The sequence below is a fragment of the Eumetopias jubatus genome, unplaced genomic scaffold (assembly GCF_037043125.1).
Source record: "Eumetopias jubatus isolate StellerSeaLion01/CBP00866 unplaced genomic scaffold, mEumJub1_p1.0 scaffold_13, whole genome shotgun sequence".
Classification (NCBI taxonomy): Eukaryota; Metazoa; Chordata; class Mammalia; order Carnivora; family Otariidae; genus Eumetopias; species Eumetopias jubatus.
The window spans coordinates 112,850,334-112,921,127 of NW_028274819.1; the positions used below are offsets into that span (position 1 = coordinate 112,850,334).

Sequence of the window (70,794 nt, forward strand, 5' to 3'; positions counted from 1 at the left end):
AACCCGGGAGGCACAGTTATGTTAGCCCGTGTGCAGGGGAAGGAAAGACCGGGTCTCTGAAAGATGTAATCGAGGGAGATTTTTCATTATTTATTCCTATATAACAAACAAACACTCTAAAACATAAGGGCTTAAAAGGACAATCCCTCACGGTTCTGTGGGTTGACTACTTCCAGCTCCCCCGTTCTTGCTCAGGCTCGGATTGTCCTCAGATGATGACTGGGGCTGGGGACATAGACCTGATCTCTCCAAGGCTGGGGCCGGGGGCGCAGAGAGGCAGGAATACATTTGCTTATCTGCCACACTGATACTTAGGGATTCGTACCAACTTGGTCCCTGCAAAGTCAGCAGGAAACACAGCTGTTTGGGGGAGAGTCCTTGGACTTAATAAGTGATAGATCACTTATATCTGAAGCTGATTTATAAATGTACCGGTAAGCTTTTCTAACAAGATTAAAGGGGGTGTTGCACTGTCATTAGTAAAACTGCAAGTTTGTTTATGCAGGATACATGACTTGGGGCACAGTTTATCTCTCTTAGAAACACGCCCGTGTAGCAATTATTCTTAGACTTGTGTTCAGCTCATGGTGGTGATGATCACAAGCAAGAAACACCTGATCACATGGCTCTTTCTTGGGCAAGGCTCCCAAATTTAGGGAAGACATGATTCAAAGTGCAGTTTGTAATGTGGATTCGGCTAAAAATATTTTTTGTTTTGTCTCACTGCAGAAACAATTTAAGAGTCACATTTCCTTTAAGAAGTTGAAGCCTGCTTTGAATGATCTCACCCGCCCCTCAGTCACTTCCAGGCTGTTTTCTTTAAAGAAAACCACTTAGCATCTCTGGATCTGTTTCCCTTCTGTCATGTGAGAACGTTTCATTAAGTAACTTTCTAGCAGAGGTTTTTCAGTCCTAGGAAGAATCAGCTCTCGCTGAGCAATGTATTTCAATGTGACAAGCATTGATAAATACACATGATTCCACTTAATTCTCCCCCCCAAAAATTTCTGGGAGATATTATTCTTATTATCCCTGTTCTCCAGCAAAGAAGCCAATCTCTGCTTGGAGATCCACCAGCCAAGTCCTCCTGGTGGGTGCGAAAGCTGATAAAAGCATATTTAATAATGATCTATCATCTAAATCTCCAACCATCTATCTTGTGGAGACAACTCATTCAGAAGCCAGGATGTCTGCATTGTTCCCTGATTCGCACTTAGAGCTTGGTTGCCTGTTTTGGGGCCCAGAGGCCTGAGTCCCAGACCCTCCCCCACTGCGTTCTGTCTGCACACTCTCAGGCACGCCTCCGAATTCCTGTGAGGAGCTGGTTTCCTCGTCTACCCAATGCTCCATAGGATTGTTGCAAAGACAAGTTTAAGCTCATTTCATAAGGGGGGTGAAGCCCTACAGATGCTAAATATTGTTCTTTTCCTCCAAAAGTTGACTAATTGAAGAAAAATCGATCAATCTCCTTTCAATGGGCTTTCTTCCCTTTCTTCCCCGCCTCATTCCTATATCCCCTCTAATCGTAACAGAAACTTTCTGGGATCAAACTCCCTTCACACTGCCACTGTTCTGTCCCTCTTCCCTTCTTCACACCTTTTTTTTTTGGCAAGGAGAGCTTGGCAACTCCCGCCACGGCCCAGCCGCTGCTCAGGACAAGACCCGTAAGAGCGGACCAAATGCAGGAACACACAAAAGGGATGGTTGTTTCAGGTTGAATTTGTAAAAATGCTCGACTGTCTGATTAGATTCGGTTTATTTTACTTTCTTTGGGGTGAATCATTACTTAAAACATCCTAGAGAGAGCAGGAGTGGGTGTTAAGGGGATGTTTCGAGTGCAACTCCCGGACTTAAGGACTGGCACGCCCTGCCAAGGTCATTTCCTTTCAGCTTTGACTCCACACTTTGTTTGTTTACAGGCTGGGAACGTCTCCTCTCTGGTGTAATTTATGAAATAATCAGTAAGATGTTCCGCATTATGGCACATCGGTCACTGAGAGTGCAGTCCTCAAGCGAGCCAACCTTCTCTCAAGGGTGGCTCTTCCCTAAGGAGGTTGAACCTAAATGCTGCGGTGTGGTTCAGCGGGGACGAGCCAGAACCCGGCTTCCTCGGCCCCCACCCCCTGCCCGGGGCCCGAGATGTGCGAGGGTGCTCAGGGCCGATCTTCGTCATGCTGCAGTGCAGACGATGACTTGCTTGCTTGTGTGTCTCTAAAGTGTGTTTATTTCCTGCCTTTAGTCCTTTTTCTGTGAATCAGGTTCAGATTATGAAACAGATTATGTTCTGTTTTCCCGAATTTGCCTCTTCTTTGGACAAAGAGGAATTTTCACATTAGGCAAAACCTACATGGTTCTTAGGCATTGTATTTTTATTTTTCTAGGTTACTCATGCCTCACGCCTCATTTATTATAAGGCCAACTAGTTTGACCTGTTGCTTTTCTTCAATAAATCAATTCTTGGTCAGCTCTTTACTTTAATTCACCAAACTGTGGAACCATGGGGAGTGGATGGGAGCCCACTCTGGGGACCCTGTCTGGCACCAATCCCTGGTTCAGGAAAACCAGAGCTGGATGGTACTTCAAGTGGTAAAATCTATTTTGCTAGAGTTGTTGCAACAGAGGGAAGAGTCTAGCACGAGGCTCCCTTCTGAATATAGCATGGGAAAGTGGCCGTGTGTAGCTGAAGAGCTGGGTGGGGGGCCGTGGACGGAAAATGCTACAGGAAGCATCAAGATTCAGGGGAGATTCTGGCTACACCACCTTGGCAGGGTTCTTGCCGAGCGCAGACCAGGATGATGAGACAGTGAGAGATAGCAAGGGTTTAGTTAGTTTAGTTAGTTTCCCTCTAAACTGACTTAGCAAGGTTCCTGGCCGGTGTGGGCCCCCAAATTGATAGGACGCAAGGTAATGTCAGGGTCACTGCTTGGAAAGCAGAGATTTTTAAAGCCCAGGGAACACTGTGAAACTGAATTGCCTTGGAAGGAAAGAAGAGAGACACCTGCCGAAGGCGAAGGAGCAGAATCCACCATGAATATCCCGTCCACTTTGCGCGCCAGGTTCACGGTGTCAGGGAAGGCAGTTGGTCTGTGAGAAGGGAGAAGCCATCGGGCTAGAGCACTAGAGGCCCAGAAGTCGTGTGTTTGTGGTACAGAGATACTAACCATGTTTCCACGGATATCTGTGCTTAGGAGGAGGTTGCGTGTTTAAAGCGATTGCATCATAAAAAGGAAAACAAGATCAAAGTGGGGTACGAGACCTGGCCAACACCCAGGAGGAGGGATGAAGGTTAAGGAAGGTCAGGGAGCGCAGGGTGCCTGGGGTCTCCGGGAGATTAATGTCTCTGTCTTCTCAGCAACTGGGGCACTTTGTACCAATCTCTTACAGCACAAACACTGACTGACCCATTTCATGGGATATGAAAGAATAAGTAATTGTAATCCAGTCCCACACATTAAATGTGTTCAGTCAGCCAGGAGAAGCCTACAGCTGAGAAATGAACCTCAGCCGTGGGTCTTTCGGACACGGCTCTACCTGGGACCTCCGCACAGCTATCCTTCCATGTCCCAGGAACCAGACAAAGCAGGGTTGAAACTGAGTGATGAATTATAACACCTGCGCCGTGGCCCAGGCAGCTTTCTCATCAACAACGTCACTTCAAGGTGATTCGTGATTTAGACAGTGCGTGATCGTTATAAAAACAAATTATATCAAGAAGCTTAAAAAAGCAGGAGGAGGGGCGCCTGGGTGGCTCAGTCAGTTAAGCATCTGACTTTTGGTTTCAGCTCAGGTCATGATCTCAGGGTCCCGGGATGAGCCCCACGTCGGGCTCCGTGCTTAGCGAGGAGTCTGCTTGTTCCTCTCCCTCTGCTCCCCAATCCTTCTCCCTCTCTTTCAAATAAATAAATAAAATCTTAAAAAAAAAAAAGCAGGAGGAAATCCTTTGCAAATGGAGAAGCCAGTGATCCCTAGAGCCAGTCGTGGGGGGTAGAAGCGAAGGAGCAGAAGACACACTGACAGCCAGTCTTCCCTCACCCAGGAGCAGTGCAGGACCGACAGAATCAAGCAGCGAAATCCAATTGTTTCAAAGTCCATGGACTGCCCTGTAAGTTGTATATTATAGTGTAGATAGTGAGGCTCTTAAGAGAGCACAAAATTAATATGAGAAAACAACTATGTGGGATGAGGTGTGTCTCTTTGTGGATGTCCTGTTTGATCATAATCATAAGATTGCAAAGACAAGAAAAGATTCAAGATTAAACTACTTTATGTCACAATTTTTGAAAGTTGAGACCACACATTGCAAAAAAGCGGGTGTGAATCTTCTTGTCAGAGGTGAATCAAATAGCCTTTGTTTTTCTGTGGATGCCCTGGGACCGCACATAAAGCTGCACCCGAAACCTGCCCAGGAGGTACGGAGACACTGGACGCCGTGGGCAGAGAAGGAAAGCGAAGCCAGCATGCCCAGACTTCCTGTTCTGCTAGTGCTGTTCTGGGGTGTGGGGTCCCATGGCTTCCCGGCAGCAAGCGCAGGAATGCAACAGCAGGACGAGGAGGTGGTCCAGGTAAACACTGAATTTCACATGCCACAAATGCAGGAGCATCACGTTCTCATTTTTCCAACGTCAAAGGGCAGAAGCTCAAGCGAGTGTGGGATCCATTCTAGGGTAACTAGAACATAACAAAAACAAAAATCTACTTACCCACCCATAGACTTCCCTTCAGAAGACAGAGGTAGAGGGATCCATAGAGAGAGGGAGCCCTGACCACCTTCACACCAACCTCCCAGGAAAGCTAGACTTAGCCACCACGCCAACAGTAAGCCTATGGGATCACTGCATTAGCAGACAGGATTTTTCCTCTTTGCACTAAATCTTCAAGACAAAAGAACTTCTCTGTCACCACAGTGAAATCCTGAAGGTTCTCAGGAAGAAATAAGAAAGATTTCACATCCTGTGTTTCACATTTTTTTTCTCTTTATCAGAACTACCTGCAGAAGTACTACAACCTGAGGATTGGAACCAACAAATCTGGAAGGCAGAGGAACAACGCTTTAGTGACTGAGAAGCTGAAGGAAATGCAGGAACTCTTTGGGCTGAAGGTGACCAGGAAGATAGATGCTGACACCCTAAATCTGATGAAGCAGCCCAGATGTGGGGTGCCCGCCGTGGCTCAGTATGCTCTGGCTGATAGGACCCTCCGATGGGAGCACACACACCTGACCTACAGGTAACCAGACCGAGCACCAGAGCGAGGGCGCTCTTTCCCAGCAGAGCCGTAAGCAATGAGGTCCGACATGTCTCTGTTTTTTTCCATTTTAAGGATTGAAAATTACACACCAGATTTGCCAAGAGCAGACGTGGACAGTGCCATTGAGCAAGCCTTTCAACTCTGGAGTAATGTCTCACCCCTGACCTTCACCAAGGTCTTTGAGGAACAAGCGGACATTATGATATCCTTTGTCTGGAGAGGTAAGCTCTTCTTGTCTCCTAAAACCATACGGAACTTCACCTCCCCCCGACGCCCAGCCCCGCTCCGCCATGCTGAGGGAGGGGTGTTCCTAACAGGCTGTTGATTTTACCGGCCAAAGAAGGGACGTCATGGGTGAAGAATGCCTTTGGGCTCCTTGTCACTATTCTCTCCCCTCTGGGGGAAGCAGGATAGAAAGGGGAATTTGCCTTGGCCGTGCTGTTTCTCACAGGTCACGGCGACAACTCCTCCTTCGGTGGACCTGGAAACATTCTTGCTCATGCCTTCCTACCAGGAAGAGATATTGGAGGAGATATTCCTTTTGATGAAGAAAAAACGTGGACCAATAATTTCAGAAGTGAGTTCACCAGTTTTTCCTATGTTTCCCTTTCATGGGTCAATGTTTTATCTAAAAGAATGCCTTCCAGTAAAGTGAGCCAAGTTTGTGATCAGCCTTAAATACTTTAATAAAAGTATTTTATTAAGTATTTAATAAACGTAAGCTTTTATTAAAACTATAATTGCTTAAAAAGGTAATGGTAACTCTTTTGTGTCCATTTATTTAAAAAATGTAAGGTAGGTCCTGGGAGCAAGATGGCGGAGGAGCAGGAGACCTAGATTTCGTCTGGTCTCAGGAATTCAGCTGAATAGGGATCAAACCATTCTGAACACCTAGGAACTCAACAGGAGATCGAACAGGAGAGTAGCAACAACTCTCTGAACAGAGAAGCGACCCCTTACTGGAAGGTAGGACGTGCGGAGAAGTGAATCCGAGGCGATATTCGGGAGGATAGACGGCGGGGGAGGGGCCTCCGCTGGCTGCTTCTGGCAAGTGATAGAGCTGCGGAGCACAAAATCGGACCTTTTAGAAGTTGGCTCGGCGGAGGGACGTCGCTGCAGTGGCTAAGCGGGGGGTGGAATCCTCCCGGGACAGTGTGCTCTCAGGACCCTTGGGGTCACAGAGAGACCGGGGGTGCCTGAGTGCGCCAGAGCTCCCAGGTATCAGAGCAGGGAAGCCAGCTGCAGATACGGAGCAGAGTCGCGGGCTCTCAGCTCGGGGTTGCCCTAAACTGTGATCTGCGGCCCAGTCGGGGCACGGCTCCCCCAGCAGGGACCCAACAAGCAGCAGATCCGGGGAGACTCCCCTTCCTTCCCGGGGAGGAGCGGTGCTGGAACGCACTGCAGGGATCTGCTGGGTTTGGAGACTCCGCACGGGGTCGGGTGCCAGAGATAGAAACGCTCGGTCACAGGCCGGGTGAGCACGGAGTGCGGCCGGAGACCGGGGACACGGGAGTGACTGCTTTTCCCTGGGGGCACACTGAGGAGCGGGGCCCCGAGTTCTCAGCTCCTCCGATGGAGATTGGGAGGCCACCATTTCTGCCCTGGTCCTCCAAAGCTGTACCGAGAGCTTGCAGGGAACAAAAGCTCCTGAGAGCAAACCGGAGCAGCTTCCTTAGCTCGGACCGACAAGGGCGGGGCAATTCCGCCTCCGGCAAAGATATTTGGAAACCACAGCAACAGGCCCCTCCCCCAGAAGATCAGCACAAACAGCCAGGAAGCCAAGACCAAGTTGATCGATCAAGGAGAACGGGAGAACTCCAGCGCTAGGGGAATACTGCACATAGATTCATGGCTTTTTTTTTTTTTTTTACCATGATTCATTATTTCATCAAAGTTAATTTTTGTTGACTGTTTTTTTTTATTTTTCTTTTTCCCTTTTTCAACCAACATCTTATAAATCCCTTTTTTTAAAAAAAAAAAACCTTTTTTATTTTTCATTTTTAGAGTCATATTTTATCCCTTCATAGTAGTTACCCTTATTTTTGGCATATATATATAAGTTGTTCTCTCTTTAAAATTTTGAGGTACAGTTTCTTCTAACAGATCAAAATATACCCTAAATCACTAGTGTATGGCTTTGTTCTAGTCTCCTGCCTGATCACATTCTCTCCCTTTTTCCTTTTTTTTTTCTTTCTTAAATCTTCTTTCTTTTTTCAAACAACTTATCTTACCAAGTCCTTTTATAAAATCTTTTATAATTTTCATCTTTACAGTCATCTTCCATCCCTTCATTGTATCAACCCTTATTTTGTACATATATGTCTTTCTTCCTTTAAAATTTTAGGAGGCACTTTTTTCTAACAGACCAAAATACGCCCAAAATCTAGTGTGTGACACTGATCTATGCACTAGCCTGATCATATTTGATCATATTCTGCCTTTTTTGTATTGTTTTGTTTTTGTTTTTATCTTTTTTTTTTCTTTTTCTCTTTCTTTTTTCTTTCTTTCCCTTTCTTTCCCCCTGGTTTCAGGTCTTTTCTGATTTGTATACAGTATATTTGCTGGGGACGTTGTAAACTTGTTAGCATTTTGTTCTCTCATTCATCTATTCTCCTCTGGACAAAATGACAAGACGAAAGAAATCACCTCAGCAAAAAGAACAAGAAGTAGTACCGTCAGCCAGGGACCTACTCAATACGGACATTAGTACGATGTCGGACCTAGAGTTCAGAATCATGACTTTAAAGATACTAGCTGGGCTTGAAAAAAGCGTGGAAGTTATTAGAGAAACCCTTTCTGGAGAAATAAAAGAACTAAAATCTAACCAAATCGAAATCAAAAAGGCTATTGATGAGGTGCAATCAAAAATAGGGGCACTAAATGCTAGGATAAATGAGGCAGAAGAGAGAATCAGCGATATAGAAGACCAAATGATGGAAAATAAAGAGGCTGAGAAAAAGAGAGAGAAACAACTACAGGATCACGAGGGCAGAATTCGAGAGATAAGTGATATGATAAGACGAAACAACATTAGAATAATTGGGATCCCAGAAGAAGAAGAGAGAGAGAGAGGGGCAGAAGGTATATTGGAGCAAATTATAGCAGAGAACTTCCCTAATGTGAGGAAGGAAACAGGCATTAAAATCCAGGAGGCACAGAGAACCCCTCTCAAAATCAATAATAATAGGTCAACACCCCGACATCTAATAGTAAAACTTACGAGTCTCAGAGACAAAGAGAAAATCCTGAAAGCAGCTCGGGAGAAGACATCTGTAACCTACAATGGTAGAAACATTAGATTGGCAACAGACCTATCCACAGAGACCTGGCAGGCCAGAAAGGACTGGCAAGATATCTTCAGAGCACTAAACGAGAAAAATATGCAGCCAAGAATACTATATCCAGCTAGGCTATCATTGAAAATAGAAGGAAGATAAAAAGCTTCCAGAACAAACAAAAACTAAAGGAATTTGCAAACACGAAACCAGCCCTCCAAGAAATATTGAGAGGGGTCCTCTAAGCAAAGAGAGAACCTAAAAGCAGCAAAGAGCAGAAACGAACACAGACAACAGACAGTTAACAGTCACCTTACAGGTAATAAAATGGCACTGAATTCATACCTTTCAATTGTTACCCTGAATGTAAATGGGCTAAATGCCCCAATCAAAAGACACAGGCTATCAGATTGGATTAAAAAACAAGACCCATCCATATGCTGTCTGCAAGAGACTCATTTTAGACCCAAAGACACCCCCAGATTGAAAGTGAGGGGGTGGAAAACCATTTACCATGCTAATGGACACCAAAAAAAAGCTGGGGTGGCAATCCTTATATCAGACAAACTAGATTTTAAAACAAAGACTGTAATAAGAGATGAGGAAGGGCACTATATCGTACTTAAAGGGTCTATCCAACAAGAAGATCTAACAATTGTAAATATCTATGCCCCTAACATGGGAGCAGCCAATTTTATAAGGCAATTAATAACAAAAGCAAAGAAACACATTGACAACAATACAATAGTAGTGGGGGACTTTAACACCCCCCTGACTGAAATGGACAGAACACCTAAGCAAAAGATCAACAAGGAAATAAAGACTTTAAATGACACACTGGACCAAATGGACTTCACAGACATATTCAGAACATTCCATCCCAAAGCAACGGAATACACATTCTTCTCTAGTGCCCATGGAACATTCTCCAGAATAGATCACATCCTAGGTCACAAATCAGGTCTCAACCAGTACCAAAAGATTGGGATTACTCCCTGCATATTTTCAGACCACAGTGCTTTGAAACTAGAACTCAATCACAAGAGGAAAGTCGGAAAGAACTCAAATACATGGAGGCTAAAGAGCATCCTACTAAAGAATGAATGGGTCAACCAGGAAATTAAAGAAGAATTTAAAAAATTCATGGAAACCAATGAAAATGAAAACACAACTATTCAAAATCTTTGGGATGCAGCAAAGGCAGTCCTAAGAAGAAAGTATATAGCAATACAAGCCTTTCTCAAGAAACAAGAAAGGTCACAAATACACAGCCTAACCCTACACCTAAAGGAGCTAGAAAAAAACCCAGCAAATAAAGCCTAAATTCAGCAGGAGAAGAGAAATAATAAAGATCAGAGCAGAAATCAATGAAATAGAAACCAAGAGAACAGTAGAACAGATCAACGAAACTAGGAGCTGGTTCTTTGAAAGAATTAACAAGATTGATAAACCCCTGGCCAGACTGATCCAAAAGAAAAGAGAAATGACCCAAATCAACAAAATCATGAATGAAAGAGGAGAGATCACAACCAACACTAAAGAAATACAATTATAAGAACATATTATGAGCAACTCTATGCCAGCAAATTAGATAACCTGAAAGAAATGGGTGCATTCCTAGAGATGTATCAACTACCAAAATTGACCCAGGAAGAAATAGAAAACCTGAACAGACCTATAACCACTAAGGAAATTGAAGCAGTCATCAAAAATCTCCCAACAAATAAAAGCCCAGGGCCAGATGGCTTCCCAGGGGAATTCTACCAAACATTTCAAGAAGAATTAATACCTATTCTCCTGAAACTTTTCCAGAAAATAGAAATGGAAGGAAAACTTCCAAACTCATTTTGTGAGGCCACCATTACCTTGATCCCAAAACCAAAGACCCCATCAAAAAGGAGAATTACAGACCAATATCCTTGATGAACGTGGATGCAAAAATTCTCACCAAAATACTAGCCAATAGGATCCCACAGTACATTAAAAGGATTATTCACCATGACCAAGTGGGATTTATCCCTGGGCTGCAAGGTTGGTTCAACATCCACAAATCAATCAACGTGATACAACACATCAACAAAAGAAAGAACAAGAATCATATGATCCTCTCAATAGTTGCAGAAAAAGCATTTGACAAAGTACAGCATCCTTTCTTGATCAAAACTCTTCAGAGTATGGGAATAGAGGGTACACACCTCAATATCATAAAAGCCATCTATGAAAAACCTACAGCAAATATCATTCTCAATGGGGAAAAACTGAGAGCTTTCCCCCTAAGGTCAGGAACGTGGCAGGGATGTCCCCTATCACCACTGCTATTCAACATCGTATTAGAAGTCTTAGCCACAGCAATCAGACAACAAAAAGAAATCAGAGGCATCCAAATCGGCAAACAGGAAGTCAAACTCTCACTCTTTGCAGATGATATGAAACTGTATGTGGAAAACCCAAAAGACTCCACCCCAAAACTGCTAGAACTCATACAGGAATTAAGTAAAGTGGCAGGATATAAAATCAATGCACAGAAATCAGTGGCATTCCTATACACCAACAACAAGACAGAAGAGAGAGCAATTAAGGAGTCCATCCCATTTACAGTTGCACCCAAAACCATAAGATACCTAGAAATAAATCTAAGCAAAGAGGCAAAGGATCTGTACTCAGAAAAGTATAAAATACTCATGAAAGAAATTGAGGAAGACACAAAGAAATGGACAAATGTTCCATGCTCATGGATTGGAAGAACAAACATTGTGAAGATGTCAGTGCTACCTAGAGCAATCTACACATTCAATGCAATCCCCATCAAAATACCATCCACTTTTTTCAAAGAAATGGAATAAATAATCCTCAAATTTGTATGGAACCAGAAAAGACCACGAATAGCCAGACAAATGTTGAAAAAGAAAAGCAAAGCTGGTGGCGTCACAATTCCGGACTTCCAGCTCTATTACAAAGCTGTCATCATCAAGACAGTATGGTACTGGCACAAAAACAGACACATAGATCAATGGAACAGAATAGAGAGCCCAGAAATGGACCCTCAACTCTATGGTCAACTCATCTTTGACAAAGTAGGAAAGAATGTGCAATGGAAAAGAGACAATCTCTTCAACAAATGGTGTTGGGAAAATAGGACAGCCACATGCAGAAGAATGAAACTGGACCATTTCCTTACACCACTCACAAAAATAGACTCCAAATGGTTGAAAGACCTAAAGGTGAGACAGGAGTCCATCAAAATCCTAAAGGAGAACACAGGCAGCAACCTCTTCGACCTCAGCCACAGCAACTTCTTCCTAGAAATATCGCCAAAGGCAAGGGAAGCAAGAGCAAAAATGAACTATGGGGATTTCATCAAGATAAAAAGCTTTTGCGCAGCAAAAGAAATAATCCACAAAACCAAAAGACAACCGACAGAATGGGAGAATATATTTGCAAATGACATATCAGATAAAAGGCTAGTATCCAAAATCTATAAAGAACTTATCAAACTCAACACCTAAAGAACAAGTAATCCAATCAAGAAATGGGCAGAAGACATGAACAGACATTTTTCCAAAGAAGGCATCCAAATGGCCAACAGACACATGAAAAAGTGCTCAACATCGCTTGGCATCAGGGAAATCCAAATCAAAACCTCCATGAGATACCACCTCACACCAGTCAGAATGGCTAAAATGAACAAGTCAGGAAACGAGAGATGTTGGCGGGGATGCGGAGAAAGGGGAACCCTCCTACACTATTGGTGGGAATGCAAGCTGGTGCAACCACTCTGGAAAACAGTATGGAGGTTCCTCAAACAGTTGAAAATAGAGCTACCATATGATCCAGCAATTGCACTACTGGGTATTTACCACAAAGATACAAATGTAGGGATCCGAAGGGGTATGTGCACCCCAATGTTTATAGCAGCAATGTCCACAGTAGCCAAACTGTGGAAAGAACCAAGATGTCCATCGACAGATGAATGGATAGAGAAGATGTGGTATATATGCACAATGGAATATTATGCAGCCATCAAAAGGAATGAGATCTTGCCATTTGCAACGACGTGGATGGAACTGGAGGGTGTTCTGCTGAGCGAAATAAGTCAATCAGAAAAAGACATGTATCATATGACCTCACTGATATGAGGAATTCTTAATCTCAGGAAACAGACTGAGGGTTGCTGGAGTGGTGGGGGGTGGGAGGGATGGGGTGCCTGGGTGATAGACATTGGGGGGGGTATGTGCTATGGTGAGTGCTGTGAATTGTGCAAGACTGTTGAATCACAGATCTGTACCTTTGAAACAAATAATGCAATATATGCTAAGAAAAAAAAAAAGAAGATAGCAGGAGGGGAAGAATGAAGGGGAGTAAATTGGAGGGGGAGACGAACCATGAGAGATGATGGACTCTGAAAAACAAACTGAGGGTTCTAGAGGGGAGGGGGGGTTGGGAGGATGGGTTAGCCTGGTGATGGGTATTAAAGAGGGCACGTTCTGCATGGAGCACTGGGTGTTATGCACAAACAATGACTCATGGAACACTACATCAAAAACTAATGATGTAATGTGTGGTGATTAACATAACAATAAAAAATTTAAAGAAAAAAAAGCACAGAGATCTTTCTAGGGTGATGGAAATGTTCTAGTTCTTCATGAGGTGTGGGTTACATGAGCATGTATATCTGTAAAATTCACTGAATTTTGCATGCAAGGTTTGTACACTTCACTGTATGTAATATCTCAAAAATATATAAATGAAATAGAAACTAACAGAAAAAGGAAATTTTATTCATTATATAACTACTAAAACAATTAAAAACAGTGGTTTACAAATCTTCCCAGAAACACTGGCCTAGATAGTTTTACTCATTTGTTTTGTCAGAAGTTCCTTTCAAGGGAAAGGAATAGATCATTGCAATCTTGTGTAAACTCTTTCAGAGCAAACAATGTATATTCTACTATCAGCACATATGGAGAAACTTGAGTCACAGTCCTATGAATACTGCAAATAGGAGAAGCCTGCCTACTTCATTGATACTTGGTCCACACAGTCCTGGAATTCTGGCCAAAAATCAGGAAAAGAAAAATAACAAAGAAAAAGAAGGTAAAAATAACATCAGGTATAAGGGTAAAAAGGGAAGAGTCCAAATTACCATTATTGGTAGACAATTTGGTCACTTACCTAGAAAAGCCCAAAAGAATCAAAAGTCTTTGGACAGGACAGACATTTCAGTGTTTCCAAATATAACATCAACATATCAAAATCATGTTTTGGTTCATATTTTGAAATCATATTCCTCTACATTCACAAAATCATTTATATACCTCTACACTCACAATTTTGCTACAGCAAAATCTGTGATCTATGTAGGAAATAATCTAGCGAAAACAGAACAAGACTTCAATAAATAAAATTTCCGGACCCTATTGAAGATAAAGGAGAAAAGCTGAACACTGTATCCATGTATGGAAAGACCTAATACTCTAAAGATGACAATTTCCCCCAAATCAATTCATAAATGTAATGAAACTTCAATTAAATCCCAATGGGATTATTTAGGGAACTTGAAATGCTGATTTTGAAGTTTTTACGAAGGAACAAATGCACACGAGGAGCTAAGAGTTTTGACAAAGAGCAAGGACAGAGGGAGTCCCAGCAGACACGTCACCGAGCCACAGTGATGCCAGGGCGTGGAGCTGATAACAGAAGCAGAGACAGACGCTAATGGAACTGAGTACGAGGCCAGAAAAATGTCCTCGGTAGGACAGAGGTGGCATCACAAATTAGAAGGAAGAACATGGATTATCAAATAATGACTTCGAGAAACCTTGCATGCTATGTGGGAAAATAAAGCCGGGTTCCAGCTCTCATGAGGTGTTCGTGATTTCTACTCGTCACCACGTGTTTCCAGGTCTTCACCTGCGGGACACACGGAAGGATCACACTTTCTAGCCCAGGGCAGTGGTTTGGGGCCGGACCACTCGTTATGGACAGTGAATTGTGAGTGGAGGTGACGTGTGGCTCTTCTGGGCTAAAACATTCACTTGCTTTAAAAACCCTAAACATTCCAAAAATACAGCAGCAATCCTTTGTAATCTTACCACCTGACGATAAGCACCGTTAATATTTTGGGTCATACACTTCTGATATTTCAATGCTTATGTTTTTCTCTATAAATATGAAAGTAGACTGTACACAATTTTTATCGCCCAGATTTTCCACATAGCAAATGTCATGATATTAAGTAGTCTCTCTATTGTATTAAGTGAAAAAGGACTTCTTGACCACCAAGTATGTGGATGCTCCGTTTTAGGCATTTTGGATTCATTGGCAAAATAGTGTGAGCTGTGTTCGTGAGGTTCACATTTCTGCTCAGGGAAGAGAGATAAAGAGTAAATACAATTTAGAAACAAAGTACATGGGAAGATGCCAGTGTTATGGGGGATCGCACAGGTTAAGGGGAATGAAGTGACGGGGAGGGGTCGGGAACCCCTCTCTAGCATCACCAGCAGTCAGGTTAGTGCTCACTGACAAGGTGTCCCTCGAGGGGACGCCTGAGGGACGCCCAGGGAAGGAGCAGGGGCAGGGCACCTGGATGGCTGAGGAAGAGTGCTCCAGCAGAGGTCGTTAGCCAGGGCGGAGGCCCCAAGGTAGGGCATGCCCCACAGGGGCAAGGAAAACCCAAGGGGCGTGTGGCTCCCACCGCGTGGGGGGCGTCAAGCGCAGGAACGGAGGGAAGAGAGGGGCCTGAGCAGGAAGGTCCTCGGAGGCCGTTGTCCGGCTATGCCCGGTGCTGTGTCCAACCCTGGAGAGAAGCAAGGAGACAGGCAGGAAGGCCCTTTGTCCTGGCCACAGGGGCTGGCGGCTCAGGACCACGTTCCTTCCATTCTCTGCACAAACACCAGCCTTCTTGCAGGTGCTACGGGGCCCCCTTCCTGTTGATAGCAGGTAGTTAGCAAGTCTTCAACTGTTCTCTGTTTTTCCTTCGACCATTTCTACAGCAAACTGTGATGCGTCCGGACTTTGGGGAGCATCCTCCCTGGCAGAGGAGGTCCACCTGCCATCCCTCAGCCCCTGAACTCCTTGAGAAGCTGCCCTGCAGGGAGAAAGCCATGTGCCTGTGCGCAGTCCGGCGGCCTCCAGACGGGTGTCAGCTGTGGTAGGACATGCCGTGCATGAAGCCCACCCAACCACACGGGGCCTGTCTGTGACCTTCTAAAACTGGGACCTGCCTGGGGACAGTAAGAAGATGCTCTTCGGCGGATGGAGGACGACCCTGTGGCCACTCGGGGAAATGTCTCACTCTGTGTTCTTGCCTGCAGCAAACCGCACTTTGGTGAGCTCTGGCCGGATGTGATGCCCAGTCGTCCCACGAAGCTGCCTTGTTGGATCCCTGGCCCAGCCTCCTTAAACGAGCTGGTGGCCAGTGTGGTTTCTGTTCAGGCGGCTGGCCAGCCACACAGCTGCCCGCGTGGACCCCGGGCGCCCCCTCCTGGCCTCACCCGGCCCGGCCCAGCACCAGCTCAGCGCCGGGCAGGCCCCAATCTCCGAGGACGTGGGTCAGGCCTGGATGCCCGCGAGCCCAGCTTTGGGGCGCCTGAGTTGACACTGGGGGACACTAGCCCCAGACACCTCCCCTGAAACTAGGAACGAGCTTTCATCTGGAAGAACACCTGTACAGAGGCATCAAAATGCTGACAGTGGTCACCTCCCCAGGAGGCCATGGAGGGAGGTGGGCGTCGGGGGCGTCCCATTCACTTGTCATCCTTCTGAGTGCTTGCAATTGCTCTCTTTTTCACAGACAGGTTGTAGTCCTGTATTACTAGACTCTAAAATAAATGATTTTCAAAGTAAGTCTTGGAAGAGCACATCATTTAGGAACTGGTCTCTCTAGAGCCCACAGCTGTCCCGCCAGAGTGTCTCACAGCCGTCGGTCAGGCTGCTGGTCTGCACCGTGTGGGGGCTGTGTGCTGGGCGTCCCTGGGACGTGGGTGCCGTTGCTCCCGCCAGGTGACACTTGGGGAAACCGAGGCTTCAGGACGTGCAGCGAGTTGTTCAGGGCCTCACAGCAGTAAGTGGTTCCTCGGGGACGTGAACCTGAGGCACAGAGACCGAGGGACTTGTCCAACGTCAAGAAAAGGGCACTGAGGGGTGAAAGGTCAAGCCCGGGTCTCCAGACCTCAGCCCCACACGCGAAAGGGAAAGTGGCCGCCTGTGAGGGCCCGCAGGCTGGCCACCTCAGGCTTCTCCGTCCCCGTGCACTAGGCAGTCTCACTCGGGAATCTGGGAGAAGGAAGACTCAGAATATTCCTAGGGTGACCTCAGTGTAACATTTAAACTAGCAGCTCCTGGGGTGAAAGGTCAACTCCAGTCTAGGACTTTGTTGAGATTTAACGGAAATAAATAGCTTCAGAGTTGGAGTTACAAAACCAAACCTGGGTCCCCAAATCCTCTTACATTACCCACCTGTTAGCTCTGTGACCTTGAATCATTCACTTAACCTCTCTGATCCTGTTTCTGCTTTAGACTTAGGAGATTTACACGAAAGTGACTTCACAAAGGCACTCGGGAGAACACCTGACTCGTAACGGGTGTTGAGTGAATATTCAAGCAACACATTCTCAGTACTGAAAGTCAGAATGAGGACCAGAGTGCGTGCAGGTTGCCCTGGGATTATAGGACGTGCAGACCCACAGGTCCTCAGGTGCAATCACTCTGCACACGTACGGACCACCGCCCTCCCTTCCCAGTGAGAATGACGGTCTGTAGGAGGCAGAATGATGGCCCCAAGATGCCCACGTCCTATTCCCTGCATCTGTGAATACCTTACTTTATGCGGCGAAGGAGGCTTTACAGGTACGATGAAGGTGAAGGCTCTTGAGATGGGGGGAGTAGAATGGATTATCCAGGTGCGCCCAGTCCAATCACACGAGTCCTTAAACGTGGAGAACCCTTGCTGGCTGCAATCAGGGCCGGGCGTGACGTGGGGAGACTTGCGAGGAGACCAACGTCGCTGGCTTTGCCGCTAGAGGAAGGGGCCACAGCCCGGGCACGCCAGCCACCGTGGACGCTGGAAACAGCAAGGAGGTGGGTTCTCCCCCGGAGCCCGAGCAGGGCACAGAGCCGGCAGAACCGTGAGCTAACCGTGAGCTAACCGTGAGCTAACGCTGTCTTGTCTCAAAGCCGCTAAGCTTGTGACAGGTTGTTAACGCTGCCATCGGAGGCTCATGCCCTGGACTGGCCAGGCATAAGGGTGTGTGTGTGCTGTTTTTCTGATATTTCAGGTTAAAAAGAAAAGTAAGTTGGGAAGCGTTAGCCGAGACGAGGGAGAACAGTGTCGGGCGGGGACCCTGCGGTGTGGGCAGGAATCATTCGGAGGACTTCCCGGTGCGGGTGGGCCAGGCGCGGTGTATAACCGGGATGGGTTCTGGCGTCGAAGTACCGAGAGGTGCGTGGACCCACCACAGGGCGCTCGCCAGGGCTCTGGGAGGACGGGCGCAACAGCGGACTGTCCGCCTGAGGGAAAGGGTAAGGTCCTCTCGGTATTGCTGGGCGGGAGGCTCAACCGTCGGGAGGGGAGCAGATTTAGAAAACACAAGGCTCAAGAAACAGGAACAATGAGAAATCGCAGCCACAGGCCAGAGGGACGGGTTGGAGGGGGAGAGAATTTTGGCAAATTCCCTGGGCAGCGCCCTGTCTCCAGAAGCACCGAGCAGCCTGGCAGGGAGACGGCCATCGTTCCTGGTCTGTCCTTGGGCGTCTCTGTCGGACTGGCTGGTGGACAGCCACGGACGAGCCATTCTCAACACCCTCCAGCTGGGAGGAGAAGACACGGAAACACGGAAGCTGATGCTCAGGGTCGGGAGAGGCGGGTCACAGCTCAGGGCACCCCCTGCCTGTGCGGGGGCCCCCACACCCGCTCACCCGGCTTCGTCTGCCCATTGAACCCGCTCCCACCTGCCACCCACAAGACAGCGGCTCCCACTGAGTCCGCATGGTTGATGGGAGCCGCGTGGACCCCGGGGCACATGTGCGGGGTGGCTGCTGTGTGTCCAGCCCGTGGGGGGAGGCTCCAGGCTGCCTCCCGTCCTCCCCAGCCTCCTTTCTTCCCCATCCATCCCTGCACACGGAGGGGTGTGTCTCCTTGTCCTGGGGGAGGACCTAAGGCCGCCCTCGAGCCAGATCTTCACCAGCTTTCACCCAAACTCCATGGCACCCTTGAAATGCCCTCCTGACAGCCCCACCCCACCCCCAACCCGGGTCCGCCCCAGACGCTATGGTCAGAGGTTTGAACACGGCTCAGAAACCGACGAGGACTGCGTGTCCCTGTCTGCGATGCTCCGGCTGACGCACAGCCTCTCTCCGCCTTTGCTCTTGGTTTCTGCCATCCCCACCCTCATTCACCCCAGGCTCAATGCCAACATTCAGCCCATCGTCCAGAATGCACCTCGAGGGCCAGTCCTTCCACGAAGGCTCTGCTGGTCTCCCTAGTAGGAGGCGACTGTTCCTTCCTCCAAACCCTTGTTACAATTCCCGATCCTCTTTGCAGCAGAGGTCCCTCACTGATGCCAACATCGAACATGCCTGGGCACCACCCCAGAGAGTCTGACTCAGGAGCTGGAGCGGAGCCCACTTATCTGCGTTTAATACAGATTCTGAGGAAGAGCCAAGATGGAGAACCATGGCCTTATTTTGAGTTTTTCCTCACTGTGCGAGCAAAGGACATACCAGGAAACGTAGATAGGAAGGCACATTTGATCAGCTCTCTGAGCCTTATTTTCATTACCTTCAAGATGGGGATGATAACCCTCCTTCCTTGGGTTCCTCTGAAGCTGCAGGGAGCCAACACGGCACACATCTAGGACCAGGTCCAGACGCGTGGTGCACACGTTGACCTCCCCGGCCAGCCGACTGCCAGCCTAGAGCGTTTCCCGCACGATGATTGCTGTGATGCCTAACTGAGCCGCCTGTGCTCGTGTGCTTGGCCCCAAGGGCGTCTGAGTCACCCACATGGTCCCTGACAGCGCTGAGCTCTGGACGCCGAAAGAAACTGCATGGAAGCGATTTCGTCACTCAGTGGCTTAACCACGAGCACTTCTCTTTCTGGAAAAGAACTTTTCAGCGGTGCTGACTCAACTCACAGAATGGGACACACGGCCTCCCCACATTCATCCCACAACAAGGGTTGGAGGGCTCACACAGGCTCGGCCCTGCACCGGTGCCTCTGACCTCCTGATGCCGGCGAGGGAGGTGCCAACATGTGGGGTTGGAGGGTGGCACGGGAGCCTCGAAAGAGCCGAGGTGAGTTGCTGAAAGTTGCATAAGTAGGGGAGTGGCAGAGCAAAACTTGGAGCCGAGTTAGTATAATTTCAAGGGCGGTATCCTCGACCCTTCAGCACAACTAACCCCAGCAATTATCCTGTTAACTTGATCAGAGTGTGAGCCTCCATCCTGATCAGCAGAGTTCAAACATGCACGATGCACAGGATGTTCTCCCTTTGCTTACAGGAGTCAGACTGGCCGTGTGTTGCACGGGGGATGCCCCCGGGCTCAGGGCACCTGTTTCCCCGGCTGGGTCACAGTCCCCGTTGTGAACTCCGACTCCCCCTTTGAGATGTGGGCACATGTCCACACGTCCAGACAGCTTTGCAAGCTGCCTATGCCCATCCCAGATGGCTGGACCCCAACCCCCCACCCCCACCACCTTTATTTTAACTAAAGAGAAAACTAACTATACCTTACAATCCATTTCCTCTCTTTGGGCCTAAAAAGCAAAGCTGAACTATAAAAATACAAGTTGCTATCTCTGCTGTGGGATAGCACATCAGATAATCGGACGAGGTTGCTGCCAGAGGGGGTGGCTTTACGGAAATAGAAAGTTCCTGCCTTGGATCATCTCTGTCCAAAACTTAATTTCTTCCATCTTCTTACTCAGTCTGGAACTCCTGATATATGGAAAAAAGCCTTCATTTTTAATAAATCATTTGCTTTTTTGCTCTCTCTCTCTCAAGTAAGTTGACTCAAAAGACAAATAGCCCCTAAATTCACACTATGGTGTAAATGACTGATGGAAGATCCTTTCCCCGTAGCAGGTTTTCAGCGGGGAGAGGGCCTGAGGGAACTCTGGGCTCCAAGCATCGGAAGGGGTGAGGCGCACACACCATGCGGGCACATGGTGGCCAGGCGTGAAGAATGGATTCAGAAAACAAAGCTCGGTCGCCTTCTCCACCTCCTCCTCCTGGTGTCTGCTGTAGGACAGGGCTCCACAGAACGTGCGCCCCCCCCGCGGGGTCCTGGCGCCATCTGTCCCGCACAAAGGTACTACACTATGCCTGTCTCTTCCCAGGCTGTACTTGTCCTCTCCCGGACTGAGCTCGTTTATAACTCTGCAAGCTCACACCTCTCACCCCCTTCACCCGTTTCTTCTCTCTCCCTGCCCCCCTCCCTTCCGACGGTCCCTCGCCCCCCGTATTTGAGTCTGTTCCTCTTTTTGTTGTTTGTTCTTTTGATTTTTTTTTCCGATTCCACATAAAAGTAAAATCACATGGTATTTGTCTTTCTCTGACTTCTTTCACTTAGCATAACACCCTCTGTGTCCATCCATGTTGTCACAAATGGCAAGATCTCCTTCTTTTTGTGGCTGAGTAATACTCCATTTTGTGTGTGTTATCACATCTTTCTCCATCTATCGATGGACACTTGGGTTGTTTCCGTATCTTGCTGTAAGTAATGGTACAGTAAACATCAGGGTGCAGGTAGCTTTTCCAATAAGTGTTTTTGTTCTCCTTGGGTAAATACACAGAAGTGGATTACTGGAATATCTGGTACTTCTATTTTTATTTTTTGTGGACAATTCTGTCTAACACAACATTTACAGAAACACCACCAGTTTTGGGTTCTTGTCTAAATCATACATTATGTTCAGAAGACAGTACCTTTATGAACCTTGTAAACAAGCCAATGTATTAAAATAACTCAACATAGGGTATACAAATGTTAAGACATTCTTATCCAGTAAGAAAAGGTTTCTTCACTAAAGACTGAATGTGGAGGAAGCCGCAGCATGATTAAGTTGTGCACCCAGGGATGGCTGCCATGATCATGACCTTAGGGCACCTTGAACAACCTGAGGGGTGGGGAGCTTCCACATGCATACAGGGAATGGATTGCCCCATCTCTGCATGTCCACATTCTATTTCCCCTTCAAGGTCCAGCTCAGAGTCGACCTCCTCCATGAAGCCTTCCTTGATTGCACCTCCTCCACCATTGTTTTTTTTTTCCCCAGACTCCCGTAGCGTTTGACCTGAACTGCTATTATTTTTTTAAAAGATTTTATTTATTTGACAGAGAGCAAGCAAGCACAAGTGGGGGGATGGCAGGCAGAGGGAGAAGCAGGCTCCCCACCGAGCAGGGCACTTGAGCCCAGGACCCTGGGATCGTGACTTGAGCCGAAGGCAGTCGTTTAACCAATTGAGCCACCCCAGCACCCTGAACCGCTATGAACTTACCTCCAACGATCTAGTACCCGTCACAGCACCTGACGTATGGTAGGCGGCAGCCAGTGTTTGAGGGAATGCAGGAGTCTACATGGTGAACATTAATCTGCTGCCCAGATATGCTCTAACCTGAGTCACATTCTGGATTTTTACAAAGTGTGTGAGAAACACCAAGAGGGACCTGAGCTACTTACCAAGCATCTCAAAGGCATCACTTACATATTAACACACGTCCTGTATCACACAAGTTGAGGCGCACATTTATACACAAAATACCACCCTCGCAGAACATATAAATATATGCAGGTGAGCACACGTAAAGATCATGTAGTGACATCACCTCATGCACGTAGAGTCAGAATAAGTGGGAGCAGGTGGCAGGATGCTAAAACCTGCCCCCGGGCCCCTGACCAGTGCAGCCACCTGGTCTGAAAACCCTCTCCGGAGGCCTTTTCCCCGGGGTGCAGACACACCCTCTCATTCCTGCTCTGTGAGCCAGCCCTGGATCCTAGGCTCCGTTGTGGGCCCGCCGTGCGCCCAGGGGGAGAGCCTGCTGGGGTAGCTTTCAGCTCAGTGTCTCCAAACACCTCCCTTGGGACTGAACCCCAGGCACTCCCCAATGTAGCACAAGTCCTCTCACTTCTCTGGATTTGATTTCACCTGCAAAATGCAGGACCGCCAGCATCCCAAGCCCGTGGAGGATGTAATAGATGTACGGCGTGTATGTCCGGGACCTAATATTCGATGGATTGTCTATTATTCTCGCTGTCAACTCTCTTCGTCCTTCCCGTGGAAAAGCCAGCCTGCAGACTTCTCTAATACACTGATGCCAAAACCGCACCCCCCAGAAGCTGCCCCAGGACCCCCACCGAACCCTGCTTGGTGCCCGCACACCCACACGCCCCTCCTCACAGCAAGGGTGACCGCCTACAGAGCTGCTCGAACGGGGCTCCCTGGTCCCAGGCTGACTACCGCGAATCCTACAACACACCTGTCTAAACTAGCAGAGCCTCAGCACCTTCCCTGCCTAGAAACCTAGAAAGCGCAGACAATGCTGACCGTTACCTTCAGGAGTCAGCCCCCGTGTCTTCTCCTCCACCACACAACTTTGCCAAAGTCAATCTCTAACCCAAAACCCCAACAGCAAAGAATAGCAATTGGCACTTTTTTTTTTCTGTTGAAAGATTCCCCCCCCCCCCCCACACCCCGTCCTGGAGTCCTAAATCACATTATAACGTTGCAACAGCGTCCGCACGTAATTAACCCGTGTTGCCTCACACTCGCGATGTGGCAACTGCTGAAGACACGGCTTTATAAGGGACCAGAAGAGAGAGCACTGACCGAGCCACGGTCCGGTGAACTAGAGACGCCCACGAGGGGGGCCCTACCCAGGGGAAGCCGGGATGGCCACAGCCTTGGCAGAAAAGGCCACGTTGAGTCTGAGGATACTCCCTCCCCTGTTGCTACTCTCCGCATGGCTCGCCCGGGCCTTCCCAGTCCCCGGGGCATCCCCAGAAGAGAAGAACGCGCGAGTCGTTCAGGTAAACAGACCCTCCGGTAGGTCGGTGCGGGACGTGCTGGTTCTTGGGAAACTGTGTGGCTTCTTTCTTCGTTTTAGTTAAAGCAGCCTGAAATTATGTGTGTGTTCGGTTTGAGCTGAAACATCTCGCTTCAGGGATCTGGGGGGTTCCTAGCTGGGCTCCTCAAACTCTGGGAAATACTGCGGCCGAGCTGCCTCCAGCCGGGGACCCCGTTGAGAAGGAATGATTTAAATTACAAAACTAAGTGGTTTTCTTTCTCACTCACCTAAGATGTTCCCCAGCCGTTGTCCACAATCCAGTTACTCCACGCCTGGTGCTTTCTGTAGGGACTGGCCTCTGCTGCCAGAAATCTCAGGTGGACCAGAGAGCTCGAGGACGGGCAATCGGAAGGAACTGGAAGTCAATTCCTAGCGCAATGAGATTTCCCACACCGGATTCTGTTTATAAGTAAACATGTTTATAAATGTTTATAAAGCAAAACCAGCAGCTATTTTCCATTGTTGTACAAAAGTCAGGCCAAATTTTAAAGAAACATTGGCGAACGCGGTCACAAACTTGTCACGCACGATTTCCTGAGCGTTGCAGTTTTAGGAAAGCACTGTTCTTTTTGCTTTACCCTTTTCCTTTTTTCTTAAATATCTCTGACAGTGGTAACAGGGGTGCCCCCGGGGTCGAGAGCTAGGGCTCAGCGAGTGTTGGCTGTGTGCAGGACGCCCTGCTGAGCATCTCATTCCTCCTCACTTCAACCCCGCGATGGGGTATTATTATTCCCACGTTAGATACCACAGTGAAACTTAAGTCTGTTAAATGGTGTGTCCAAAAACTCAGTTAATCTGTGGCAGAGCTAAGATTTGAACGCAAGCCTCTCTGAATCCCACAGCCTGTAAGAGCACAAAGTGCTCTGTCCTGTGTCACCTGCCAAGTGACATGTGTTCCCAGGCTGCTTAGGGCAAGAGAAGCCATAGAACTGGTGTAGCACCCCCCGAAACTTTGCTTTCTAAGCAGTGTCGGCCGCTTCCAGGGGTGCTGTGGTGGGGAAAAGGCTAGTGCCAACGAGGGTGCCGTTGCCCCCAAACCAGTTTGGAGTTCTTCTTGGGAAATTGTCAGTTCTCATCTGAGAAGCATCAGGGATGGTTGGGACCTGAATTTGTCATCTTGGCAATTTCCCTCCACCCTGTGCATGTCCGTGTCTTAGGATGATTAAACCTTATCAATAGTAGCGGAAAGATAATTAAAAGGGAATCCACGTCGATGCAATTAACACCTGAAGAAATCAATACACACCAGTGCTCTTTGTTTTTTATAAAAAGGAGCCAGTCTCCTGACTGTGTACTAGGGTTTGGCATGGGGACTTGGACCTCATCCTTTATGAAACTCATGTTCTTATGTGTAGACACGAACCAGAGCACTGGACCGAGGGGCTGTTCTGACCCGTTGTCCCTGTTCCCTCAAAGTCGACCCCAAATCCGTGTTGCTGCTCCTCCATCAGGTTATTAGCCTGTTAGAAGTCTGGTGGTGCAGAAAGGATGCACAATGCCCAGACAGCCGAAGGTAAGGACACAGCAGGTCCCCTCACGTGTGTCTCTTTGTCCAGGATTACCTAGAAAAGTTCTACCAGTTACCTCCAAAAGGATTCCTGTCTGAGAGGCAGAACAGCTCTAGTGTGATTGTTGAGAAGCTGAAAGAGATGCAGCGGTTCTTTGGGTTGAACGAGACGGGGAAGCCGGATCGCGAGACGCTGGAGATGATGCAGAAGCCTCGCTGCGGGGTGCCCGACAGTGGAGACTTCATGTTAACCCCGGGAAACCCCAAGTGGAAACAAATGAACCTGACCTACAGGTGATAGTTTGAGTTCCAGAACCCGACAGGGGTGTTTGTCGAGCATCTGTGACGTGCCAGGCACTGTCCCAGGACGTGGGATTCACGGGAGACAGGTGTCCCTACCCTGGAGAGGCCAGAGTCTGGTGTGAAGGAGCAAAGACCCCACAGGCTCTCCTCACCCCACAGCCTGATGCTTTGTCCTCCTTCTCCAGCAGCCTCGAGAGGGTGATGGCAACATTAGGCTGTCTCTCTATGAACTCCATGTAGGACCCCAAAAAAGGCTCGCTCATTGCTCGACAGACTAGCCCCACGTTCCATGCATCCTCATGATGACAGTTAATGATACCCAGTACCTGTTCAACACTGTGATGTGCCGAGTACTGAGCTGAATACTTGACATGTACTTAATCCCCACAACCACCCTATGAGAGGGCTACTATTTTATGATCCTCCTCTTTGAATAAAGAAACTGAGTTTAAAGATAGGGAGGGACCTGTGCAGAGGCCACATCTGTCTGCAACCTTGACGCCTGCCCCCCTCCTTAATCCCCCTCCAGGGCTAGCTCATCACATATACCACTCACTCCCAAATGGAGAACCGTGGTCTGCTGGTGGCCTGCCCTTCTAAACCATAACAAGTCCTCCTCCCGTCTCCTCATTCTGAAGGATTATTAAGTACACGACACAGCTGTCAAAGGCCAATGTGGAAGATACTATTAAGGAAGCCTTTCAAGTGTGGAGCAAAGTGTCACCCCTGACCTTCACCAAGATCTCTCAGGGAGAAGCAGACATCAAGATCGCCTTTGTCCGAAGAGGTAGGCTCGCAGCCGTCATGCTCAGATTTGCCTTCCCTGGCTAAACTGGGACTCGGCAGGGACCTGAGACAAACTGTCTTGTTTCAGATCATGGCGACAATTCTCCATTCGATGGACCCAATGGGATCCTCGCTCATGCCTTTCAGCCGGGCCAAGGTATTGGAGGAGACGTTCACTTTGATGCAGAAGAAACATGGACGTTAACTTCCAGCAGTAAGTTAACCAAGGTCGCATCAACATGCAGCTGAATATGTTTTTCTCACATCAGAAGCCTCTCCTGCATACATACACACACACCCAAGTTACTGCAACATTTCAAATTCATGCAAGCTGATTGTTTTAAATTTTTGCTACCTCATAATGCTAAGTAAATTTAGGTTTTAAAAAAGCCCTTGGGCTAATTGCTGACCTTGTTTTCCTAGGACAGAAATCAAAAAGCTACAGACCGTGGCTAGATCCTGCCCGGTCCTGTTTGTATAAATAAAGTTTTATTGAAACAGGGACACCTTACTTGCTCATGCGTCATCTACAGCTGTTCTCACAACAGCAGAGCTGAGTACCTGCTACTGAAAGCACACGGCTCACGAAGCCTGAACTACTTACTATCTAAACCTTCACAGAAGAAGGTTGCTGACCACTGCTTTAGGGTATGTGTTTCTTTGTAATATTCTGAAATGTAATGATGTCTGGAGGATGTCCTTAGTTTTGGAAATCCAGAAATAATCGGGTTCATTTGGAAAACTATCCCACTTAGAAAACAGCCACCATGTTTTTCGTTGAGTTATTTCATTTCACAGAACTCTTTTTCGGTGGTTGTTCCTGTAGGACAAACCACCCCCTTCAGGAGAAGACTGATAATGAGAAGAGTCAGGCCACCTGAAGGGAAGAAGTGAGGGTTAGGACAGGTATATGCAGACCACGTGGTACTCCCCAAGGCCACAGGGCAACAGTACGCCACAGAACACTTTAGAAAATAGGAAAGGACCCTTCTATCTTCGCTTGGAACCTGCTCCTCCCACCATTTTCTCAACATATATGTTGTGAGTGTTTCTTCCACCCAGGTCCCCGTGCGAGGAGCTGTGTGTACCCAGAGATAACTAACACTCCGCTACTTTGAATTCCTCTTGCCCTCCCCACTGGAGCACGTGGTCGTCACCTCTTACCTGAACTAAACGATCCAGATTCCCACGTGCTTCCCAAGCTCTCTACATTTGCTCACATTGCACCCTCAGACCCCCTTCCAAAATCTCTCTCTCTTCTGCCCCATGTCGCCCCTGTCTTGTCTTTCGGCTGGAAGTGAGGACTTTCTCCTCAGAATCCCAACAGCCTTTGTTTCTCTTTCTCAGCTGCTCTCCTCATTGTTCTGTGCCATTCACTGTCATTGGCGTGCATCTCCCCTTCTAGACTGTGCATCATGGCAGATCCCCCAGAGCCCCTCACAACGTGCTCCAGGCCCTCAGAGAGGTTTTCTGAGATGCATTCAGGAATGCAAAAATGCAAGGATGTGACGGTCAGGGAAAAAAGTCTTGGAGCACGGGTAGAATTTCACGCGGCTAGTTATCAGTAGGAAGTTGAATGCTGTCGTCAGAGCACAGGTCTTACCATCAACCTGGATTTGGCCCTAGCTCAACCACTTACCAGTTGCCAGACCTCCAACGAGATATCCAAACTCCGTGGGCTTGTAGTTCCTTTACTGTAAAAATACTTCTAACAATACTTCACACAAATATTGTGAGGACTGAATCATCACGCCTCCCCGCATGTAGAAAGTACTCAGTTTTAAGAGGTGGGCATGGAAGACCGTGTGCGCTGTGTATGTGGGGCAGCCGCAGTGAAGGGTTCATTCACATCGCACGTGTCTGCTGGGCAAGTGAGGGGTCCTTGCACTTGGCCAAGGAGCTTGGGCTCTGTCTGACGGAAGTGTGAGCCTTGGAAGTCGGGTTCCCAGCTGGGGAAGGCATTGTGCTCCTAGAAGTTAAAGATGGGGGAAGGAGCAGGTTTTGTCTCTTTCAAACAAGGGGGAAGGTGGAGAATCCTTGAAGCTACTTTGAGAATGGGAATCAGGGAGGAGCTGGTGCTGGCTGATGGGTGATCAGCAAGGCAGAGCAGGTCCATCTGCATCCAAGGCTGATGGTGGCCTGGCAGGCTTCATCTCGAACTGCCCGTGCGCTGAGACTCTATCAAAGGGGCTATGGGCCTGGGAGGCTGGAGAGGGCTGCGGAGCCTTACAGGACTGTGGGGCCCGCCATCCCTTCTCTCAGCCTCGGGTCCACATCCACAGAATACCAGAGTCAGAATAAAGGCAGCATTTCTTGGTTCTGAGATTTGATGAGAAGCTTCCCCCACCTGAACCTACAACTCCTACCTTGATTGCTTCCAGCCTCTCTCTTCAGGTGCCTGAAGGGAAAATGAGAAAGACAGGCATGGCAAGTGCGGTTTCTCCAGGCTCTGTTGGCTTGGAAGCTGCATTCCTTGAGCTCCTATTGTCTCTGCCCTTGGATCCACTTGGAGCCGCTGACCACACATGCTTGCATTTCAGATTACAATTTGTTTCTTGTTGCCGCCCATGAATTTGGCCACTCCTTGGGGCTTGCTCACTCCACTGACCCCGGTGCCTTGATGTATCCCAACTACGCTTTCCAAGACCCCAGCACCTACAACCTCCCTCAAGATGACATCAACGGCATTCAGACCATCTATGGTAAGGTCATCAGAAGAACCCTGTGTACATGGTGAGGCGCGGGCTTATCTAGGATGTTCTTCGAGAAGAGGGATGGGATTAGGATTTTTAAGTAGAGGGTGGGGAAGGGGGAGGCACAGAATTCAAATTGCTTTACTTCACAACTTAAACTTGAATGATCTCTGAAAATCACCATTCTGATTTAAAATAATAATAACTTTAAGAGGGCCAAATGTACAGTTATTTTAATGCCTTGTGGGGTAGTCTGGTAGGGTTTCTCTTCTTGTGAAAACCCTTTGCTTTCCTGAGGAGTGTCCGAGGTACTCCAGCAGTCACACTACGCGGAAGCTTATAAAAAGCTTTGTTGTTGTTGTTGTTGTTGTTTTTAAGGTCCTTCAAACAACCCTGTCCAACCAACCGGACCAAGCACACCCACAGCCTGTGACCCCAGACTGACGTTTGACGCCATCGCCACCCTCCGTGGAGAAATACTGTTCTTTAAAGACAAGTATAAGACTGAACTATTTCTTCCTTTGACTTAACTTACTGGCATAACTTAGAGCTGGATTCTAATGAAGTCCCATGTTATATACCGCTCAGCTTTTCCTTCGAATTCTGTGCATCTCATTGCAATGGATTGTGTTTTCTGGGTAACTTGAAACATCCAGGAAAATTAAAAAAAAAAAAAAAAAGCCGCAAACATGCATAAACATTCAGCTGTGGGTGATAGCGTAGCTGACCGGGCTCCAGGGGCTCGGGAACGTCACACGGGGGTTTACCAGACACCGAAACCCCATCCACGCCCACCCACATTCAGTCCAGTAAATGGGAACCATCATGTGTTAAGCTGTGGGCAAGTCATCTCACCAGTTGGATTTTTCAATCTTCCATTGGCTGCTTTGTGATTGTGTGATCGGGGCCTGATTTACTTGTATTGCTTTTGCTGGAATACTCTAAGTATTCTCAGCGTTTTGTAGGAACGACAGTGAGCCTTGTCGGGGCGTGCGGAGGGGACAGGGCAAATATAATCATAGAAGGTCATTCCTAGGACCTCCCCTAAAACCTGCGAAGTGCCCAGCAGGGGCACTGGCTATGGTGCTAGCCACTGCCTCCATGACATCATCCGACCCTCCCCGCAGTCTCGTCGGGGCGGGCGCTCGTGCAGGATCCCGAGAGACTGCCCACTCACAGCCCTGTGCTCCGCTAGGTACTTCTGGAGGAGACACCCTCAGCTGAGTATCGTTGAACTCAATTTCATCTCTCTATTCTGGCCATCTCTGCCCACTGGTATACAGGCAGCCTATGAGGATGTGGACAAGGACGTCGTTTTCCTATTTAAAGGTAACTCCCTACGTTTTCATCCTGTTTTAGTTGTCCCTGAGGCAAGGAGAAGACTTCCTTGTGGTCCCTTCCAGGGTGAGAGGAGGTGAGCCCATGAGAGCATGTTACCCCGGCCGGACTTGGTCAAGAGACCTGGGTTGGGTCGGGTCCCTGCCACTAAGTGTTGCATGAGCTTGAGCAGCTAACCCTTCCCCCCTCAGCCCTGCTTTCCCACCCGTAGAGTTCTTCCTCCCTCCTCCCAGGTCTAACAGTCTCTGAGTCCCCGCGGCTGTACGAGCGTCTCTGCATCGAAGGCTCATGACCTGAGAAAGTCCCCCAGCTGTGAGGCCCTGCTTGTCGGGCTGAGAAGCCAGAATCATTGGCAGGTGCTGGGGAACCACTGAGACTGTTAGAGTCCAATGAACTTGACCACCTTGGTCTTTTAAAGACTCTTGTTCCATTGTTTCTATGATGAATTTACACAAAGACTAAGCAGTGATACCACATTATGTTATCAGAACAGAAGGACTTTATCTAAAGTATAACCTGGTTCGTTGGCAGGCTGCCGGTACTGGGCTCTGAGGGGCTATGACGTTGAGCAAGGTTATCCCAGGGACATCTCAGACTACGGCTTCCCAAGAAGTGTCCAAGCGATTGATGCAGCTGTTTACTACAGGAGAAAAACCTACTTCTTTGTAAACGACCAAATCTGGAGGTAAGGCAAACCATTGTCTCAGTTAGAGATTGAAATCTGCATATTTACCGTCTACAGACCACTAACAACCAGCCATCTGAAGGTTTTTAAAAACCCAGGTGATCTCTGATAGGCATTCTTTTTCACAAAATGATCGATGTTGCCATGGTTTTTGAAAGTGTCATTTTTATAAAATTAAAAAGTCTTCACAAAGGTATTGAGGATTCCACATCAGGAAACAGCAAACCTTAATAAGGCACCAGGAAGGGATGAAAAGAGAGAGGCTAATTCTCAGTTAGGAGTTGAATTCTAACCCACTCAAGAAAATGCTATTCAGATAGCCTACAAAATGTGGTGCCCACATTGGACTTATTACCTCACTATTCCGGGGGGGGGGGGCTAGTATGGGGGAGGGAGGAAGAGAGAGAGACTAACTGTACCCATTAAGGAAATCCTCAGAAAATAAAACCCTTCTTTTGGAAAATAACGCTGTGCTAGCCATCAAAGCCTGTTTCAGTGTTAATGCTACCCAGGTATTTTTTAAACAGGATTGTACACTTAAGGTAGAGAAGTCCACCATTCTTAGGCCCAGGAAATTAAGGCATTATGAAGACCAAATGAGAAAATATGTGTGAAGACACTTTGTAAAGTATATGCAATTTAAAGAAAACCGTTGTTGTTTTATACTATACTGGTTTTAAAACATGGGACTTTTTTTTTTTTTCCATCAGATATGATAACCAAAGACAATCCATGGAACCAGGTTATCCCAAAAGCATAGCAAGTCTCTTTCCAGGAATAGAAAGCAAAGTTGATGCAGTTTTCCAGCAAAATCGTAAGTAGAAAAAAAAAAACTAAAAATAAATTTGTTTAAATTTTTAAAATAGCATATTTGCATTTAAATGTTATATTGGAACAGGCATGGGGTGTTTTCAATTGAAAACATCTGAGATCCACAAACTAATTCAATACTTTATCTTTTTTTTTTTTTTACAGATTTCTTCCTTTTCTTCAGTGGACAAACATATTATAAATTTGATCTTAGTGCTCACAGGGTTACTAGGATTGATAGAAGCAATCGATGGCTCAACTGCAGATAAAGCTGAAGCAAAGTCACACATATTTGCATCCATTTTCCGCATGTGGAAGGAAAGTCTAGTTTGCGTAGCCATTTTCCTGGGTCCTATTTATACTTTTCTCAACAATGAGTAATGCTGTTTGCTCTCACTGTCCTCATTGGACCTCCCTTCAGTGAAAATACATTTGGAGTATCCTGTTGTCTCCAGGGCTGATTGAGTGCCTATGGATTCCATCTCAAGGGAGGAGATGAAGCCTTCCCTGTCACCTCAGTATTCACTATTTCGTCACTTGCTTACCTGACTTCCAAAATGCTTATATATACCTAAATGTCCTTTATCTGCTACATGCCATTCAGCACTGGGTTTTGGTGAAATGTAGAAATGTTTACCAGGAACAGTGTAAACAGTCCCTCTTGCCTTTACTGAAAATGTAGTACTATTTTCCACTCTTGGAAAAAAAATATTGTTGATCCATGTTGTGGCTTGAATTGTGTCCCCCCAAGAAAGATAGGTTGAAGTCCAATCCTAGGTACCTATGAATATACCCTATTTGGAACTAGGGTCTTTGAAGATGTGGTTAGTTAAAATGAGGTTATGCTGGAGCAGGGGGGACCTAGGGACTGGTGTCCTTGTAAGAAGAGAAGCAGCACAGACAACACAGACACGTAGCAGATAAGGATGTGCACACATGAAGACCAACATGGGAACAATGCCTGGAGAAAGCCAACAGCGGCCAGGAACCACCAGAAGCTAGGAAGAGGCAAGGAAGGACCCTCCCTAGGGCCTTCAGAGAAAGGAATTTTATCCTCCCCACACCTTGGTTGTAGACTTGTAGCTTCCAGAACTGGGATAGAATAAACTGGGTTGGAGTCTGTGGTGCTTCCTTATGGCAGCCCTGGGATACCCACCAGCTGGATACAGTACCCCTGCATTTAAGAAAACGAGCAACACAAAACAACAAAGTTGAACCCTCAGTAAGAATTGTTGTCACCTTCCCCAAAAAGGAGCAAAAAGGGAAGGTACCACTTTCTCTTCTGTCCCCTCCCAGCTCTATCCTTTCAGAGTCTAAGCAAATGGGCTAGTGATTGGAACTGTTCTTCCTTATTTCTTTTTTTCCAGGGATACTCAGGAGGGCACACTACCCATAAGTGGGATTTACTGCACAAACCAAACAGTGCTGTGCACAAAATTCAATGACTCTCATTAAATTAAACTAAGCTGAGATGCATACATTTGATAGTGTTTCTTTTCTGTCACGAACTTTAGGATTCTGGGACCATAATGGCTAATCCAGATATCAAAATCATTATAATGTCATATTTGCAGTTGTTAGAATATAATGCAGCTTATTACACATTAAATAAGTAAATTGTAAAATATATTTATTACTAACATTCTATTTTTCAGTTCTTTTTTTTTTCATTTTTAAAGTTTTTGATTCCAGTTAGCTAACATACAGTGTTATATTTAAGATACTAATCATTTTTTGGATGTATGCACGGGGAGTATATTCTCCCAGATAATTCCTAAGATATTATCTATTTAATTTTTTTCGTTTTATTTTATTATGTTAATCACCATACATTACATCATTAGTTTTTGATGTAGTGTTCCATGATTCATTGTTTGTGCATAACACCCAGTGCTCCACGCAGAACGTGCCCTCTTTAATACCCATCACCGGGCTAACCCATCCCCCCACCCCCCTCCCCTCTAGAACCCTCAGTTTTTTCTCAGAGTCCATCATCTCTCATGGTTCGTTTCTCCCCCCGATTTTCCTCCCTTCATTCTTCCCTTCCTGCTATCTTCTTCTTCTTCTTCTTCTTTTTTTTTTTTAACATATATTGCATTATTTGTTTCAGAAGTACAGATCTGTGATTCAACAGTCTTGCACAATTCACAGCACTCACCATAGCACATACCCCCCAATGTCTATCACCCAGCCACCCCATCCCTCCCACCCCCCACCACTCCAGCAACCCTCAGTTTGTTTCCTGAGATTAAGAATTCCTCATATCAGGGAGGTCATATGATACGTCTTTCTCTGATTGACTTATTTCGCTCAGCATTAACACCCTCCAGTTCCATCCACGTCATTGAAAATGGCGAGATTTCATTCCTTTTGATGGCTTGAGGAAGACACAAATGGAAAAACGTTTCAGTTCGTTTTTACATCTCACAGATAATTTAGTAATTCGGTACCTTATTCTGGTTCAAAAATTAAGTGAGTTTGAAATAGATATATTAAATGACTGACTTGTGATCTATAATTTCTTAAGATGCTACCACATAGTTCATATAAAGTATGAAAACAAATGGCAAATTTCAGTATATTTGCAGCCATTTATTTTCTTGTCAGAATTATAACATTGACATTAACTTTTAGTTTCCATTTACAAATATTTTGTAAATATTCAATTTCCTTTACAAATTCCCTCAAATATGTCAGCACACTTTTTCTCCACTTATTTTACAAGATGAGAAAACAAACTAGGATACGCTATCATTCATTTATTCAACAATAAGTAATCACTTACATGTCCCAGGGACTGTGCTAGGGAAAGGGAGAGAGAGAAATAATTCATTGCGTCAATATAACAAGTGCAAACATGAAAGTCAATTTCAGACTATCATATTTTCTAAGACATCTTATGTCCCTTTTTACAAGCATGAAGATGGGAGATTCAGAACACCTGCTAGTTATGCTAGGTTCTTGCCCCAAACCTCATATATATATACACACATTGTTGAGATGAGAACTGAGTTCATATGATTTCTTTAACCATATTTCGCAGAGTCTTAGCAAGTGAACAGCAATGTGAAGTGAAACAAAGAATTCAAAAATTACTCCTTTTTGTAAAGTTCTCTTCTTGACAATATGTGGTATTTTGAAGTTTTATGTGAATACAAGAGCTCCAAGAATCTAAGCTTAGAATTTAAATAGAGTACTTTTTACCTTGGGTTAAATTTCTTCAAAAGCAAAGGCTAAGTCCAGACCTTGGTGCAGTTGTTTTATTGGGGACGTTCCCAGGAAGCAAGAGTGGGGAGGCAGGCAGAGTGAGTTAGAGGAGAGAAGCCAAGACAAGGGTGCTCTCGAGGTTTCTACGCCGTGCAACTGGGGCTTGGTGCCAGTTGAACCTCCCGAGAAGCCTAGCCAACACCTTTCACTGTTGAAATCTGGAAGGGAAGGGAGGCTGGGCGTTCATCCTTCCGTTCCTTCATGCATAGGGTGGCTCTAGGCTAACACTTGGGGGAAAAGCAGAAGGCATGCCAGAGGCATCTCCTACATCTTTGCTGATGGACGATTAAAATGATGGGAAATTGGAGAAGTCTCCTCTGGAGAAATTTCACAGCCCAAGAAAGAAGACTTAAAGATACTGACACTGACCTATGTTAACACCTTCTCCCCACTCCCTTGGTGTGATAAGAGCCCAATTTCATTTGAGGTCGTGATACATCCAACTAACAATACATTTTGTGGTCTTGCTTACGACTAGGTGTGGCCAGCATTTAATTTCTTGCCAAAATGCATATGCAGAGTATTGTGCGCCCTTCTGGAAAGAGACTGGGAGCTTGCTTTCTCTGCCGTCTTCCTTCCTGCTGCCTGTAATGAAGACACAACCATAGCCACCTGGAGACCATGAGGCATTGCACTGAGAGCGGCGCAACCAGGTGGAGGCGGCCTGTATCCTCGGGGATGGGGGTTGCCATATGAGCCCTGGGCTACCCAATCTGTGCTTCTTTTAAGTGAGGGAGAAATAAGTTTTTGTTTTCTGAGTCATCTGTTAGTTTGAGTTCTCTATTCAACCAAATCATATCCCAACTAATGCATCACATGAAACATCTGGAACCCACCTCACCTCCCTGCAGTGAAGGTCATCTCACAGGGCTTCCAGTCAGCTCTCTGGTCTCTCATTCTTAAACAGATTGCACAGCACAGAGTCTCTAAATATGTGAAAAAACCTCCTAATGTGAGAAACAGGCACCAGAAGGAAACTTTGAAGAAATAGAAACAATTCTTGGAGCAAAAGAAAATGTCAAGATAGACTTAAAAATACTATACATTCTCAAAAGATAAGGTATATTCTACATCCAAACACCACTAACAAAATGCAAGAAAATAAATAAAATATTCAGATAATTAAAGCTCTTGGAAACTAAAAACACAACTGGGCTGGAAAATAATGTTGGTAGAAAGTAGTAAAAGAAATATCAGGAGCATAGAATTTCAACCCACAAGGTCCAACAGATGTGTATTCTAGAAAAGGTAAGGGAAAATAGAGTGGGAAGAAATTATCAAAGAAACTACAGAGGAAATTTTTCTTGAAGTTTTCATAATGAAAGGGTCTGCTTACTGCCCAGTAAAGTTAATGCGAAAAGAAAAAGAAAAAAAGAAAAGAAAACCACATCAAGAGACATCATTATGAAATTTCAGAATATCTCCATAAAGAGAACGTTCCCAACATTTTTCAGAAGAAAATGCATCAAGAATCAGAATGAAAGACTTCCCAGCAGCAAAACTAGATTCTAGAAAACAATGCAAGCGTGCTTCTAATGTCTTAAAGAAAATTTATTTTGGTCCGAAATTCTGTAGGCACGCTCTCAATCAGGTGTCAAATGGAATAAGGGACATTCTTAGGCATGAAAAGATGGAAAACATTCATTTTCCTTGTACCCTTTACACTGTCCACCCCCATCCCCCTCGGCTATCTTCAAGTATATTGGCATCAGTTGGCCAGATCTCCCAAAGCTCATCTCTGCTGTGCTGCCTACTTCCTCGGGCTCTCCACACACCCCCTGTGTCATCTACATCCTACCCATTTCATTCTTCAAGAGCCAGCGGAATCCCCACCTGGCTGAGCCGCTAGACCACACTCATCAGCCGCAATCCTACCTTTGGCTCTTCTCACACTCTGGAATCTTCAGTGCACATTTCACCACTCGCCTCAGTTTCATCTGGCATTAATTTCTGTACATGTCTGAATTCCCCAACAAGATTGGAATGGTATCTTACTAATGCTTCAGTTTACGGTGACAGGCAAATAGCAGGTCCCCAACAAACATGGGCTGTTTATCCTAGTTAATTACAGTAATCTGACTCCTGATCCAATTGTCTTTTTGTGATACCTTTCTATCCAAGATATTCTGGGGTTTTGTTCAAAAGAAAATTACTTTACAATCTCTCAAGAACTTCAAAGATAAGAAGAGCTCCAACTTTGCAAGGACAACAATAACTTGGAGGCTGGCTTCCTATTATATTCAATTCAATAATGAACAGTGATTGTGTTTACTCAAAAACTGCAGATCATGATTGCAAAATCAAGTTAACCTAAGGGGAAGAAAAGCATATCATGACACACTTCATGGCAAATGTCCTTTTCTGGTATTAATTAAATGATGATACAAGCCAATTCATGCCACGTCTTACTCTTGTTTTCTAAATTCTGTGGAAACAGAAACAGGCTTCAACAGAAAAGAGAGAGGAATGAAGAGCCTTCTGCTTCAATTTTTGCTCCTTATAACGTTTTCTTCTGCATTTCCTACAGACCGAAAGATGGACACTGAAGAGAACATGCGGCTGGCGCAGGTACTGTCTCAATACATGTTTAATAACGACTATCAAAAAAAAAAGAATTTTATTGATTATCTTGGAACCTAAAAAGACAGCAAATTCCTACAAATTCTGGCACTTTCCCCTAGCTCTAAGGACACCAAGTAACCATGTATGGGGTGGAGGGTGGGGGTAGGGGTGGGAAAGGAGGATTTGCTGCCATTTCAAGCAATGGGTCCAAGTGAAGACAGAGGGAGTAGAAAGGGGACAGCCCTGGGAGAAATGGAGATCTCTATATAAGAATGTCCCTACCAACCAGGGGGACCCAACTACAACTTTCAGGTCCCCTTACCCCTACATGCATGACAAATACTTTGCCTTGGAGATTCCCTCTAAAAATCAGTCCAGTGGATTTGCCATATTTGGTTACCTTAATTAAATCGGCAAAATGAACAACCACGTATCTCTTTTAGGATTTGTTTTAAGGAGACACCAAAATGAAAGTAGACATGTGTAAGCTGTGTGATCCTTTAACACACAGAATCAGCTGACTGTCTTCCCTGGAGGTTTGGAGTTTTATAGGCTCTGGGGTTTGTATAATTCTGGTCACACACAGCTCAGCCACTTGTTGAGAACTGAAGAGGCAGGATGACTCTGCTTCCTTCCTTTCTTTTTTCCTCTCTCGCTCCTTCCTTCCCCTCACTACTTACTTCTTTCTTCCCACCTGAAAAGGATTTCAGATGATTTTGTTTTATCCTGAGATATAGATTTGCTGTCCTGTAGTTTGTGTCCTTTTTTTGTCTCTTTGGTCAGGCATATCTCAACCAGTTCTACTCTCTTGAAATGGAAGGGAGTCATCTTGTTCAAAGCAAGAACAGGAGTCTCTTAGATGGCAAAATTCGGGAAATGCAAGCATTTTTTGGATTGACAGTGACTGGACAACTGGACTCAAACACTCTTGAGATCATGAAGACACCCAGATGCGGGGTGCCTGACGTGGGTCAGTACGGCTACACTCTCCCAGGGTGGAGACGATACAACCTCACATACAGGTAACGCTTGTGCACAGTCTTTTCCCCCTAGTCCCCAAACACAGGAAGGCAACAGTTAATTGTACCGAGCACTTCCTAGGTGCATGGCCCTTCATGGGTCTCACATATTCCATCCTCCCCATGACACTGGGATGTAGGCACCACTGATGGGACCACCTGAAACACAGGGACACTGAAACAAAAGGTTATTTACCATCGTCAAGTCTTACCAGCAGACTGGCTCTGGCAGATATGCTTTAATCTCTAGCCTCGGCCACTTGCATATAAAGTCAGGACCAGAAGCACAGCCATCTGATTGCAGATGGTTGAAGGTACGGCTGGAGTATGCTCAAGAGAAAATGGGAAGAGCCTGGAGCAACCCGTTCATGTTAGAGACACCTGTGGGTGAGAGTTATCAAATCTCAGGTAGACCCTGGGTGAAGTGTGGAGTTTGCCCCCAGGCATCTCAAGGAAAGGGGGCTGAGGTGTGCTTCCAACCTGAGTCGGTGCCCTTGACTGTGGCTCTCAAGCCCTCCTGGCAGGCCCCGAAGTACTTCTCATAACTCTTTCTTCACTTCAGTCTTAGGGGTTAAAAATAGCTTTAGCAAGATAGGGAATATAAACCAGAGGGAAATCTTTTCCTGAGTAACTAACTCTTGAAAGCTCTCAAGGGAGACTCTTCATATATGACACATGCATAAGACTGATTTCCACAAGCCATCTGAGAAAGCAGATCGCCATTCATGTACACAGCAAGCATATACCTGAGATTAATACTCTCCCTCTCAGGATGTGATCTTAGGAAAGTCACTGACCCTCTCTGAGCATCATTTGTTGAAGTGTTATTATCCTCCCTGATAAACAGGGAGGATGACAGGATTGGATCACACAGCATACGTAACTGTGCTTTATTTAAACGGTAACATATTATACCAACCCAAGAACAGCATGACACTATCCGTTAGTGCAGCATATGATTTATAAGAAAGGATCTTTTTGTCTTTGTGTGCCTACATGCATGTGTCATCACCAACTGACCTATTTTGGTGATTTTTGAAGAATCATAAACTACACTCCAGATATGGCACGAGCAGATGTGGATGAGGCTATCCAGAATGGCCTAGAAGTGTGGAGCAGAGTTACTCCATTAACATTCACCAAGACTTCCAAGGGGATTGCAGACATCATGATTGCCTTTAGGACCCGAGGTAAGGTTTCCAGCAGAGAAAAAAGTATGGCTATTTCCATCTCAGGAGATTTGGAGAGGCTGACATTTTCTTCCCCCCTGTGAACTGTATCTCAGTCCATGGCCGGTGTCCTCGTTATTTTGATGGCCCCTTGGGAGTCCTCGGCCATGCCTTTCCTCCCGGTCTGGGTCTGGGTGGAGACACTCACTTCGATGAGGATGAAAATTGGACCAAGGATGGAGCAGGTGAGCCCAATTTTCTTCATGAATCAAATTTTATTATTCTAAAGAATCCCTGAAATAGCTTTGCAATTAGTTGCTTTTTTGCTTCCCAATTTCCCCACAGTTTCCATATTCCAAGATGACACTGATTGAAGTGTTCAGTATCTATTAGATAATTGTGCTTGTACAGGTCAGAGCCTTATCCACACAATGCCCTCATACAGATGCTAATCCTTTCATGATCTGAGCATTCTTCGTGTACTCGCACACTTGTTCATATACCCACAATGCCTGAAGGTCCACTGTGGGCCTGGAACTGTGCAAGGCATTGAACAGACCACAGAGTTGTACTGGACAAGTTCCAACCCTTCAGAGGTTCATGATCTTGTGTGGTGTGAGGCCCAGACCACACACCACCCCACAAGGCAGAGTGTGCTATGTGTTGTACCAATGGTAGAAGTCATCTCTAGCTTCAGAGTTGAGGAAGACTCTAGGGAGGTAGTAATTCTGAGTTAGTGATTAAAGGATGGTATTGTGGGCCCATGGCCCCTAGAAGGTCAATCTGAAGGCATGAACTTCCTCTTCTAACACTTACCCACCTGCCAAGGAATTAGACCCTAATCTTCGTTCAACCTATTCCTTCAGACCAACTGAGTTGATTTTATTTCCTTTAATATGCCTGCCTGGTACTAAAACAGGAAAATTTTTATCACTTTTCAAACAAAAATCAAAACTTTACTACAGTAAAAATATGTGCATCGAACAAAGGAGCAGGCTCAGTAGACTTTAGGGTTCTCCCCACTCCATTTACTGTCATTGACAACAGTCACCTTGGGTCTGGTATCTGGTTTCCTGGGTCCCAGGAAAGCAGCTATGATTCTCCTGATGTGTGGTATAGAAGATCACACAGTGCAGTCCTGACCAAGTAACTCCAGAGAGTCCGTGGGTCAGTTTCAGAGTTTCTGCAAATCAGCACATGATAGATACTCTACAATTTTGGTAAATGAAGTCAATCAGAAATCCTTTACTCAACATCCACCATGACCCAGGCTCTGTGATATAGAGTACACGATAGTGTGCGAGACACAGACCCTGCCCTTGAGGGGTTTACAGTCTAGGGGACACACTCAAATGGCAATTAAAATCAGTATGACCAACACTGGGATAAAGGAAACTATAGCAATGTAGTAGGAGCGTGTAAAAGAAAATTGAACCCAAACACAGAGGTCAGGGGAGGAAGTGATACCAAACCTGAGTTGAAGGCTAAGCAGGAACTCAGAAAGCAAAGTGGAGTAGAGAGTGCTCTGGAAAGAATAACCCAACCGACTCAAGTACCAGGGTTGTGGCAGAAATGGTGAATAGGATCCAGACCATGTAGGGTCTGAAAAGCTAGCATAAAGTTTTGGAAGTCATTGAGATGACCTGAGTTTGAATTCTTTCAGAGTCCCTGTCCCATCTGTGCCAAAAGCACACCCAGCGATACTGCCAGTCAGACAATGGGCACCAGCAAAGGCCAGAGCAGAAAAGCCTAAAGGACCATTAAATAATCCTTGGTCATTCCATGTTTATTTTGTGCAAACATCATTGGACAAGGCTCCATCATAGAAGGCTCAGCCTTTTCTTTAGGATCCATAGGCTGAGTTGCAAATCCATGGACAGTCTTATATTTAGAACCTAACAGACTAGTGGGAGAGAGAGAGAGAGAAAAAGGCAGTTTCACCATGCGTGGTGAGACTTCCAATATGGGTGTATAGGAGGCACATCTAACCATTCTTCCATCCAAATAAACACTTGGATATCCAGCAACAATTATTAAGCATCCACTACTGATCGGCAGTTCAAGAGTCACCAGGAATAAAAGGTGGCTAAGACACAGTCCCTGAAAAGATGCATCACTTCATGAAAGAAATAGTCAGTGCATTCCCTTACGTGCTGTGACAGAATTAAACACTGAGTCTCTGGAAATGCAGAAAGGTGCATTTAACTCAGCCAGGATAGGAGGGGGCAAGTAAGAGAAGCCTCATGAAGGAGATGATTCTAGAGCGGTTTCCTGAGCAGCAAGTAGAAGAACTAGGCAAACAGGGGTGGGAGAGGTAATATTCTGGGTAGACGGGATGGAGGTAGTAAGACATAGAGATTAGAAGGAACATGGCACAGATGAGAGATGCAAATGATTGAGTGTGGTTAGCTCGTGAAATATGAGAACAAAATATGAGTCTGGAAAAAAGGCAGGGACTAGATCATGGAGGGCCGTGGTAAGGTGTTTGGACTTGATCCTACAGCCAATGGAGAACCTCTGAAGGATACAAGTAGGGGAAATGTGATCACATCCAGGACACAGCCCAGCGACAACCAAAGACGGGTGGCTTCTATTTTTTTTAGTAATATCTATTTCTCACACACCTGTTTCCTGCCATTTGCTTGCTCTGGATCGTAGTTCTCCATGATATGACTAATACCAACTACTAGTGTTGAAATATTTCCCAGATAAATGATGGAGCATATAAGAATTACCCACGCTATGGCAAGCTCTTCCTTCTCTCCCCTTAGTTACTTCCTAATCTCAGATGCAACCATTCTTCTTTTGATTGACCCGCATACCCGTGTTTTTCCTGTTTTTGTTAAGGATTCAGCCTATTTCTTGTGGCTGCTCATGAATTTGGTCATGCACTGGGACTCTCTCACTCCAATGATCAGACAGCTTTGATGTTTCCAAATTATGTCTCTCTGGATCCTAACAAATACCCACTTTCTCAGGATGATATCAATGGAATCCAATCCATCTATGGTGAGCAACCTCATAAATCTGAATATACGTGAACTAAATAGGAAACTTTCCAGAAAGGAAGTGAAAAAATCACTTCTTGAAATATCACCATGAAGAAAATATCCCCTTGGGTAAGATCCTTCTGTAAGTATTTCCACATGCCTTCTTAATTCACGGTGCTACTTCTTTTCTCATCAAAGGAAGTCTACCTAAGACATCTGCTATGCCAAAGGAGGCCATGGTACCCCATGCCTGTGACCCTGATTTGACTTTTGACGCTATCACCACCTTCCGCCGAGAAGTAATGTTCTTTAAAGGCAGGTAAACCCATTCCCTTAAACACCTCAACTTCCTATGAATATTTTTCCTTTCAAGAGATTTGGAGGTAAACAGGGAGGAAATCGCAGGGATGGTGAGAACGTGTTCCTTTTCCTTTTCATTTTATAACCGCCCATACTCTTTGAATGTTTTACTATGTGTATATATCTCTTGCTTGTTTGATAAATTAATTTTTAAAATGTTCTTAAGCAAATTTTTTAATTGCCATTGTATAAGAAGGTGAAGTAGAGTCATTTTCAGTGAGTTCTTAGCTAAAATAATACACCAATCCCAGCGGTGCTGGAGCTGACCTACACCATTTCAGGAGCCAATGGCTAAATTTTGGGGAATTTTGTAAACCACTTCACATCACTTCTATAGCTTGGAACTGGCCATGGTTGGAGTATTCACACTCTGGAAATCAGCAAATGATAAAAATTAGGTCTTTTTTCTACTGAAAGTGCCAGCTGATAAACATGAATGACCATGATTCCTTCATGTTGCATCAGTGAAGTGTTCACTGTAGTAAGAACTCTCTTCTCTCCCCGTGTATAACTTACTGGACTTCAGTTGCAACATAGCCTGTCACTTGTGTTTACCATGACTAGATTTTCAGAACAAAGGATTGAGACATAGACCATCTCACAAGCACTGGGGCACAAGGAAAGAATATTTGAAATCAGTCTCCTTCCACCCACAGCTATACAGCCCTCGGATGACATGCTACCACCACCATGCTCTGCACCACAGAGGCTGAGGCCACTTGTCAGGGACATCAGAGAGGGGCGGCCCAGTGCAGGAAGGGCTTTTCAAGTCTCATTCAGGGACTCAGAACTTTACAGCCAGAGGGGAACATCTCAGGAAATATTTTACCATGCAATGATAATACTTCTTTATTCTAGCAAACATCAGACCAAAAAGTTTTTCTTAGATGCTTGGTGTTGCCTTAGAATTCTGAGTATTGCTGATTTGGCAAAAAGGAGGCCATTGAGCACTCAGAATTGAGATTTCTGTGGGTAGGTTGCTACTCTAAGTTCCCAGGAGAGTGGGCACAAATCGTGTCCTTTACAGTCACAGGGTAGAAGTGAGCTCACAACCACCTACATTGGCTGAGGAAAATCGTGTGAATGCTCTAAATTATTTGAGGAGAACGCTAATCAATTAAATAAAAGACAGGCCTAGGTTTACAGTGTTTCCACTGCAATATAGGCTGTTTGTGGAAAGTGTTTTTTGTTCATCACAGGCACGTATGGAGGATCTACTATGATATCACTAATGTGGAATTTGAACTGATCTCTTCATTCTGGCCGTCCCTGCCAGGTGATGTTCAAGCCGCATATGAGAGCCCCAAAGATAAGATCCTAGTGTTTAAAGGTAACTTTGCCCATCACGATTTCTCTTCTGTCTCTGGAAGCCTGAACTGGTTGGTGGGTATTTTGGGGTAAGAAACAAAATATTCACACGTGGGCCAGATGGAGAGCGCTTCTGCCATGACCATGGGTTCCTTCAAAAAGAAAAACTATCCAGGGGTTCTCTGTGGCTGTGAAGACAAACATCATCCCAACTACAGAGGAGCTAAAAGAAACCTGTATGGTAAAAAACTAAAAAACTATCTTTTTTCTGCCAAATAAAGGGAACCCATCCCTCTTTTATATTCCCATTTTACTACGGTTGTCAGATTTAGCAAATAAAAATACAAGATGCCTTGAATTTCAGATAAGACACATAATTTTTTATTATAACTATGTCCCTTGCAATATTTGAATATACTTATACTAAAAATTAGTCATTGTTTATTTGAAATTCAAATTTAACCGGAATCTTATATTTGTTATCAATGCTATTTTTATATGTATTTCATCAGATTACTTGCATTTGAGAATACTTGGGGGCTGAAATCTAGGAGAACATGTCCAAACATAGTTGACTCTTTCGTCAGAGTTAGAGAAATAATCCAGTGAAACCAAATGACATGCATACCAGTGAGCATGCTCACTGTTAACTATCGGGGTGTGTTATTCGTGTAATCGTAATGATAAAAGCAGCCAAAGAAGGCAGTAAGAACAAATGGGGACATGAGGCAACTAAATCCTGAGAGACGAGGCATCTAATTATTTTCAAATTTCTTAAGACATCTATTTTTCCCTCTGGGTATTAGATTGGAAGGTAATCACTTTCTGTCTTCCTAGATGACAACTTCTGGATGATCAGAGGATATGCTGTCTTGCCAGATTATCCTAAACCCATCCATACACTTGGCTTTCCAAGACATGTGATGAAAATTGATGCAGCCCTCTGTGACCACAGTGACAGAAAAACCTACTTCTTTGTGGGCATTTGGTGCTGGAGGTAAGTTTGCAGACAATCAACCTCTTCATTTTATTCTGCAGAAAATATCCACATAGCATAACTTTAACACGGGCAGAAATAAAACTAACCTATAGTCCTCTTAAAGCCAATTATGTTGAAGCCCATCTTGGGTAGATGACACCCACCAAACAAAAGAATGTTTCAATGAGTCCAAAGATCTTTCTCCAACATTAAAAAAAAATAAAGATAATTTTGATGGATTCCTGTCTTGTGGTCCATATATACAATGGAATATTACTCAGCCATCAGAAAGGATGAATACCCAACTTTTACATCAACATGGATGGGACTGGAGGAGATGATGCTAAGTGAAATCAGTCAAGCAGAGAAAGTCAATTATCATATGGTTTCACTTATTTGTGGAACAAGGAATAGCATGGAGAACATTAGGAGAAGGAAGGGAAAAATGAAGGGGGGGGAATCGGAGGGGGAGATGAACCATGAGAGATGATGGACTCTGAGAAACAAACTGAGGGTTCTAGAGGGGAGGGGGGTGGGGGGATGGGTTGGGCCGGTGATGGGTGTTAAGGAGGGCACGTTCTGCATGGAGCACTGGGTGTTATACGCAAACAATGAATCATGGAATACTACATCAAAAACTAATGATGTATGGTGACTAACATAACATAATAAAATAAAATTTAAAAAATAGAATAAAGATAAGATAAAATAATAAAGCTGGTGATGCCAACCAAATTGCCAATAACACAAATGTATCTGGTCAAAATCTGTGAAAGTTCCAAGCTGAGCCCTTACTTTTCTTTTCTTTTTTTTTTTTAATCGCAATGTACTTATTATACAGTGCAATATTAGTTTCTGGTGTACAATATAGTGATTCAACACTTCCATACAACATCCTGTGCTCATCACAACAGGTGCACACCTTCATCCCCATCATCTGTTTCCCCCATTCCCCTACCCACCTCCCCTCTGGTCACCACCAGTGTGTTCTCTGTAGTTCAGAGTCTGTTTCATGAGCCCGTACTCTGATTTAATAGTCCCTCAGAATGGCATCAGTCTGATTAATGATGTGGCTTTAACCCCCTCATCATTTCTTGTTTTCGAGACACTACAAATGATTCAACCAAACATAATCTTTGACATGTTTTTCATTATTGATCGAATTACTTTTCCTGTATAAGGGCTACTTTTTCTCCACATCCCTATTTGACCCCAAGTGGGGCAGTGGAAGGATTAAGCTCCCCGAAACAAGGATCCCCTGGAAACTTTTCCAACCCCTGCATGCAGGTATGATGAAGTGACCCAAAGCATGGACAAAGGGTACCCACGGAGAGTGGTGAAGTTCTTCCCAGGAATTGGTCTCCGAGTCGATGCTGCTTTCCAGCATAAAGGTGAGCATCAGTACCTAACCCTGTAGGATACTTGGAAGACCTCACTGGCTGAGAGAGAAGATAGTACAGAAATGTAACTGCTTCCATTTTTTTTTTAAGGTTTGCACTATTTATTTATTTATTATGTTCAATTAGCCAACACATGCTAAATACATCATTAGTTTTTGATATACTGTTCAACGATTCATTAGTTGAGTAAAAGTTTTAATGTAATTTTGCTCTTCTCAAGTACCCATAATAATAAACTCTAACCAGGCAGGCATTCTCACAAACCGAATTAGTGAGTCCTGAATCATAGGTTCTGTTATACTATTTCAAATCCCTGCAAAAAGTACCAAAATTAATTTTACTTATCATTGATCCAAGAGAGCCCTGGAAAGTCATCCCTCTGAAGAGTTTTAAGTGTGAAAAATGATAAGCACATGAACTGGACAGTGACTCTCAAGCTATTATGTGCATGGTTTAATATGTGCACTTGGGGGTTATGTGAGAAATGACAAATTCTTCAGAGTTCCTGACGCAGATGTAGGACTGTGGGTCAGAAGCAGAAATCTACAGCTTTAGAAGCACCTCAAGCAACGTAAGGTCCAGTCTAGCTACTCTATCTTCAGACTTAGACCACGGAAAACAACCTAGAACATGGAGTAAACAGGAGTCTAAAAAGTTTTCTGAATGACACCATCTTTTACTGCAGTGAAATCTCACACAAAACCTTAACACCTAAAACAGATAGAGCAGAACAACCCAACGAAGATAAGGATATAGGGTACGAGGCCCATACCCACAGGGGCCTTCTTCTCCCTCGGCCAAGACTTTGTTCTGAAACCTAGTAGAAGTACCTCTGGTGTGAACCACAGTCTGGCTAGAAAGGTGGTGATCCCCTTGACATTCATGTTCAGACCTTGGCTTCTTCCTTGGGGAAATAAAAATAACAATATTTCTCATGTGACACTAGTAAAGTAAAATATATCTGGATAATACACAAGTTTCTTTTCTTTCCAAAATGTTCAATTATTTTATTTCATATGCATACAGGTAACAAGTGTGGAACCATCATAGAGTTGTGCAAGATAACAAATGATGATTCTCTCTCTCTAGGATTCTTCTATTTCTTCCGTGGATCAAAGCAATTTGAATATGACCCCAAGGCAAAGAACACCACCAGAATAATGAAAATCAATACGTGGTTTCGGTGTGAAGAACCATTAAACACATTATCTGATTTTAGTATCAGTGAGGAAGGAGTCCATTCAGGAGGAGCAGAGATGTTTTATCATAAGAATTTAAACTTGCTTATTTTTAGTATTGTTCATGTGCTGAAAAAAATCTATAGTTATCAATAAATTCATGGACCAAAAATAAACCTCCAGAGGTCTTTTAATCTGAATTCTGCTTCAAAGTGGAATAGAACTATTCTTTCACATAAGTTGCCTGCCCTCGTTCTAGATATCTATTTGACAACGATTCCATGGATATTTTCAGCTGCCTGATTCTTTTTACAGGAAGTTATCATGCATAAGCAAAACTCTCGCTGTACTTTAATCCTATTTTATGCTTTGTGAACTTGAAAAAGCAAGCCATGTATCTTATAATAACTAAACACTGCAGACATTTATTAAACCAATCTTTAGCAACCTATTTTGTCTGGACCTTTGCAGTTGGAGGCCCAATAAACTGTAAGCCTCATCCCTACCCATATTCTGAAACCACCGAGAAATGATGCTCAGTTGGGAGAGAAAATGCCACCATTTTACTGATAAAACTTATATTAGTAAATGTACCTGTGGGCAAGCTAGTTTCCTAATATCAAATTCTAGAAGAAGACGTACTTACACACAAGTCCTGGGGAGAACTGGAAAGAACCAAGTCTCCCCAAGAATGTGAGTCTTCTGTAGGTTGCATGGAGCCCAAAGAGAAAGAAAGAGGATGGAGTTACATGTGCCAGGTTTCTGTTCCCAAACTCACCAAATCAGACAAGTTATTCCCCCTGCCAAATAGGAGCGAGAGCCTCAAGGGATACAAGACATATTACATGACAGGTGCTCCCCCAGCAATTAGGAAACCAGTAGGAGAAGGAAAATAGTGTTCCCTCTAACCTCCCAAGCACAGGCTAATGCATTTAACCATTCCTTAAGGAATTTAAAATCAGATTTTATATACACTGATCTCAAGAAATGTTGACTTTTCCTCCCTGTGTTTGAAATATTGGGTTTCACCTGAGCCAAAACCCATAAATGGAAAGTTCCTGTCCTCTTTGCTACACCATGTATTTGTTGAGTTTCTAAATTCTTAATGGTTAAATTTTACCTTTCCACCCTCAAAACAAAAGGCTGGCTAAGCTCTTCATGAATTTTTTTTCTTTTTTCTTTTTTTTAAAGATTTTATTTATTTATTTGACAGAGAGAGAGAGACAGCGAGAGCAGGAACACAAGCAGGCGGAGTGGCAGAGGGAGAAGCAGGCTTCCCGCGGAGCAGGGAGCCCAACGCGGGGCTCGATCCCAGGACCCCGGGATCATGACCTGAGCTGAAGGCAGACGCTGAACCAACTGAGCCACCCAGGCGCCCTCTTCATGAATTTTCTGACCCAGAAAATGGAAGGTTGTCAGTTGAACTTGATTCTGATGAGGTGATAGATTGAGCAAGTGTCACCTAATAGAAAATATGCATAGAAAATCTCAGAAATTCCTATAATCACATTCCCTACCTTGAGTTCATTGTTCCCAGATTCCTATTAGAAAGGGACATAGAGAAGAGTTATTGCATGTTTGGAATAGAAAGTAAATTTTAAAGAGTACAGCTTAATACCTAACATAGAGTAGATGTGCTAGTCTTTGTAAAACAAATAGTGTTGGAATAATCAAATATCCATATGTACACACAGAAAGAACCTCGATCCCTACCTCACATGGTTCATAAAAATTAACTCAAAATGAGTCATAGACCTCTAGTAGAAGAATCAAAAATATAAAACTTCTAAAAGAAAATATTTAAAAAATTTTTGTGGCTTTAAACAGATTTTGAGATAGGACATAAAAACCATGAACCATAAAAGAAAACACTGATGAATTAAATTTCACCAATACTGAAAACATTTGCTCTTCCAAAAAACATTAAAACAATGAAAAGTCAAGCCACACATTAGGAGAAAATATTTTCAAAACATGTTTCTGATAAAGGACTTGTAACCTGAATATAGAAAGAATTCTTTTAACCCAAAAAGAAGACAAACAACTCCATTTTCTTAAATGGCCAGAATATTTGCTGAGTGGCAAATAAACACATAAAGAGATGTTTAACATCTTAATCATTTAGGAAATGCTAATTCAAACCACAACGAGATACCACTCATACCCAACAGTATGGTTGAAATGAAAAAGACTGAAAATACCAAGTGCTGAGAAGAGGTTGAGTAACCGGAACTCTCTTGGAGTGAGAATAAAAAGTTAAACAGCCACTTTGGAAAACAGTTGGGCTACTCCTTATAAAGTTAAACATTCACTTGCCATGTGACCTATGACCCCACTCCTAAATATTTACCAAGAAAAATGAAAACACGCTCATGCAAATGGTTGTACATGAACGTTAATGATCGCTTTCTTTGTGACAGCTGAAACTGGAAACAACCCGAATGTCTATCAATCGGTAAACAGAAAAACTGTGGTCCATCCATCCAGATGGCAGAAAACCACACGTGCAACAATATGGAGGAATCTTGAAAGCCTTTGGGAAGTGAAAGAAGCCAGACACAGAAGACTCACTATCACATGATTCCCTTTATATCTAAAAATTAGAAAAGGCAAAAGTAAAATGATAGAAAACAGATCGCTGCTTGCCGGGGTGGGGAATAGGGAAGAGACTGAACACAAAGGAACGTGAAGATGGAGATGTTCTGTGTCACAATTATGGCGTTGGCAACACTAATGAGTATATTTTTTAAGACTGCATAAAGTTAGTGAATTGTACTATATGTTAATTCTACTTCATATCACTGATTAACAAGAGCAGTGAGGCATAGCGCTGATTCTCAAAGGTTGGTCAAGCTTCTTTTGTTTCCTCTTGTCTACTCTCAGTTCTGTGGCATAAATGTCTGTGATATTATAATTTGGGGGGGGCATCTGAAATTGCACTCAGATTTGCTTATGGGCAGTTACTTTCTCCTTGATTTTCAAGAAAAATATTGATCCATAGGAGAGGACAAGATTCAATTATAAAAAAATCTTATTTTAAACCCAGTGGGGTATCTAAAAGCACGGTTTTCTGGGGAATACAGGTTGACAATTAGAGCTATAGTAAACACTTATAAGAATAACCCAGAGGTCAGATGATATCACTCAGCCTTTGAAATTTAAGTAAACTTGACTTCCAAATCCCTATGGGGATTGTAAGACCCTCCACCAAGTGACTGTCCCTTCGCCAGGCCACCTCCCAGCCACGTCTCCTGGGCCTCCAGGCCCTGCTTCTCTGTCTGACCCCCTCCCTGCTTTGCCTTCTATGAGGAACCCACGTTCCTATTAATTTTTTGTTTAGAATGTATAGCAGTGAAACTCCCTTTGTTTTATTGTCTTTTCAAGGTGCTATCAAGGCCTCTGCTTTCTTGGAAAAGCAGCTTCAGAAGACAGGTTTTTCTCCTAGAGAAGAGCACCAGAATACATGTTCACCTTCCTTCCTGAAAGAAGCGTTTCAGTTTCCCTTGGCTAGCCTGGAGGCTGGGCGGGACCATGGGCTCTGGCGCCAAACCGCTCCGGTCTGTGTCGCTCCTAGTCCACCTGGTAGCTGCGGGACTTTGGGCAAGTTCCTGAGCTCTCGGTGCCTCAGTGCCTCCATCTGTGAAAAAGCATAGTAAGAGATCCAGGCTCAGAGGGTTGTTCAGAGTGGGACTAACGGGTCACCTTAGGATTTCAGGCAGAGCACGTGCCATCATTATTCAATTAGGGGAACTGAATAACATACCCCAAAATACAAACGATTGGAAAAACGAGAAGCCGATCTCAGAGTTTCCCGACATTGGAATAAACTAGGAAGCAATTCTTTCCCAGCTGTACCATCCACTTACTGGGAACAAATTAACTGGAACGACAGAGCTTGTTTCAATTTGCTGCGTGCGCTCGTTTTCTCCAGGGTCTGTGAGCAGGTCTGGAAACAAAGAAAGAGCTTCAAGAGCAAGCTTGACCAGGACCGCGTCGACAACCGTTACGCTTGTCGGAGATCTGAGCCACAGACAGGGAACAGAAACGAATTCACACAGAGAGAAGGTATTGCACTTTCCTCTTGCCTGGAGACAGAGGGAACGCGCCATGACCTTCCTGCTGGTCGGGTCCACTCTCCTTCCGCGTTCGCCTGAATGAATCACTTGTTCCCCAGGGAAACAGAAGAATGTTTTTCTTTCGGTCTTGAAGATATTTTAAACACATGACATATCTTCAGGCTGAAATTCAGTCCCTTGTTTGTCTTCAGGTATAAAGAATCTTAAAAAGGAAGTTCAGTAGCTAAAAAATATCTTTAACTTCCTTAAACTGGTCACAGAATCCTAAACCTTAAGTCTATATTCACTCACTACCCAGATACCGCTATCTACCTGAAGTTTCCACAGGAAAATACAAATCCAGCTTTCCCTAATAGGAGTCACTTAAAATGTGATTTCTAGAAGAGATTAGGAAAGTATCAACAGAATAGTCCACACTGGATTTCCCTTAAAGGGAAAAGTTTCCAGAACAGAGAAATGTTTCTGTCTGACCACTCTTCATAGTTTCATGCAGCTTTTACTGCTTAAGTGACCATAAAGCCATATTTGGTTTTAATCTTGAGATTTAATAAATATTTTTTCTATTTATTTCTGAACTATGGTGTTCAATTTATTAGTAAAAAATAGTACAAGATTTATTTTGAAGCTTATTTATTTTTTGACAAATTGAGTTCAGAGTTTCAGGTTTCTTGAGCTATTTTTAAAACTTAGAAAAAGCAAAAAGAACCCAACAGGGAGGACTCTAAGTGGACAAATCCATGAGGATGAAACGGAAGGCACAGGAGTCTAAAACGCTCTGGCAATAGGACGCTAGGGGCTTGAAAGAGTCACATATGAAAATGCATCATACGTTACAAGGGTCTTATGATGAATGTGATCTTCTCAGGAGGCTTGTGTTAGTGAATGTGTTGATTTCAACAAAGACGGCACCTTGTTATTTTTCACATAACACTTAGCTGGTCATATGACCGTGACTCGGTCTCATTTATTCAATACGTAGGTCTTCAGTACCTGCCGTAAGTCAGACACGTGGTCTGTTGAGGTGGATGCTTCCATTCAACCAACATTTACTGGGGGCCTACTGGTGCCATGCACTGTTTCGGGAGCCAAGGATATCGCCCTGAACAAAACAGCAGAGCCCCTGCCTTCGTGGGCCCCATATTCCAGCCAAGGTAGAGAAACCACAAATAAACAAAAAGTTGTAAATATGTCAAGCTTGACTGATGCTCTGAGACACACTAGAGCAGTGTGTCTGGGCGGGCGCAGGGTGCTGGGTGCTGCCCCTTGCAGGCAGAGCCCGTGTCAGGGCCCCACTGTCCAGGGGCGGGAGCTGAGGAGGAGGACGGCCTCCCCTCCCTCCCGGGGCAGCATCTCTCGTGCTGGCTGTCTCTTCAGGGCTCTAGCTTCGGCTCCGGCCAGGTGATGGATCCGGTCATATGGTCCCTCTCTAACTTCTAGGCTCTTCACTGTCCCCGCAGGCTTCTCGGCCTCTTCCATCGCTCTTAGAATTAATTTGCAGCATTCAATCCCCCGTTTCCAATACTCAGTGATTTGTTTCCCCATTGACGCATGACGAATACTTTGAGTAAGGTGCAACACACGTGGGGTGTTTGGGGATGAAGTACAGAGAGCTCTTAGTGAAGACTAAAGTCCTAAAATCTGAAGGAGCTGAGCAAGCAAACAAACCATGTCTCGGGGAAAAGAGCACCCCAGGAGAAACAGTTCCGTGCAAAGGCCCTGAGGCTGAGTTGAAGAGCAGTGAAGAGGCTCCTGTGACTGAGGTAGGAGGAGATTGAGGGCAAGGAGATGAACCTGGAGGAGGCACGGGCAGACGATCATATGGGGCCTCACAGGTCATTATATCGACTTGAGACTCTAGAGAGACTTGAGAAGAGAAGCAACATGATGGTTGCCTGCCTTCCATTTTAGAAGAACCCCTCTGGCTGCTCTGAGCCAGCCAGCTACAGGCCCAGGAAGTTCCTAGCACAGTCGATGATGGTGGTGACCGGGAGAAACAGAGCAAGGGTGTGCTCTGAAGGGGGCACGACGGGGTGGGCTCATTGACTGGACGGACGCAGTGTGATGTCACGACTGGGGTCAAGGGCAACCCAGGCTTTTTCCTGGACAGTTGGAAGAACAGAGCGTGCGCTCACTGGGGCACTCGGGCCAGGGGAGGAACAGCTCTGAGCAGAAAATCAAGATGTCCAGCAGCAGTCGGATACACAGGTCTGAAGTTCAGAGGCGGAGCCTGAGCGTGGGGCGTAAATCCCATCGCCATGTGGAGACCCGGGATTGGGTCAGGTCACCCGCGCAGTGACCCGGAGAGAGGCAAGCAGAAGCTGAAAACCGATCCCTCGTCATTAGCAGATTGAAGACGAACGGTGTTGTATGTTTCGGCCCCACACCAACTGCACTCAGGCACGTGGGCACACAGTCCTGCCGGTGTCGGCCCCTGGGCGCTGTGCCCTGAGCCCACTACCTCACCCCGCACAGTTCACCACGGCTCCCAGCCCATCGGCCCACCCTCTCCGTCGGAAGCGGGCACGCCTTGTAGAGCAGGGACGGAGAGACAGGCAGCACGAGCCCCCAGCTGCCCAGATCGAAGCAAAGTGGGACTCTCAAAAGTACGCGAAGTCAGCTATAGCAAGTGTTCATCGCAGTTTTGTTTAGCAAACATATGAAAAGATAAATACATTTGTCATTAATGTAGAAAACTTTACCAAGTGAGAAAACTTCCATCATTTGCCGTCTTGAGGAGAACTCTTGTCCGTGATGCAGGAGAACTCTACCTCGCCTCCTTGCTAAATGGTCTGCAAGCCGAATTCTGGCCTTCAGCGCCACTGAGACTTCATTTTATTAAGTATTACACTTTACACAAAGTATTGACACTTTTTCTATAAGAATGGAACTTAAACAACAAAAAGAATCAATTCAAGAACGTATGATTAGAGGCAGCATTTCTTAAAAAACAAAAAACAGAAAAACCTCACTTCATCATGTTCCATACCAGTCATTGCATTCAAATTAGAAAAACAGCCCTCTTTCAGACCTACCTGCCAATGGCAAGAACCGCCCGTTATCAGAACCAAGCTCCTGCCCAGTTGGGTCTCCATTGTTAACACAAAATGCTGTTATTTTTAAGTCCTTAACTTCATTGATATTTATCTCAAGCCAATTCTTTTTTTTTAAAAGATTTTATTTATTTATTGGAGAGAGAGAGAGCATGAACGGGGTGTGGGGCAAAGGGGAAAGGGGAGAGATTCTGAAGCAGACTCCACACTGAGTGTGGAGCCCTACAGGGGTCTTGATCCCACGACCCTGAGATCACAACCTGAGCAGAAACCAAGAGTCAGATGCTTAACCCACTGGGCCACCCAGGCGCCCCTGAAGCCCGGTGTGTAAGGACTTTTTAAACGATCATAATAGTGACCATTCACTAAACACAACAAGCTATGTGCCCTACGGAATCTCATTTATCTTGAAAGAGTGGATATTGTTGTGTTTCACAGATGAAGAAATGAGGCTCTGAGGCCTTCGCTTTCTCGCCAGGGTCATGTGACAAGTGTTAGGCACCCCCACACCCTGGCTCATGTACCCACGTCTTCTCGCAGAGCACGAGCCTGAACAAGCACCCCATCCACGCCAACCTGAGCGCCTGTAAGAACCTGGCTCTCTGACCCACCCCAGACTTGCAGCAGCCTGCAGGCTCGACTGCAACGGGCTTCCTGGCTCTTCCGCAACACGTTTCACCAAAGTCGGATTTCACGATTCCTGTGGTTTCTTTTCTCAACGTGTGTAAAGGAAAAAGGAGTGCAGTACATTCCCCATTAAGCAATCGGATGGCACAGCAAGCGACACGTGATGGGACCCGGGGTGGCCTGTCCACGGAGACATGCCCTCGAAGCGCAGTTGTCAGAGACAGTGGGGACGCCGTCTGCGTCTCAGCTGTCGGCCTGGGACCCTCTTTATTTCACAGTAATCAAAATAGCTACAAATATTGGCCTGCAGGCTATTTGCTTAGAACTCCGTAAAGACTGACAACCGTGACCGTTAGAAGTTAGTATTTCACTAACCACGTCCCCATCTGTGTGATCTTATTTGGTTCTCAAGGTAACGCTAAGAGGTAAGGAGAAAATGCTGGTGAGGAGAAATCCATTTTACAAAGAGGAAGGAGGAGCTGCTTTAAAGGAGGAATTCGTGTTCAGACCTGCCTGGCAGTGTTCTTACTAGACCCGGCTGGGGGAAGCCCAGGCGGACGCCCACCACCCCTCCCACCCAGCCCTGCATCTCGGGGCCGTCGCTCACACTGCCAGCAGCTTGGTCTGAGCTCCCAGCATCATTCCCTGGAGCGAACCCGAAGGTATCGTTTGCTGACACGGTGCCACTCAGAACACCTGGCCTGAACTCCTGGGCCCTCTGCCACCGCTGAACTCTGAAACCTATCCCTCTCTGCAGAAGGGCAGGCTGTAAGCCTGCCGAGGAAAATCACCCACACCCTGGGACCAGCTTTTTCTCCTGGAGAACATAACATGCATCTCACAATTTCTTTCTTAGAGCAGCAATCCCCAGCCTGAGCTGCAGGCCCTCATCGGTTGGACGGCTGAAGCAGAACGCCACGGACGGGTGGCTTCAGCCACAGATGTTTATTGCTCGCAGTCCTGGAGGCTGGACCCTCAGGGGGCCAGCGCGGTGGCCTTCTGATGAGAGTTCTCTTCCTGGTGATGCCGTCACGGGGCCTTTCCTTGGCCTGTGTCCAGAGAGAGAGAGAGATCTCCCCGCTCCACCGTCTTTTTATAAGGGCACCAATCCCATCATCAGGGCCCTGTCCTCATGATCAGTCTAAACCAACTACCTCCCCAAGGCCGTACCTCCAAAGACTGTCACACTGCAGATTAGGATGTCAACATACAAATTTGGCAGGGGGAGTGGGACACAAACATTCAGTCCATAGCACAATCAGAATTGCTCTGGGAGCTTTTAAAATTACCCATAATTAGGCTCCTTCCTGCTGGACTAATCAAGTCAGAGTCTCAGGAGGGTTGGGCCTGAGACCCCGCATTTCCAGCAAGCTCCCAGATGATGCTGGTCCAGCCTGTCTCTGAGCACCATTGACTTCCTGACACAGGGGTTCTCGAGGGCTAGAGTGGATTGGAATTGCCTAGAGGGCCTATTAGGTAATAATACAGAGTGTGGGTCCCACCCCGAGGCTTTGTGACGCAGCCTGTCTTGGACGGGGCCTTTCTAACTAGTTCCCAGGTGATGTTGATGCAGCTGGTCTGGAGACCCCCCCCTCTGGAAGCCCGTGTGCACTGCCCACCCCCACCGCCTCCGGCCTCCCTCCCGCCTCTGTTGTCCTGCTAACGCCACTGGGGCGGGTCAAGATCTTACAGCACAGAAAGCAGAGCCCAGGACGACAGGTGGAGGCCAGGTTGGAGGGCCGACAAGGCTGAGTCCACCTGCTCACGTCCCCAGTGAGCTCTCTCGGGGCTGCGTGTTGCAGGCCCCGCCCCGGACGCGGGAAGGCTTCTTATCGCCCCTAAACCGCTGCACAGACGGCCCCACTTTCCATAATGAGTATAGACGGCCCAGCACACGTGGAGCCCCTTCAGCTAACTGCCCTGTGACTGCACCACCGTGCCCCTCACCCTATAAAGCTGGGGAGGAAGCTCCCGCCTCCGGGGGTTGGGGAGGGAAGAGGAGAAGAGCTGGTTCGCGTCAGCTACTCTGAGTGGGGCTCCGAGTAAGGGGTGTGCGGGGGCTTGCAACGGCCTTCTCAGCCTGGAGAAGCCTTTCCTCCTCCCCCTTCCAGCACTTGACTGCTCTTGAGTCGCGCTTCATAAATGCAACCCCAGGGCGGGGGCCATCCTATCTGTTGGAAATCCCCCATTTGGGCGCCGTCTGTTTACCAAACCAGAGCCAGCCTCTGAGTCATTCAATCCCCCAAGACAATAGGCCACTCCCTTGGCTGGCCCTCCGGCTCTGGGACACTGGATTAAGTGATTAAAGCTTGTTGAGAAATAGCTTCCCCAGAAAGGACCAACACCCACCTGAACGCCGAGGGCTCTGAAATCTGTCTGAGGCATCAGGAGCCTCATCAAATCAGCTGTACAAACCACTCCAAAGGGAGCTTGCTCACAGGAATAGACAGAACGGTCCTCTCTTCGTGATGTGTGACCAGCTGGGAGGGAATAAGAATTCCTGATCTATTCTTCTTGCCCAAGGAGGGCTGCCATGGGTCTCCTCCTCCGTCTTTGCGCCGCCCGCGCCGCCCACCCCCCCCACCCCCCCAGGCTCTGCGTGACAGATGGGGAGGGCTCCGGCACTGGTGGCCGCCCGGGCAATGAGGGGGACCAGCCGATGGCCAGCGCCAGCTCAGATGGGGCCCATCCTGGTGAGGCTGATGTTCCCAGAAAGTTCTAGAGCTTGATTGCACCCCGTCAGGTTCTGCTCTTCTCCACGGCATTTATCAGGAAGAAAATACCAAGTTCAGCCAGTGAAAGAACATTGAAACCAATGGCCAGAAGAGCATAAAGCATTCAGACGATGGGACCGGGCATTCTGGGATCACTGCTCGGAGGCACACACCTGTTCGCACTCCCTGAGCCTCGTTTTTCTTTTTTTTAAAGATTTTATTTATTTATTTGACAAGAGACAGAGAGGGAGAGCAGGAACACAAGCAGGGGTAGCCGGAGAGGGAGAAGCAGGCCTCCCGCGGAGCAGGGAGCCCGATGCGGGGCTCGATCCCAGGACCCTGGGATCATGACCTGAGCCGAAGGCAGACGCTTCACGACTGAGCCGCCCAGGCGCCCCTGAGCCTCGTTTTTCCCTCCTAGCTGAGTGACCAGCAAGTCAAGTCTGGTTTTCACCATTTTCTGAATTTAAATCTTTGAGTCTTCAGCATCGTTTAAAAATCCCCATGCGCCACCTAGTGAACCTTGGGTGAGCTGAGAAAGTGTCCGTCCGTCTATCCCGTAGGGTCGGACCGCTGCCTCACGGAGGGAAAAATGCAAAGCTGTGTTTCTCTGATTTCAGTCTTCAGGTGGATCCCCTAGGGAGCTTGAAAAAATGGGGACTCTGATGCAAGATGGGGTGGGTGGGGCCTGAGGTCCTCCCAACACCCCTGAGTAAAAAGGATCTCTTCCTCCCCATTGCTGTAGATGACGCAACACAGGACAAGGTACCAAGAAGACGCGAGAGAATTGTTAAGACCTTTTTTTTCTTCCTACATAAGGCACAAACCCAGAAAATACGATTAAAAAACTGAAAATTTGGGACACCTGGGTGGCTCAGTTGGTCAAGCGACTGCCTTCAGCTCGGATCATGATCTCAGGGTCCTGGGATCGAGCCCCGCAACGGGCTCCCTGCTCAGCGGGGAGTCTGCTTCTCCCTCTGACCCTCCCCCTGCTTGTGCATACTTTCTCTCACACTCTGTCTCTCTATCAAATAAATAATTTTTTAAAAAATATATAATATGCGCCTATTTTTTTCTTTTAGAAAGGCTAAATTGTATATATGCTTAGATATCTATAGACCTTTCCTCAGTGATGCTCAAGGGACGAACAGCAGAGACCGCCCCTGGGCAGGAGCGAGATGGGGGAACTCGGGGAGACACTTTCCAAGGTCCATAACAACCGCACGGGGACCACGGCTGGGGAGCGGGGACAGTCCGGTGTGCTTCCTCATCCGGCCACCAGATGGCAGTGGCCTCCCGGAGCATTTGCGCTGGAAGGACGGAAAATCCGCGAGCCGCCTCCCGGCTGACCTCGGTCCTGGCAATCAGGCCAGAGCCCCACCCAGTACTGGCGTAGCCCCGCACTCCGTAGCTAAGGCACTCAGGCCCCTTCCCGAAATTCCCCGGGTGAGGGCACGGTGGCCCCGAAGAGCAGTCCAGGACTTTTCCGTAAAGGCCGTCAGTCCGCGGAGTTTGCGCGGGCCGCGGCCTGGGCCCCTCCTGCGCGTCCGCGCCGGCCCCCCGCGCCCGTAAGGACGGCCCGGGACAGCAGGGGCTGCGCCCTGCCCCCACGGCGCCCCCCCGCGAGGGCTGTGCCGGCTACACAATAACAGACCTTTTTCGGATGGAAGAGGAGCGCGCCCGGTGAAGCCACCCTCTCTGCTCTCCCCCAGGAAAGCAAATCCCGAGTCAGGCCAACGAGGGACTCGGTGCGGGGTCGGACGCTGCAGGGACGCCGCACCCCTTCCCTGGGACAGTCGTCCCCCGCCTGCCCCCGAGCCTCCAGGGACAATCGCAGGCTAGCCGACTCGCCTGACATAGTGGGGGGCAGCCAGGACCCCTTCCTCCCCTTATCGGTAACACGGCCCTTGACGGAGTCCCTTCGGGGAGAACGCGGCCGCCAGAAGCGCGTCGGTCACCGGGTCTTTGATCGACGCCCCATGTCTTACAGGTGCTTGGAACGCACCTTCTCTTCGCCGGCAAACCGTGCGGCCTACCGCGGCCCTCGGACCCAGCTCAGGCGTGGCTGTGTGTTCCTCTGCTCCACTCCTGCCGCCACCCCGCAGGCGCGGGCCCTGTTTTCCCGCGGCTGCGGCACCCCGCCCTTTGATGAAATGCACAGCCCTGACCTTGACCTTCTGCTCGGAGCCTCCTCTGGGCCCTTTACCCGCTATTCCCCCGCCCCCGGGAAGCTTTCTGGGTCCCAGCCTCTCCGCGCGCCCCGGGCCTCTGGGCCCCAGGACCCCTCTGGGCCTCATGGAGGCTTCTCTCCCAGCGTCTAGTCCTCTTTGGTGCAGTGGATTTTTAGTCCGCTCCTCTTCACTAGATCAGAAGGTCTTCGAGGGCTGCACTCCATCTTACTCCTTTGCAAGGGTCTTTCTGATGCCCAGCACTGAAAAATTAATCTGGAGCATTTTGAAGCCCATAATTGGTCCCCATCACCTACCAAATAAATTCGCAGCCTCTTGCCCTGTCATTCGAGGTCACCAGCATGTCCCCTAATTACTTGTCTATGTGTCCCACCCACTCCCAGCCTGGCTGAGACCCTGGGTGTCCCTGTGAACACAGGTCAAGGACACCTAGTGCCCCTGGAGAAGGGCCCCTGAATGATAGATGTTATCCATGGTGGACTGTACTTACAACGTTAGAATGTTAGGGACCAGGAAGGTTCTGGAGCTGGCAGACTGCCTGGCTCACATCTCCCTCCCTCCACTTACTGCCTGTGCATGTTGGGAAAGCATTACTTGACCCTCTTTGTGCCTCATTTGGCCCATTGGCAAAGAATGCTAATAATGGCACCTTTCCCACAAGGTTTTTAATCTATTTTTGGAGAATTAGGTCAATATATATATTGGGCACATAGTAAAGATTCAATGGACTTGAAGTATTATTGGGTGTCTGCTCTGTATCAGCTGCATTGCTGGAAATGACAAACAGTACATGTAACCCTTACAGCACTAGAAGGAGGCGCTGTGGTCCTGCCTCGACCGGGAAGAGGGTTAAGGCCCGTGAGGTTCAGTATCGTTCCCGACCCCGCCGGTCAGGATGATGTGCTGGAGCCCAAGGCCGTCCCTGTCCTCCAGGCTCACAGTTCCCCAGGCGCAGGCCAGGGCAAGCTGCCGGTGTGCTCTTGTTCACTAAACGTTCTGTAATTTGGCTCTCTGTCCTTTAAATGATCACAGCATACATGTAAACTTCATTTTACTTTCCCAAGTGAGATCGAAGTGTTGGCTAATTCTCCCAATTCATATTAAAGTAAATAATTCCTAAATGTGTGTCCATCTTTCCTCTAAAAATACTGAGCATCCCACAGTGCTTGGGCAACACAGTATGGCGCCCTGATGCTCAGCCTGTTTTTATTTGTATGAATTCTTCAGCAATGAAGTAGTTGATCTGCTGTGGGAGTGCAGTTTAACAATGTGCTTCTAGTTTGTTAAGAAGGTAGCTTTCATGTAGGAGATGTTTGCCACAATTAAAAAATTGAGAAAGCAAAAAAAAAAAAAACCCCAAAGACTAACGGGGGTGAGGGAGGAGCGAGCCAGGACCGGGAAGGTGGGGTCTCAGGGACTCCGTGTGTGGGACCTCAACCCGAGGCTCCCGGCTGTGCCCCAGCTTGGTGGCCGCACCGTGATCCATCCATGTGACCAATGCCACACACCGCACAACTTCTCCCTCCGCGAGACAGGAAGAATAAAATAGTTCACGGTGAGAGAATATCGAGAGAAATGTGCTCTATAAGTCAACACTTTGAATTATTATTTGAGCAAATTAATAACCTGTATTCCTATCAGAATCAAATTATAATAACACGGGACCGTGTGATAAGGTCTGGTCAATACTCCAGAATTCTGTTACTGGATTCCAACCCCATCACTCCTGTCAAGGGAAACCGAGCTTCCTCAGAAAAATGCAATTTCCTCGACTGCGGTATTCTCCAGGGAGGCAGAGTTGTCTCTGTACTGCGGCGTTTATCACGGTGAAGACGCAGCCCAGGGCGTTCTGCTGCGGGAACGAGGGACAGAACACTTTACGTCCAGACCGGAGACAGGGAAAAAGGCAGGCCCCCACTCGCGGATTACAGAGTCCCACATGCTGAGGATTTTGAGGGTGTTCCCAGGTGTCACTCTGGTCACACACACAAAAGTCACTTCCGAGATGCAAGGCAAGCAAGACCTCACACAGTGAAGATCAGTGTACATTCTATTCACACATACAGACAACACCGTGCCTGAGGTGACGGTCACGTTCCCCGGGAATTCAGCTGTGTGTTTACTCGTGCCGTGCCTTCTCTTTGCCGAACAAGAACGGGGCGCCTCTTTTATTTGGCGCCTTCCGCTTCTCACGGTGCTCAATGAACACAGGCCATCTGGGGGCGTTCATCATACAACTGAAACGTAACTACTAGTAGGCTTTAGCTCTCCGTCAACGTAAGCGAAAGTCAAGCACATGAAAACTTTGTTCCCGAGATAATCCGTGCTATATTTTCATTTACCTCCATGTATTTCTTCTTTCCTTCTTTGGTTTCTTCATTGACCCAGTAGTTTAGTATCATGCTGTTTAGCCTCCACATGTTTCTGTTTTTTCAGGGTTTTTTTCTTGTGATTTGTTTCTAGGTTCGTACGGTTGTGGTTGGAAAAGACACAATACCTTTTTGTATAAGTTAAAGGGAATTTAAAGCCTGTTGATCCCAGGAAGAAGGAGGCTTCCATTTTTATGCCAAACTTGAGGGATTGCGAGGGCTGTTGGGAGCGCTGCTGAGGCAGACGCAAGGAAAAAGGCCCTAATGCTCTCGGCCAAGCGCCCAGGAGGCTGGGGACGGGGCCATTCGTCTAGTTCAACCCCCACACCGCCATTCCCTTACTGGACAACCAGTACAACCAGGTTCTCCAAGAGACCCTAATAAGCAAACAGGAAAGAAACAAGGCAACTTTCTTGTTCCTGGGGTGAGGGGGCCTAGGACATAGACGGGGGACCGGCAGCCATGAGGAAGGCAGGTCAAAGGGCTAGAGACAGAGGGCCGGACGGGGCACCCAGGTGAGGAGAGAAAGAACATCAGGGAGCTGGCCCGGCCAGACACAATAGGATCCCGGCAAGTAAACACTGTTTAATGTGATGACTGTGTATTAAACCTGAAATCAGCCCTTAGCCCTGTCAGTACTCCAGCCTCTAAGTGCTTGCTGGAGCCCTTACACGTGGATATTTTCCTGCTCCAACACGTACTTAAGGCAGACGCTGGCTTGTGGTAAGGGATCTCCTTCATGGCTATTTACCCTTACCGAGCCGTGAGGCTCATGTGGACAAGCCTCTACTTATTCAGTCCCATTTGAAGGATTAAAGAAAAAAAAAAAAACTCCTACTGATTCCCCCGCTGTAATTGCTCCTGCTCTTTCTGGTTTAGAAAGAAAGGGAAGTTTGTAGAGTAGTTAAACTCGCTCCAAAAACTACAAAAGAAAAGTCTTCCTTTGCTAGCAAGGCTAGAACCTCTTTTTCAGAAAACATCTAAGGGACCACTGTGCGGGAAAGAATGAACATCACAGGCCCGAATAGCTACCCTTCAAAGGTTCTGCTTGCAAGGCTGGCCTTTGGCTGGCTTCTAGACACTTAGATTTTGGAAGGGTTCCCACCATTAATCGATAAGAAAGGCTCACTGTGCTTAGACGTTTTGCACCAATAACATGGCTTATGCTGCACACCTGCTTTCCTTCTGGGAGTCTGGAATTTGAAACACGCCTGCCTAACAGAGGCAGGCAGAGGGGGCGCGTCTGAGCTGCTCTGGTGGACAACACTTCACACATTGTTCTGAGGAGATTCAAGCGTGTCTATGTGACTCTACTGGAAAAGGACCCTTGGAATGGAAATGGGGCCCTGGCTTCCCCCAACTTGGCCCCTTCCACCTTTGCCCTTTGCTGGTTTTCCTCGGTATGCTTCCCCATAATAAATCACTGTGAGGATGATTCTGTGTGGAGCCCCATCCGTGGTCCTAGAGGACTGTGGAGCCCGGGGCTGGACGGGCGGGATCCTCCCACACTGCCTCTTCTGCTTTGCTGAGCTCTAGAGATAGGAGAAGGTGGTCACGGCCATAAAACCAGATAGATCTGAGCTCAGAATCTGCAGCTTAAATAGAAGGTTTGAACTCCAAACATCAGCTAGAGAGTTGATCTAGCAAGACTGCACACATGAGGAAACATGACGAACTTCTTGTAGCAATTGGAGAAGGGGTATTTTGCCCTTGAAAAGCATCATTTAGTGTATGACCTGATCTTGTACTCAAGAAAGTTGCTGCATAAGTTAAGTGCTAGTTAACACAAATGATCTTCCTCGAGAGAGAATCACCTCAAAACTAGAAATACAAGGTCCTCTTTGCTTCTCTTGGGGGGTGGGGGCTGCATGCCTTTTTAAAGGCATTTAGAAACCTTAGACTTAAAGGGATTTCAGGGGCCATCAATCTTCTCCTATCCATATCGAAATGTTCTAGAACATTTCTATTAGGTATTGCCTGATCACTTCCCTTACACCCATGGCTTCCCAGAGTTTCCCTCCAAGGTTCCCTAAGGAAATAATTCTTATTGACAAAGAAGTAGTTACAGGTGTAGTACAAATCATATTTGCAAATACAAATACCTCTAAACATGCCTGGTTTTGCTTAGAAATTCATCCGAATGTGGCTATTTCACTGTATGTCTGTATTTGCTTAACATAAAAATATCATAGATTCAGGCATACCCTGGCATCTGTATATTGTTGCAGAGATGTTCATCACCATTTTAACAAGCACAGTGTGAAATAAAATACATTTTTAAAAGGTTTTATTTATTTATTTGAGAGAGCACACAAGCAGGGTGGAGGAACAGAGGGAGAGGGAGAAGCAGGCTCCCTGTGGAGCAGGGAGCCCGATGCGGGGCTCGATCCCAGGACCCTGGAATCATGACCTGAGCTGAAGGCAGACGCTTAACTGACTGAGCCACCCAGGGGCCCCTAAAGTACATTTTTATGTAACTTTTTTCCTAATTACAAAATACATAGAAGCACAAATGGAAAAGCACAACAGTCCTACATAAGCTCCCCCAGCCCTCATGATAACTGCTTCTAATATTCAAGTGCATGTCTTAGAAATTTTTTAAAGAAAAAAACCCCCAACAGTTATCTAGTGATAGATTCTAGTTGCATAAGAAAAAGAGAGCGAGAGAGAAAACGAGAGAAAGAGAGAATTACAATTTCAACAGAAGGAAGTACCTGGAAAACTCAGTCTGACAGGGAGGACCTAGGGGTGAGAGAGACAGAAAATTATATATAATAACCATGTTTCCATTTGAAAACATACCTTTCCAGTAAGGATCCAAATGCTTTAGATATAATATGGCAAAGACGGAGTCCAGAACATTGAAGAAAGGACGTCTGCACGTTTATTGCCCCAGATACTTTGTTAATGTAGGGTTAGACACCTGTGCACCCTTTAGTTAGCCCCACTCAGCTGCTGTCTGCAAGGCCGCACAGGTGCAGAGCGGTGTTGGGTATTTCCCAGTCATATACGTACAGGTCTTTCTAAGACAACTGGGTCTCCTAAGAAAAATAATTGTGCTTGCAAGACTATTAAGTTCTGTGGTTGGCCAAATAGAAGATCTTGTAGGGTTTCAAGGGCCTGAAAGAAGTGTTACACACACACACACACACACACACACACACACACACACACACACACACACGAGAGAGAGAGAGAGAGAGAGAGAGAGAGAGAGAGAGGGTAGAACCATGGGGAGGGCAAAAGTCCTACTGAACAACAGCATTCCACCAGACATCTGGCTCAAGGACTGGAATTTAATGACTGGAAACCTGGAGGTAGCGACAGTGTTGGAAGGAAACTGAGAACTTGCTCTGCAAGAAGTCCAAGCTCCCCTCTACTCCTGGTTCTGCTCTTCACCGACTGGTAAGCTTCTGCAAACCACGTCTCTAAGCCTGTTTTCCTATCAGTAAAATGGGCGTAGCAATGCTCCCCTAGAGGAACTGAAGTTATTCTATTTTATAATGCCTGGAATGTAATAAATACTTAATACATGATAGCTCAGAGGGCTGTTACGCTAGTAAATAAAACAATATGTGTGAAAGTATGTTGTAATCTATACAGTTATCTGAGAGTGGGGAGAAGCCAAACCTTACTGGAATGCTAATGTGGAGAACTAAGGATTACATTTAATAAGGTCTTCACTGACTAAGGAAGGCAAACAGATTTCACCTGGAGGAACAACTCCGTTCAGTGAGGAGCTGCTGTCTGGCATGCTGCCTTATGAAAAGAGTCCTGAAGCCATGTCCAGACTCAGAAAGAGAGAGTGTTGTGAGGAATCAGTTCTGTCTTCCAACAGTACAGAAGGGAAAAGAATTGCAGCCTTCATGCCTGGCACTGCAGGCCCCGATCGTCTAAAGGAGTATGTTAGACCTCAAACCCGCCACAGCACTTAATGGAATGGCACCCTGCCTGCACCCCGGCTCCTGATCTGCAGTGGCACCACTTAATTTTGCACAAAGTTTCGTGAACAGAAAACAGCAATCATAAACATCAGACTTGTAAGGTGTATTTGCTGCATGAGAAACCCACGATATCCCAACCTTTTCAAGTTTCTCCAAGTGTGCAATCTCCACCCCTTCTTTATACTCCCTCTTTACTCATATCACAGTTTTTTATTAAATCAACAGTTTAGAGTTTTGATTATGTAAATATTGTCTACTTCCAAGTCAAAATAGTTTGCTCTGAGTAAGTTTCCAGTGACATACAACTTTTGTTCCTAAAAAGATTTTTCCTAAAAGTTAGTTATTGCTTTATTTTTCATTGCTTAGTTTTCTATGTACTCATTCTAAGTTTTTTCAAATGCTTTAACTGATCCAATGCGTGCCTATTGATAATTATGCAAGTCAAATACTATCCAACCATTTAATTCAGCTCTATTTTTCCTCCCTGAGGATGAAGCTGTCCATCCTGACCCAGTAGGTCTCTAGCCTTGATGCTCAGCTATTTCTCCTAAAACTCCCCTTCATTTCTCTTCCGCATTCTCTCCTCTGAATCCCAAACACCATGTCTTTCTCTTTCTTTATTCTATCAATTCACTGAACCATATTCTCCAGTAACTTCCCGAGACAGGATACACAGAAAATTGATTTTTTGACTTCTTATTACGTAGCTTGACTGATAGATTGGTCTGGTATAAAAACCTAAACTAATTTTCCCTTAGAATTTTGAAGACATTTCTCCACCATCTTCTAGAGTCCAGTAATCTAGCCATTTGAATTCCAATCCTTTGATTGTAATCTGTTTTTTCTATCTTTATCTGTTTTTCTAAATCTCAAAGTAACATGTCTTGATGTGGGCCTTTTTACACTTGTTGTATCTGGGTAACTAGTGGACCCTTTTGGTCTAGAAACTCTCTGCCTTCAAAAGAGAGAAATTTTCCTTTATTATTTCTCTGATAATTTCTTCCTCTCTGTTTTCTCACTTTTCTCTTTCTGGAATTCTTTTTGGTTAGATGTTCATTCTTCTGGTTTGATCTCCAATTTTCTTATTTTTTCCCTTTACATTTTTTACCTCTTTATATTTTTATCCTATTTTCTGGACAATATCCTTCACTTTATTTATTGTATTTTTAATAAAATTAACCAATTTGTTTGAATCAGTCAGGGTATTTAGTTGCAAGCATAAGAGGCAAACTCTGGCTAATTGAACTGAAAGGGGATGTAGTTAGAACATGTGGGGTAGATTATGGAATACATGACTTGAAGGCTACAATAGCCAAGAAACCCAAATATCCCATAGAACTTGTTCCATAAATGTGCTACATCACCATAACTGGACACAGTCACCACAGTTTGCGCTGCCAAGGACACCCCCACTGGATGCTGATGCTGTCACTAGAATCTCTTCCAATCTACCCCCGGTAGCTGGAAGCAGCTGCAGCCACAACTGTCAGACGCCCCAGAGTGAATGGGCAGCACCTGAGTCCTCCTGTCATAGTATGGAGAAACTGACCATGCAAGCAAATGCCTGGCATTTTCAGTTTCAACACTGGAGGCTAATCTGGCCTCATAAGTAGGGAATCTCCTAAACATACGATAATAATTCAGATACCAGGCAGTCACAAAAGGCGAAAAAGTCCAAAGAAGGCCACTCCTTTATCTGCTCTACACCAATATCCACCCTTCTATACTACACTTCTAAAGCAAATGCTCTTATAAGATAATGGAACTCACCTTCCCTAATCCAACTGAAAACACGCTCACCCTTTGTCCCAACATTAAAAAAAAATAGTCAACACAAAGTATTACTATTATTTGTTGCTCTCATTTCAAGGTCAGGATCTCTGAGTGATGACCATTCTCCTCTGGTTACGTTGTGATCCCATTTTCCATTCAATATCCTTTAATCTATAGATAACTTTATAAAGATAACCATAACAAATATAAAGTGGTGAAGGAGGAGAAGAAGGGAAAGAAGACCATGAGTTCAGCTGTCTAGGATACATAATAAAAGAAAATACTGGTGGTTCCTTACTTCTGCAAATGACCCTGAAGCTTGCGGTAGGCTGAACGGTTCCCAGAGATAGCTCCACATGCTAATCCTTGAAGCCTACAAATGTTATCTTACTTAGAAAAAGAGTCTTTGCGGATAAAACTAAATTAAGGATTTTGAGACATTATCCTGTATTATTAGTGCAAACACTAAATCCACTCGCAATTATCCTTATAAGAGAGGCAGAGAACCATTTGACACAGACAGGAGAAGTCAGTGTGACCATGGAGATGGAGTGGAATGATGCAGTCATGAGCCAAGAGACTCTTGAGGTCCTAGCCTGGTCTGTTGAATACCCACATTGGCAGGGTGCACACAGCCTCCATATCATAGCCAGGTCCAGACTTGGAGCTCAGGGTGAACTATTCTCTATCCCCTGGGAACTTCTGTCCCTCCATTGACCCCCAAGTCAGCCCTCTGAAGCCACACAGTTCACATTTAAAAACACCGCAGGTATCTAAAGAGGACTGTTATGTGTCACCCCCTGCATCTTCTCTTCTTAATAAGTTAACTTTCTTGACCTCTTCTTTGTATGATGTGTTTTGAGTGCCTCTTACTTTCCGATTCCTCCCTGTGGAGGTTCCATTTATGATCATTTTAAAATGTGGACTCTAGAACGAGTCACAATGGTTCAGGTGTGTTCTGATCAGTGCTGAGACAGGGAATTATCTGGGCCGGCACTTTATCTCCTGCAGGATGCTCGTCCAATCCCACAATACATGAAAAGCAGGGATCTCATGCCCCAGAAAGCTGGTCACTCTACTTCTAGGCCAAATAGAAGCAAACTGTCAATCAAAGAAACAGCAGAATTCCTACTCCTCACTGTGGCTTCCCCAAAAGCTGGCTATAGTCCCCAATTCCACTGGTTGGGGTCAAGTCTTGTTGCATAATTTTAATTACAAATATGATGGGAGTGGCAGCGTACTAGGTCCGATTTGTCCATTTTACGTAATTTACATTTTTCAAATTCCTCTAATATTTTTCCTCCTCAGTTCAGGTCGCCGACTTCTCTAGGGCTTACTGCACCCCAGCTACTGGAGCCCCACTGCCTCTAGTTTTTCACATCAAGAGTAAGTCCTCTAACATACAATTAACCATGCCATTTCCTATCTTAAGACCTTTAGGTAGTTCTCCATCACTCTCACCTTCTTAACATGACTTGCAAGGCCCAGCATGACCAAGTGTGTACCCTGCTTCGTCTTCATCCCTCACCTACCCAGCCTTGTGTCTGATGAGTAAGCCAGGCTGAACTTCGGCGAGTTTGCCTGAACACGGCCATGTTCTCTCCCACCTTCAGGCCTTTGCGCCTGCTGTTCTGTTTTCCTGGAACCCCCTCCCTCTACAACCCTGTCCTCTTTATGTGACCTTCTCCTTGGCAAGATTTAGGGCACCAGATAGCCCCCTCCTCCAGGAAGTCTTCCTGACTCCCACCACTAAAGTTTCCCCTCCCATTCCACTCCCTTAGCACTGTGACTGGTACTCGTACCACCACATTTATCAAAAGCCGTACTCAAGACCGCAGGCCAGGAAGTCCACAACGAAATGCTGAGAGTTGGTACAATCTATATACCTTGATGTGACCAAAGAAAATCAGTCGGACAACCAGCACACACACTGTGTTGACCTTCAGAATCCTTTGGCCTTGAAGAGTAGAGAAAAAGGAACAGCCCCCCTCTACTAAGTCTGAGAATAGGACAAAATGAGTAAGCAGGAAAACCTAGAAATCTGGTGGGAAAAAACGAAGACTTAAAAACAATAATGATAAAGCAGAGTTTGCGTTGCAAATGGTGGTAT

The 70,794-nt window shown here is 46.0% G+C and overlaps 2 protein-coding genes and 2 long non-coding RNA genes across 15 annotated transcripts; 3 read left to right on the forward strand and 1 right to left on the reverse strand.

Moving 5' to 3' along the window:
- The first annotated feature begins 5,113 nt into the window (after nt 1-5,113).
- LOC114211221 (uncharacterized) lies at nt 5,114-5,906 on the forward strand. The gene is made up of 3 exons (XR_015766669.1): nt 5,114-5,226; nt 5,320-5,468; nt 5,699-5,906. It is a non-coding gene; the product is annotated as an uncharacterized LOC114211221 (long non-coding RNA).
- Nucleotides 5,907-13,279: 7,373 nt separating this feature from the next.
- On the reverse strand, nt 13,280-19,706 carry LOC114211390 (uncharacterized). 3 transcript variants are annotated; one of them, XR_003609754.2, is made up of 3 exons: nt 19,300-19,646; nt 17,344-18,329; nt 13,280-16,610 (listed from the first exon to the last, which is right to left on the reverse strand). It is a non-coding gene; the product is annotated as an uncharacterized LOC114211390 (long non-coding RNA). The 3 variants fall into 3 exon arrangements; XR_003609753.2 differs by having other exon boundaries at nt 17,339-18,329; XR_003609752.2 differs by having other exon boundaries at nt 13,280-18,329; nt 19,300-19,706.
- A 3,631-nt stretch (nt 19,707-23,337) lies between these two features.
- Nucleotides 23,338-32,432, forward strand: MMP8 (matrix metallopeptidase 8). The gene is made up of 10 exons (XM_028105943.2): nt 23,338-23,550; nt 25,145-25,389; nt 26,037-26,185; nt 26,273-26,398; nt 28,725-28,886; nt 29,256-29,373; nt 30,073-30,206; nt 30,747-30,900; nt 31,611-31,714; nt 31,876-32,432. Exons 1-10 carry the CDS (start codon nt 23,413-23,415, stop codon nt 31,977-31,979), a joined length of 1,434 nt encoding a protein of 477 aa, XP_027961744.1. The 5' UTR covers nt 23,338-23,412; the 3' UTR covers nt 31,980-32,432.
- An 852-nt stretch (nt 32,433-33,284) lies between these two features.
- On the forward strand, nt 33,285-59,418 carry MMP27 (matrix metallopeptidase 27). 10 transcript variants are annotated; one of them, XR_015766664.1, is made up of 12 exons: nt 33,285-37,545; nt 38,323-38,561; nt 39,600-39,748; nt 39,844-39,972; nt 42,575-42,736; nt 42,916-43,036; nt 44,277-44,407; nt 45,223-45,382; nt 46,652-46,755; nt 49,156-52,007; nt 52,998-53,169; nt 59,155-59,418. XR_015766664.1 is itself a non-coding variant. In XM_088017906.1 (10 exons), exons 1-10 carry the CDS (start codon nt 37,444-37,446, stop codon nt 49,281-49,283), a joined length of 1,425 nt encoding a protein of 474 aa, XP_087874032.1. In that variant the 5' UTR covers nt 33,285-37,443; the 3' UTR covers nt 49,284-52,593. The 10 variants fall into 10 exon arrangements, 4 of the variants coding, with proteins under 4 accessions (XP_087874032.1, XP_027961547.1, XP_027961548.1 ...); XR_015766666.1 differs by lacking the exon at nt 59,155-59,418 and adding an exon at nt 56,108-58,255; XR_015766665.1 differs by lacking the exon at nt 59,155-59,418 and having other exon boundaries at nt 52,998-53,205.
- The last annotated feature ends 11,376 nt before the right edge of the window (nt 59,419-70,794 follow it).

What these genes read in the sequence shown, in the direction of transcription:
- MMP8 (XM_028105943.2), top strand. Translation starts at nt 23,413, where the DNA reads ATGGCCACAGCCTTGGCAGAAAAGGCCACGTTGAGTCTGAGGATACTC. An exon ending in CGTCGTTTTCCTATTTAAAG is followed by an intron (nt 30,207 to 30,746) that starts GTAACTCCCTAC and finishes GTTCGTTGGCAG; the next exon opens with GCTGCCGGTACTGGGCTCTG. An exon ending in TGCAGTTTTCCAGCAAAATC is followed by an intron (nt 31,715 to 31,875) that starts GTAAGTAGAAAA and finishes TTTTTTTTACAG; the next exon opens with ATTTCTTCCTTTTCTTCAGT.
- MMP27 (XM_028105746.2), top strand. Translation starts at nt 37,444, where the DNA reads ATGAAGAGCCTTCTGCTTCAATTTTTGCTCCTTATAACGTTTTCTTCT. An exon ending in AGAACATGCGGCTGGCGCAG is followed by an intron (nt 37,546 to 38,322) that starts GTACTGTCTCAA and finishes CTCTTTGGTCAG; the next exon opens with GCATATCTCAACCAGTTCTA. An exon ending in GTAATGTTCTTTAAAGGCAG is followed by an intron (nt 43,037 to 44,276) that starts GTAAACCCATTC and finishes TGTTCATCACAG; the next exon opens with GCACGTATGGAGGATCTACT.